Here is a 72,089-nt window from a genome sequence, read left to right on the forward strand (position 1 = left end):
TGAACCTCGGCAGCAAGAGACAAAGGACACAGAGGCCAAGATTTTGCCACTGTTAGGTCATGAGCAGTATTATGAACCTTCAAATTTTGCCGAGCACATAATACTATAACTGCCCTTATATTTTTTCAAAAACAATTACTCTGAGTTTCTACTTTTCACACCTTTTCCTTTGTTGTGCATTTCACTCTTTCCAGTCCCCTTGGTAATATCACTCTCTCCAGTCCCCTTACTCATACCACTCTCTATCCAGTCCCTGTAGTCATATCACTCTCTCTCCAGTCCCTTTACTCATACCACTCCCTATCCAGTCCCTGTAGTCATACCACTCTCTATCCAGTCCCTGTAGTCATATCACTCTCTCTCCAGTCCCCTTACTCATACCACTCTCTCTCCCTGTAGTCATACCACTCTCTCTACAGTCCCTGTAGTCATACCACTCTCTCTCCCTGTAGTCATACCACTCTCTATCCAGTCCCTGTAGTCATATCACTCTCTCTCCAGTCCCCTTACTCATACCACTCTCTCTCCCTGTAGTCATACCACTCTCTCTACAGTCCCTGTAGTCATACCACTCTCTCTCCCTGTAGTCATACCACTCTCTATCCAGTCCCTGTAGTCATACCACTCTCTCTTCAGTCCCCTTACTCATACCACTCTTTATCCAGTCCCTGTAGTCATATCACTCTCTCTCCAGTCCCCTTACTCATACCACTCTCTCTCCCTGTAGTCATACCACTCTCTATCCAGTCCCTGTAGTCATACCACTCTCTCTACAGTCCCTGTAGTCATACCACTCTCTCTCCAGTCCCCGTAGTCATACCACTCTCTCTCCCTGTAGTCATAACACTCTCTCTCCCTGTAGTCATACCACTCTCTCTCCAGTCCCTGTAGTCATACCACTCTCTCCAGTCCCTGTAGTCATACCAATCTCTCTCCAGTCCCTGTAGTCATACCACTCTCTCTCCAGTCCCTGTAGTCATACCACTCTCTCTCCAGTCCCTGTAGTCATACCACTCTCTCTCCAGTCCCCGTAGTCATAACACTCTCTCTCCCCGTAGTCATATGACTCTCTCCAGTCCCTGTAGTCATACCACTCTCTCTCCAGTCCGTGTAGTCACACCACTATCTCTCTCCCTGTAGTCATACAACTCTCTCTCCAGTCACTGTAGTCATACCACTCTCTCTCCAGTCCCCGTAGTCATACCACTCTCTCACTAGTCCCTGTAGTCATACCACTCTCTCTCCAGTCCCTGTAGTCATACCACTCTCTCTCCAGTCCCCGTAGTCATAACACTCTCTCTCCCCGTAGTCATATGACTCTCTCCAGTCCCTGTAGTCATACCACTCTCTCTCCAGTCCGTGTAGTCACACCACTATCTCTCTCCCTGTAGTCATACAACTCTCTCTCCAGTCCCTGTAGTCATACCACTCTCTCTCCAGTCCCCGTAGTCATACCACTCTCTCTCCCTGTAGTCATAACACTCTCTCTCCCTGTAGTCAAACCACTCTCTCTCCAGTCCCTGTAGTCATACCACTCTCTCCAGTCCCTGTAGTCATACCAATCTCTCTCCAGTCACTGTAGTCATACCACTCTCTCTCCAGTCACTGTAGCCATACCACTCTCTCTCCCCGTAGTCATACAACTCTCTCTCCAGTCCCCATGGTCATACCACTCTCTCTCCAGTCCCTGTAGTCATACCACTCTCTCTCCAGTCACTGTAGTCATACCACTCTCTCTCCAGTCCCTGTAGTCATACCACTCTCTCTCCAGTCCCTGTAGTCATACCACTCTCTCTCCAGTCCCTGTAGTCATACCACTCTCTCTCCAGTCCCCGTAGTCATAACACTCTCTCTCCCCGTAGTCATATGACTCTCTCCAGTCCCTGTAGTCATACCACTCTCTCTCCAGTCCGTGTAGTCACACCACTATCTCTCTCCCTGTAGTCATACAACTCTCTCTCCAGTCCCTGTAGTCATACCACTCTCTCTCCAGTCCCCGTAGTCATACCACTCTCTCACTAGTCCCTGTAGTCATACCACTCTCTCTCCAGTCACTGTAGTCATACCACTCTCTCTCCAGTCCCCGTAGTCATACCACTCTCTCACTAGTCCCTGTAACATAGCACTCTCTCTCCAGTCCCCGTAGTCATACCACTCTCTCACTAGTCCCTGTAGTCACACCACTCTCTCTCCAGTCCCTGTAGTCATACCACTATCTCTCCCTGTAGTCATATGACTCTCTCTCCAGTCCCTGTAGTCATACCACTCTCTCCCCGTAGTCATACCACTCTCTCTCCAGTCCCTGTAGTCATACCACTATCTCTCCCTGTAGTCATATGACTCTCTTTCCCTGTAGTCATACCACTCTTTCTCCAGTCCCCATTGTCATACCACTCTCTCACTAGTCACCGTAGTCATACCACTCTCTCCAGTCCCCGTAGTTCTACCACTCTCTCTCCAGTCCCCGTAGTCATACCACTCTCTCTCCAGTCCCCGTAGTCATACCACTCTCTCTCCAGTCCCCGTAGTCATACCACTCTCTCTCCAGTCCCCATAGTCATACCACTCTCTCTCCAGTCCCCGTAGTCATACCACTCTCTCTCCAGTCCCCGTAGTCATACCACTCTCTCTCCAGTCCCCATAGTCATACCACTCTCTCACTAGTCCCTGTAACATAGCACTCTCTCTCCAGTCTCCGTAGTCATACCACTCTCTCACTAGTCCCTGTAGTCACACCACTCTCTCTCCAGTCCCTGTAGTCATACCACTATCTCTCCCTGTAGTCATACGACTATCTCTCCCTGTAGTCATATGACTCTCTCTCCCTGTAGTCATACCACTCTCTCACTAGTCCCTGTAGTCACACCACTCTCTCTCCAGTCCCTGTAGTCATACCAATCTCTCACTAGTCCCCATAGTCATAGCATCATTACCGCTCCTGCAGTCATTTTAGCCGCAATCAACAATCCCTTTCAAAATTGTGCACTTTGCAGCGCATTGATAAAATGCTCAATTATCGCAAATAAAATGGATTCAAGTACAGAAGTGCCAACAAAACAGACACGTACTGTTCAGCTTGCTAGATGCCATCTTGCCTAATCTTATCTTTCTCTGCTTTGATGACAGACATTTACATTTACGTCATTTTGCAGACGCTCTTATCCAGAGCGACATACATTTTCCATACTGGTCCCCCTTGGGAATCGAACCCACAACCCTGGCTTTGTAAGATCCATGCTCTACCAACAAAGCTACAAGGGAGGAGCGGCAGGAGTTGCTTAGACCAGTGGTGGAAAAACTGCTGTCCTTCAGGGTCACAGTCAAGCTATTTGTCGTCTCTTCCTGGTACTCTCCCTGATATTGATCATTTCTCAGTACTTATTAACCATTATAAACTGGCCATATACCACACCTCCTCAGGCCTTATTGCGTAAGTGTCCAACACACCTGGCTGCCCAGATTAAGGGGCAAGAATGAAAGTCAGTAGACACTGAGGCCTGAGGGGGTACACCCTTTGAGTCCTTAGCCCAGAAAAGCATGTGCATATCATCTAACAAAGTGGTCACTAACCTTTCCTAGGTCAAGATCACTTCCTGAGTCAAAATACAAGCCGAGATGTACCGCTCAGATTTGTTTTACATGACTGAAAAAAACTTAATCCTATGCAACATTAAGATATTGAAAACAGTACTGTAGCAATGAGGTTTGTGCAGTAGGCTATAGGTCCAATACATTATCACTGCATATTGGCTTTACTTTAATTGCCATGCCAATGCATTTTTGTTTGGACCATTAAAATATATTTATATTTCAAAATTTGAGGTAGGCTATGTGATCACACCGGTTATAGATCAATTGTTGTATTACTTGTGAGCATACATTTACAGCTGAGTGAGCATACATTTAAATCATTTTTAATTTTATTTATTTTACTGGGCTGATGGTGCCTGCATCTGATGGTCAGTCTTAGTGGAGGGAGAGAGCAGCAGACTGACGGTCTGCCTCTCAAAGTCACTCCGCTCTCCCTTTTCGTCTGTTGACACTGACCAAAAAGGGACACCGTCTTCCAGCTGATGGCGAAACTTGAGTCGCACTGCATTATTTAAACATAAAGATAGCGCCGAAGAACATGGCTGACGTTTTACATTCTCCCAACCAATTGTGCAATTTTGTTATTTTTTTTTGCGTAACTAATTTTTTTACTTATTGTGTACATAATGTTGCTGCTACCGTCTCTTATGACTGAAAATAACTTCTGGACATCAGAAAAGCGATAACTCACCACGGACTGGAAGAAACTTTTTCCTTTAACGAGTCCAATGAGAAGGATATCCTGCTTTCACTGGAACAGGCCCAGATCCACGCCTTTTACGTGAAGAAAAGACGCTGGAAAAGGGGAACCAGATTGGGGATCCTTCTGAGAAGCCAGAGGCGAACGAGTAAACTCCCAATGCCTTCCATTCTCCTTGCTAACGTGCAATTGTTAGAAAATAAAATTGATGACCTACTATTAAGACTTTCCTACCAACGGGACATTAAAAACTGTAACATTTTATGTTCCACCGAGACGTGGCTGAACAAAGAAACGGACAATATAGAGCTGGCAGGATTTTCCCATGCAGAACAGAGACGCTACCTCTGGTTAGATGAGGGGTGGGTGTGTGTGTCTTTTTGTCAATAACAGCTGCTGCGCGATGCCTAATATTAAAGAAGTCTCAAGGTATTGCTCGCCTGAGGTAGAGTACCTTATGATAAGCTGTAGACCACACTATCTACCAAGAGAGTTCTCATCTATATTATTCGTAGCTGTCTATTTACCGCCACAAAGTGAAGCTGCCACTAAGAAAGCTCTCAACAAACTCTATAAGGCCATAAGGAAAGAAGAAAATGCTCACCCAGAAGCAGCGCTCCTAGTGGCCAGAGACTTTAATGCAGGCAAAGTTAAATCAGTTTTACAAAAATTTTTACCAGCATGTTACATGTGCAACCAGGAAAAACAAAATCCTAGACCACCTTTACTCCACACACAGAGATGAATACAAAGCTCTCCCCCGCCCTCCATTTGGCGAATCTGACGACAATTCTATCCTCCTGATTCCCGCTTACAAGCAAAAACTAAAGCAGGAAGTACCAGTGACTCGCTCAATACGGAGGTGGTCAGATGATGCAGATGCTACACTACAGGACGGTTTTGCTAGCACAGACTGGAATATGTTCCGGGATTCATCCAATGGCATTGAGGAATACACCACCTCAGTCACCGGCTTCATCAATAAGTGAATCGATGACGTCGTGCCCACAGCGACTGTACGTACATATCCCAACCAGAAGCCATGGATTACAGGCAACATCCACATCGAGCTAAAGGCTTGAGCTGTCGCTTTCAAGGAGCGGGAGACTAATCCGGACGCTTATAAGAAATCCCGCTATGCCCTCAGACAAACCATCAAACAAGCAAAGCGTCAATACAATGTTAAAAATTTAATCACACTCGTCGGCTGTGGCAGGGCTTGAAAACTATTACGGACTACAAAGGGAAACCCAGACGCGAACTGCCCAGTGACGCGAGCCTACCAGATGAGCTAAATGCCTTTTATGCTCGCTTCGAGGCAAGCAACACTGAAGCATGCACGAGAGCACCAGCTGTTCTGGACCACTGTGTGATAACGCTCTCGGTAGCTGATATGAACAAAACCTTTAAACTGGCCAGACGGATTACCAGGACGTGTACTTAAAGCATGCGCGAACCAACTGTAAAGTGTCTTCACTGACATTTCCAACCTCTCCTGACCGAGTCTGTAATACCTACATGTGTCAAGCAGACCACCATAGTTAGTCTCTGTGCCAAAGGAAGCGAAGGTAACCTGCCTAAATGATTATCGCCCCATGGCACTCACTTCGGTAGCCATGAAGTGCTTTGAAAGGCTGGTCACGGCTCACATCAACAGCATCCGGACACCCTAGACCCACTCCAATTCGCATACCGCCCCAACAGATCCACAGATGATGCAATCTCAATCGCACTCCACACTGCCCTTCTCACCTGGACAAAAGGAACACCTATGTGAGGATGCTGTTCATCGACTACAGCTCAGCATTCAACACCATAGTGCCCATGAAGCTCATCACTAAGCTAAGGACTCTGGGACTAACTGGATCCTGGACTTCCTGACGGGCCACCCCAGGTGGTAAGAGTAGGCAACAACACGTCTGCCACACTCATCCTTACCACTGGGGCCCCTCAGGGTGTGTACTTAGTCCCCTCCTGTATTCCCTGTTCACCCACGACTGGGTGGCCAAACACGACTCCATCACCATCATTAAGTTTGCTTATGACACAACAGTGGTAGGCCTGATCACCGACAACAATGAGACGGCCTATAGGGAGGAGGTCAGGGAACTGGTAGTGTGGTGCCAGAACAACAACCTCTCCCTCAATGTGAGCAAGACCTGTAGCTGATCGTGGACTACAGGAAAAGGCGGGCCGAACAGGCCCCCATTAACATCGAAGGGGCTGTAGTGGAGCGGGTCGAGAGTTTCAAGTTCCTTGGTGTCCACGTCACCATCAAACTATCATGGTCCAAACATATCAAGACAGTCATGAAGAGGGCATGACAAAACCTTTTCCCCCTCAGGAGAAAAGATTTGGCCTGGGCCCCCAGATCCTCAAAAGGTTCTACAGCTGCACCATTGAGAGCATCCTGACCGGTAGCATCACCGGCTGGTATGGCAACTGCTCAGCATCTGACCGTAAGGCGCTACAGAGTGTAGTGCAAACGGCCCAGTACATCACTGGGTCCAAGCTTCCTGCCATCCAGGACCTATATAATAGGCGGTGTCAGAGGAAAGCCCATAAAATTGTCAGAGACTCCAGTCACCCAAGTTATAGACTGTTTTCTCTGGTACCGCACGGCAAGCAGTACCGGAGCGCCAAGTCTAGGACCAAAAGGCTCAGCAACAACTTCTACCCCCAAGCCATTAAACTGCTGAACAATTCATAAAAATTGCCACCGGACAATTTACATTGACAACACCCCCACCCACCTCCCTTCCTCCTCTTGTACACTGCTTCTACTCGCTGTTTGTTTGTTACCTATGCATAGTCACTTCGCCCCCACCTACATGTACAGATTACCTCAACTAGCCTGTTCCCCTGCACACTGACTCGGTACCGGTGCCCCGTGTATATAACAGTCGTTATTGTTATTCTTTTTGTGTTACTTTTTGTTATTACTTTTTATTTTAGCCTACTTTGTAAATATTTTCTTCTTCTTGAACTGCACTGTTGGTTAAGGGCTTGTAAGTAAGCATTTCACGGTAAAGTCTACACTTGTTGTATTCGGCGCATGTGGCAAATAAAGTTTGATTTGATTATTTCTGTCTCATACAGAACTTCATGTTGTTACTACTATGACCAGAGAAAGTGAAACATTCCTTGATATTGAAAAGACCCAAGCTGCTAATAACAACAACACAAGCCTATCGATACACTTTCCTACTCATTCATTGCAGCTGCAGTGCTGGTTGTAGCACAAGTGCAAGTACGATTTACAGTTTAAGTCAGAAGTGTACATTCACCTTAGCCAAATACATTTCAACTCAGTTTTTCACAATTCCTGACATTTAATCCTAGTAAAAATCCTTTCCTTAGGTCAGTTAGGATCACAACTTTATTTTAAGAATGTGAAATGTCAGAATAATAGTAGAGAGAATGATTTATTTCAGCTTTTATTTCTTTCATCACATTCCCAGTGGGTCAGAAGTTTACACAGAATAAGTATTTGGTAGCATTGCCTTTAAATTGTTTAACTTGGGTCAAACCTTTCGGGTAGCCTTCCCACAATAAGTTGGGTGAATTTTGGCACATTCCTCCTGACAGAGCTGCTGTAACTGAGTCAGGTTTGTAGGTCTCCTTGCTCACACACGATTTTTTAGTTCTGCCCACAAATTTTCGATACGTTTGAGGTCAGGGCTTTCTGATGCCCACTCCAATACCTTGACTTTGTTGTCTTAAATACATTTTGCCACAACTTTGGAAGTATGCTTGGAGTCATTGTCCATTTGGAAGACCCATTTGCGACCAAGCTTTAACTTACTGATGTCTTGAGATGTTGCTTCAATATATCTACATCATTTTCCTGCCTCATGATGCCATCTATGTCCTTCCCATGATGCCATCTATTTTGTGAAGTGCACCAGTCCTTCCTGCAGCAAAGCACCCCCACAACATGATGCTGCCATCCCCGTGCATCACGGTTGGGAAGGTGTTCTTCGGCTTGCAAGCATCCCCCTTTTTCCTCCAAACATAACGATGGTCATTATGGCCATACAGTTCTATTTTTGTTTCATCAGACCAGAGGACATTTCTCCAAAAAGTACGATCCCCATGTGCAGTTGCAAACTGTAGTCGGCCTTTTTTTATGCCGGTTTTGTAGCAGTGGCTTCTTCCTTGCTGAGCGGCCTTTCAGGTTATGTCGATATAGGACTCATTTTTACTGTGGATATAGATACTTTTCTACCTGTTTCCTCCAGCATCTTCACACGGTCCTTTGCTGTTGTTCTGGGATTGATTTGCACTTTTCACACCAAAGTACGTTCATCTCTAGGAGACAGAACGCATCTCCTTCCTGAGCGGTATGACGGCTGAGTGGTCCCATGGTGTTTATACTTGCGTACTATTGTTTGTACAGATGAACGTGGTTCTTCAGGCGTTTGGAAATTGCTCCCAAGGATGAACCAGACTTGTGGAGGTCTACACTTGTTTTTCTGAGGTCTTGGCTGATTTCTTTTGATTTTCCCATGATGTCAAGCAAAGATGCACCGAGTTTGAAGGTAGGCCTTGAAATACATCCACAGGTACACCTCCAATTGACTCAAATGATGTCAATTAGCCTATCAGAAGCTTCTAAAGCCATGACATAATTTTCTGGAATTTTCCAAGCTGTTTAAAGTCACAGTCAGTTTAGTGTATGTAAACTTCTGACCCACTGGAATTGTGATACAGTGAATTATAAGTGAAATAATCTGTCTGTAAACAATTGTTGGAAAAATTACTTGTGTCATGCACAAAGTAGATATCCTAACCGACTTGCCAAAACTATAGTTTGTTAACAAGACATTTGTGGAGTGGTTGAAAAATGAGTTTTAATGACTCCAAACTAAGTGTATGTAAACTTCCGACTTCAACTGTATGTGCTGAGTAAGAACTTAAACATAAACTCACTCATAAAAACAGCATCTCTTTGCTGTATTCGTAAACAATATCTATCTATTCATGGTTTTAAACATTTTTACATCCCACAACTTTGCTGTAGCTTCCTTTTGTTCCTGCTACGTTAGTGCAGACACGGCCATCTGAGCCATCCGATTGGTCAGCGTTAGGCCTATAGTGCACTTGATTTGCTCTCCGGGCCCGTGGGGAAGGCAGAGTTTGTCCCTTCAGACACATGAAACGGTTCAAAATCTGAACACTTTGGCTACCTGGCACGCAGGGCAGCTGAATCGGGTGCACCTACCGCCAACTGCACAAGAGGAATAAAAAAAATTATAGGAACGCAATGCTTTAGAGTTGGGTTTTTTACAGAAATATTTGGAGATCGACTAGAGATGCCTTGGAGATCGATCACGACTGACCGATCACGATTGACCGGTTGGTGACCACTGATCTAACCCCTCTACTGACCCGAGAGAGAGAGAGAGAGAGAGAGAGAGAGAGAGAGAGAGAGAGAGAGAGAAACAGACGACAGACAGACAGGCCAACAGACAGACAGACAGACAGACAGACAGACAGACAGACAGACAGACAGACAGACAAGACAGACAGACAGACAGACAGACAGAGACAGACAGACAGACAGACAGACGACAGACAGACAGACAGACAGACAGACAGACAGACAGACAGACAGACAGACAGACAGACAGAGACAGACAGACAGACAGACAATGAAATGGTTCAAAATCAGACAGACAAGCAGACACAGACAGGTCAGACAGACAGAAAAACACAGTCAGACAGACGGTCAGACAGATGAAACTAGAGTGTGAGAGAATGCAATCAAGAGAGAGGAGAGAGGAGTACAATCAAGAGAGAGAAGTACATTAGTTTCTCAAGTCCAGTGTCTAGTGCCGAGCGATTTATGCTTTTTGAGGTCGGTTCGGTTTCCGTTAGATTATTACAAAATAATTTGTTTTCAATTTTGATAATTTTTTAAAACATTAAATGCACTATGCATTATGTGGGTTGAATACTGTAACACAGAATAAAGCAATTAATAAAAGTCCCATGATGGTAGTGACTTCCCATTACTGCTTATCACTTACTAACCATCATTTATTCACATTACTTTAATAAATTATTTCAGTTGTTGTGTATATTACATTTGTTTTATTTGATGTCATCTGCGCAATGGATTTTGGTCATTGTAGTTAATTACCACGTTTTATGCTCTAAACTATTGGAAATTTCAACTCCCTACTACTGTACATTGCATAGTTCAGACGGGATCTGATTTATCTCTAGAGAAACTGCGATGTGCGCATTGAGCTAACAGAAAAAAACGAATGAAATGGAATTAAAATAATTGGTCAATTTGTTGTTTTAAAAACAAAAAATAACCAACATTTCAGTTAATCGCTCAGCACTACCAGTGTCTACTCAAACTCTAGTTTGGGGGGTTCTATAGTATCAGGCTGTGTTCTGAGGAAGCCGACCAGGAGTTCATAGGTAGCGAACACCACCATGTTGACAGGGAAGGCACGTAGACAGTTGATACCCAAGCTCCTAAAGAACACCCCTGACCCCTCCACCCTGACTGTCTCTGTGATGCAGTGGACAAAGCCCTTGTATCTCTTGATATCCCTGGCTCCGTCCATCTGGAGGCGGGCCTTAATCACGTCCATGGGCGTACCCACTGTCCAGCCGGTCATACCAGCCACCCCGCCAGCCAGCATCACCCCTGTCCACTCTGAGAATCGCAAGAGATAGGGATTAGGGTTAAATGCTCTATCTATGAACTACAACAATAATTACTTCAACCATTTGTAGAGTAGAACACATTCATAAGAGGCCAACGTTGTATCCTGTTGAGGACTGAAGCCCACGCTTTGGACCAATAGAAAACCAGCTAGAGGGTCAAAAGGTAAGCTATGGACCAATAGAATCTCACCCACCTGGTCCCTTCTTTCCAGTCGGGGTGAACCACTCACAGAGTGTGCTGTAAGTCAGGAAGTAGGTGGCGTAGGACGGTCCGTCTCTCAGCATGAGGGGCAGAGCTCCCCTGTAGAGTCCCAGTACCCCCTCCTCTCTGACGATGGTCAGGAGACAGTGGACGGGGCCACGGTACTTGGGTTTGGGCAAGTTGGCCCCTTTTCTGGCTCGCAAGGACTCTGTCTGACACTGCAGCCTGACTTTCACTATGTCGCCTGGTGACATCACTGTCACCTGAGAGACCAGAATAAGGAAACGGGACAGTCAGTGAATTCACATACAGGTTGGCAGTTACTCACTAATTACACTGTAACAGGACTACCATATTTTAAAGCCAAATAATGTCAATAAATCAAATAAAATGTTATTGGTCGAGTACACATATTTTGCAGATGTTATCGCAGGTGCAACAAAATGTTTCTAGCTCCAACAGTGCAGTAATACCTAACAGTACAAAACATAACACACAATTCCCTCAAGAAATTAAGAAATATCAGAACGAGCAATGTCAGAGTCCAGAATATAAATATATATGTATATGATGGTGTGTATAGACAGTATGGACAGTATATGAATAGAAAAGGTGTGTACAGCAGTAGCTACATTGGATGAGCTTTGACTAGAATGCACTATACACATTTGAAGTGGATAGAACAGTATGTAAACATGATTAAAGTGACCAGTGTTCAATTACTATATACATAGGGGCGGCAGTGTAGCCTAGTGGTTAGAGCGTTGGGCTAGTAACCGAAAGGTTGCAAGTTCGAATCCCTGAGCTGACAAGGTACAAATCTGTTGTTCTGCCCCCGAACAAGGCAGTTAACCCACTGTTCCTAGGCTGTCATTCAAAATAAGAATTTGTTCTTAAAAAATAAAAATAGGGCAGTAGTCTCTAAGGTGCAGGGTGGTAGCTGGCTAGTAAAAGTGACTAAGTTCAAGGCAGGGTAATGGGTGGAGGCTGGCAATTTAACAGTCTTTTGGCCTAGAGATAGAAGTTGTCTCTTGGTCCCAGCTTTGATGCACCTGTACTGTCTCTGCCTTCTAGATGGTAGCAGGGTGAACAATAAGGTCCAAGTTTGGATAATATGACATTGTCCGCCCTTAGAAAGTAAATACAATCACAAATCCTGTGAAAGTTCATTCTGGAAAACAACAACAACAGAATAAATATCCTCAGAAATAAAACTCCTCACTGTAGCCACACCCCCGGCCAGGCCGGAGAGGAAGATCTCTAGTTTGGTGTTTGGGGTTCCTGGTCCTCCCCTCAGCTGACTGAGACACTGACGGCAGTTCCTGTACATCCCAAACACCACAGAGGAAGTCATGGAAACCGTGGTAACAGGCAGGGACATCCCCTTGAAGAAGCCATGGACCTGGAGGTACAGGAGAGAGAGGAGGGTGGGTCAGTGTGCTTCTCAGTTTAGACAATAGTTTAAGGTGACTGCTTTATGACGGAAAAGATTGACACTCACCCCTTCTTTAGATAACGTTGTTATGAAGCAATGCCAAATTCCAGTGAACTGCTTCTGAGTTTGTATCCTCACCTGTCAACGTCAGGAAGAGTTCAGCCTAGCAGGAGTTATGTCATCACCAGAATAAGGCTCATGGCAGCATCTTTAGGTGTGTACATTATCAGTCAAAAGTTTGGACACACCTACTCATTCAAGGGTTTTTCTTTATTTTTCTATTTTCTACATTGTAGAATAATAGTGAAGACATCAAAACTATGAAATAACACATATGGAATCACGTAGTAACCAAAAAAGTGTTTAACAAATCAAAATATATTTTATATTTGAGATTCTTCCCTTTGCCTTGATGACAGCTTTGCACACTCTTGGCATTCTCTCAACCAGTTTCATGAGGTAGTCACCTGGAATGCATTTCAATTAACAATTAACATTTCAATTACAGAAAACACCCCAATTTGGTAAAAAGATCAAGTCCATATTATGGCAAGAACAACTGAAATAAGCAAAGAGAAATGACAGCCCATCATTACTTTAAGACATGAAGGTCAGTCAATATAGAACATTTCAAGAACTTTTAAAGTTTCTTCAAGAGCAGTCGCAAAAACCATCAAGTGCTATGATGAAACTGGCTCTCATGAGCCACAGGAAAGGAAGACCCAAAGTTACCTCTAATGAACTTATCCTCTGCAGTAGAGTTAACTGCACCTCAGATTGCAGCCCAAATAAATACTTCACGGACACATCTCAACATCAACTGTTCAGAGGAGACTGCGTGAGTCAGGCCTTCGTGGTCCAATTGCTGCTGAGAAACCACTACTAAAGGACACCAATATAAAGAAGAGACTTGCTTGGGCTAAGAAACACGAGCGATGGACATTAGACCGGTGGAAATCTGTCCTTTGGTCTGACTAAAGGAAAAGCAGCCAACAAGTGCTCAGCATATGTGGGAACTCTTTCAAGGATGTTGGAAAATCATTCTTCAGGAAGCTGGTTGAGAGAATGCCAAGAGTGTGCAAAGCTGTCATCAAGGCAAAGGGTGGCTACTTTGAAGAATGTAAAATGTATTTTGATTTGTTTAACACATTTTGGTTATTATATGATTCCATATGTGTAATTTCATAGTTTTGATGTCTTCACTATTATTCTACAATGTAGAAAATAGTAAAAATAAAGAAAAAACCCTTGAATGAGTAGGTGTGTCCAAACTTTTGACTGGTATGGTTTGTCTCCACTTCAATAAAACACATTAACATCAAAACACTTACCTTTACTGTATCAAGAGGATAGCCCACAGCAACACCACATGCCCCTGTGTTTAGACAGAGGAATGGAAATGATAAAGACCACACACACAGCAGCCTATGTGACATTGTTGGTGAATGATGACATCTGTGTTAGCTAACCATCTTAATTAAGCAAACTCCAGGTGTTATTGTGGTAACATGACCACATTTATATCACCAAATGTAAATGAAGGAGCTGCTAAGACGACTAGATACATGTATGAGAGCACATATCAGTCTGCCATGCTGGTCCTTGTTTACAACATCCTAACATTATGATGGCATAACAATTTTGACTGCCACACAACATTAAATTGATACTTTGTAATACTGTAAAAAAACATATTTGACACAAAGTAACATACAGTAAGTAGGTGCATGAGGTGACCTGGTTAATCAAGGAGGATAGACTGCCAAAGATGTTACTATGTTTAGAAAAGGATTAGGATTTGGGTTTTGAGGCCTTCTGGACATTCCTGAATTGAACTGTATTGAATTCAATGTAGGGCAAAAAAACTGGGTTTGAATCAGGCAAGCTTCCTCTCACGACCTCTACAAGCCAGAATGTTGGATACAATTATATTTTAATGCACTTTACTACATTTTAACCACTTTACTGGTTGTCTATGCAGTTCGTTCTTTTTACGGTAGGAATGTAAGACAATATATGCACAGGAAAGTATAATTACATCAACTTTTCAAAGCGCTGGTAGTGTGTTCAGATTTCTATCACCTGAAGCATACACAGAACCACGTAATCACGCGCACGAGCCTGCAAGTATGCATGCATCTCATTGTATACTTGTATTTTCATATTGTGCGCATGCTTCAGGTCATAGAAATCTGAAGGCACTACCAGTGCTTTGAAAAGTGTATGTAATTATACTTCTCTGTGTACATATTGTCTCACATTCCTACCGCCAAAAGAACCAACAGCATGAACATGGACAAAAGGTAAAGTACCTTCAAATATAATTGTATTCAACATTCTAGGTTATAGAGGTCGTGAAAGGAAACTTTCCTGATTCAAATGCAGATTCCTGCCGACAGAGATTTCAATGCAATTCTAAGTCGGGTTTCCAGGCAACATTCTCCTGTACAATTATATCGACTATTAGTCTATATATATATATATATAGACTATCTATATACGCAGAGGCCTAGGCTGCTACGGTATAACCTCAAAAGCCCCCAAAAGGAGTGGGGTCACAAACTTCTATAACGAATGAACCTCCAAATATTATTGACTACGCACACATCATTTCTATGAATTATATTTTCCATGAGCTTGTTATTCAGGGTTCGGACTACCAACATTAATATTAGGCTACGTTGTTTTTAAATAACGCTATACAGCCTCGAGATCGCAATAGGTTACGTACCTCCAATGGATCCTGCCGCGAAATCGGCAATATGCATTCTTCAAACATAAGATAACTTGTGTGAAAACGATATCACTGCATGTTTGTCATGCTTCCACTGGTTGTCGTTGTGTAAACTGTTTTCCCTGTTATAGAAGGACTATTCGAGCCAGTTACGTGAAGCTTTTGCGTCCTTCATACCAAAATACCACGTGTATGTTCGGTTGAGCGTTACGAAACAGAGGAGCCGAGTGTAGCCGAATAATGCCGAAGTTGCCATTGATAGATTCGTGCGCTTCAAAACAGTCATCATGTCTAAGCAATGACAGTATATGAAGTGTCAAAGACACACTGAAACAGACATTGAATGGCTTTATCAAAGCTTTTGAAAAAATAATCACAAATGTAATAGGACTATAACAACATATGCAACATAAAAAACGAACTATCCTTACAAATGCCCTCTAAGCTATTATTCTAGCACAAAACCATTAATTGTTTAACGCTAAATATCTCAAGATACTCATTGAATTAATGCCACGTTGAGAAACAATTCAGCTTTTTATCTTAGAAAGAGGCATAAAGGCGTATTGTGTCTAAAACTAGTGTGAGAACTGTTCTGAAATACATCATTTCATTGATAAGGTTAAAACGAGAAGTTTGAAAGGTGGTAGCTATTCCATAGTATGCTCGTCCACGTGACCTTGAATGTAGGTAGTTAAGCCATAACATATGGAATAGTTTCTATTTTGTCTAGGTTTAGCATATGTATGATATGGTAATCGCAACATTCAGCAGCCAGATGATTTCAGCCCGTTTTCTTATGCGTAGAAACATCTATTTTCCATAATGATTCAAACGAGAGTCGTTTGTGGGGTGTTTTCATCAATGACCAAAAACGTCACACCGTATTGCTGACGCAACCTTGAAAGTGCGATTCTTTTCATACACAACCAATAAACGTTGGGGGTAAGATTGAAAAGAGGGGTGGTGCCTTCGGCACTGTAATGTGATTGGATACGATGTTTACCCGAAGCAGGTAGTAAACACCTCCAATGTCATCTGTCAAAACGTTGGTCAGACAGTCACAGTGTCGAGGTTACTACAGAGAGGGGATCGTAAAATCAGTTAGCTTGGACAGTTCATGGAGGTCGTGTAGCTACTCTATTCATACCTCAGTGATTCTAACGACCGCAACAAGGATATATTAGCTAGCAAGTTGATAGCACATTAGCCTAGCTAGGAGACGAAGACTGTTGCCAACTAGCGCAGCTGTGTTTCATCAAACTGTGTAAGTGGCAAACGAATCGGCATCAAAAAGTATTAATTAACCGATATTTGACACTTTATCGCAAATTTGTACTGAAGAGTGGTGATGGACTTTCTCGCTGGCTGCATTGGAGGTAAGTCTGATATGAAACGCACCAACCCACGAGGCAGCTTTAGCTAGCTACTGGCTGCACTAAGCCAATCAGGGAAGGCAAGCGCACCCATCCATCGTCATAGGCTACCTACATCACACCACACACACAGATAATTGTCTTTAAACCAATTTGAGAAATTAATTCTTACATAGCTCACACAAATTGACACAATGTATGCCATTGAGATTGTTCAACTCTAGCCTTGTTCACATGATCACCCGGCTAACTACTGTAGGTAGTTAAATCGATGGTGTGTGATGACGCAATCCCATTCCGTGATTTAAACCGCATTTTTGTACTTGGCGCAAGTGGGTCGACAAGGTACGCAAGGTTAATTGTCCAAATTATATCTATATAAATGGAAAAACATGTGACATATTGTAGCTGTCTGGAACTATTCAGACAATGCATTAAAACCAGTGACTGACTCTGTGTGATTGTAACCATAGCCTCGGGAAGTAGAGGTGCTGAACCCCCTGAAAATTAAAAATGAAATATTAATACATTTTTATTATCATTATTATATATTTTTTATTAAGGTAGTGCACTGCAGTACAAATTACAGCATCCCCCATACCCAAACATCTTCCTGTGGCTATGATTGTAACATCATATACCAGGAATAACAAACTCAATTTGACACCATTAGATACTGTAGCCCTACAGTCTGAATAATTGGTAGGCATGACATTGTTGTAATGTAGATATATGCCTATTTGGTAAGTCAGGTCGGTGCAAGCCATATTGAGTCTGCTATCTGGTGTCAGAAAAAAGTAGGCCCTATGTGTCATAAAAGCTGGATACCAGGGGATATGGGTAAACACCGTCAACATTTCAGGGTTAGACCGTATTTAGGAATCTGATGCCAGTAGTCTCCAATGTTACCTTGGTGCTATTCTTCTTGATTAGATTTGTTTATAGGTGGTTGGTTCATAAAGTAGACGGATGGCCTTCTCTCCAGGAAGACTACGTTTATGTTGTTGAAAGTTAAAGGTCTACTTCTGGTGAAATTATTTATGATAAGTGATACATCCTGTGGTTTCAGTTACTGCTCCATCAATCAATGATTTATACATCAAATAACAGGCATACCAAGTTACTTGTCAATATTCAATGACTTGGCTATCAGAGGAGAAAGATAAAATTACTTCCTTCTTTCTCACTTGGACATGGTCTAGAAATTCTACCACAGGTGTTTTCCAGCCACCCACAAGCCTCCTTAATGTCCTCTGTCCACCCTGTGAAGAATGGAAAGCATGTAGTCCTATGTCCTGTACCATTACATCTACATTTGACACTGGTCATTGGTAATTTAGCAGATGGTCTTATCCAGAGCGACTTACAGTAGTGAGTACATACATTTTTTATATTTGCAGACTGAAACAGATAACCTAAGATGGCTCTACTGTAAAAAGGATATGCATCTACACATACCCCTTCACAGACCAATCACACTCTCCCTCCTGCTGTCACTGGTCTGCTATGGAAGGGTCTGGTGTACATGTAAACCCATAGGGGAGGGATCCACATGCTCAACGTTAGTGGAATGGCGTGAAAAGCCCGACTCAACTCAGAAGGCAACTTTAGTATTATATGGGAATGTAAGCCTATTAGGCTTGCTATTTGGAGCTGAGCAATAAACATACATGAGTGTAAACTATCCTCCATGTTGGCACCAGGTGTTCCATAACAATACTATTCTAATTGGTATTCCGACTATAATGTAATTATGTTGGAACTTTTGCTGCCAACATGGCACACTGCAAAAGAGGACGGCAGGTAGCTTAGTGTTTAAGAGCGTTGGGCCAGTAACTGAAAGATTGCTGGTTCGAATCCCCGAGCTGATTAGGTGAAGAATTTGCCTTTGCCCTTGAGCAAGGCACTTAACCTTAATTGCTCCTGTAACTCGCTCTGGATAAGAGCGCCTGCTAAATGACTAAAATGTAAATGATGACAAACCAAGCCTTTGAGCGTTTGTGAATCAATTCCTCTGAAAACCTGCATTAGGCTTTCAAAGCAATCATTCCAAGCTGACCGTAGGGGAATGAAAAACTTGCGTAGTTACTTTGTACCAGGCAGATTCCTTTGCATAATATAAATATAAATGCAACATGTAAAGTGCTGGTCCCATGTTCCATTAGCTGAAATAAAAGATCCCAGAAATGTTCCATACGCACCACAACTTATTTCTCTCAAATGTTGTGCAAAACTTTGTTTACATCCCTATTGGTGAGCATATTTCTCCTTTGCCAAGATAATCCATCCACCTGACAGGTGTGGCATATCAAGAAGCTGATTAAACATCATGATCATTACACAGGTGCACCTTGTGCTGGGGACAATAAAAAGCCACTCTAAAATGTGCAGTTTTGTCACACAACACAATGCCACAGGTGTCTCAAGTTTTGAGGGAGTGTGCAATTGGCATGCTGACTGCAGGAATGTCCACCAGAGCTGTTGCCAGATAATTTAATGTTAATATCTCTACCATAAGCCGCCTCCAACGTTGTTTTAGAGAATTTGGCAGAACGTCCAACCGGCCTCACAACCGCAGACCACGTGTAACCACGCCAGCCCAGGACCTCCACATCCGGCTTCCTCACCTGCGGGATCATCTGAGACCAGCCACCCAAACAGCTGATGAAACTGAGGAGCATTTCTGTCTGTTATAAAGCTCTTTTGTGGGGAAAACTCATTCTGATTGGGTGGGCCTGGCTCCCCAGTGGGTGGGCCTATGCATTTCCAGGGCCCCGCATGGCTGCGTCCCTGCCCAGTCATGTAAAATCCATAGATTATGACCTAATGAATTTATTTTATTTTACGATTTTCTTATATAAACTGTAACTCAGTAAAATCGTTGACATTTTCACGTTTTTATATATTTTTGTTCGGTATAGATACAAAAAGTGAAAGAAAATTTTGAAATAACTCAACTTACAAATTACCCAGGGTACTGTTAGTTTGCTGGTAGTTTTTTCTGCAGTAGCTACCTAAGGTATTGTAAAATATGACCAAAATGGCTCTTTGCCTGCCGGTTGCCAAGGACACAAGTAATCGTGTCAATTTCTCTGTTAACCTCTCTCGGGTATGTGGGACGAAATCGTCCCACCTAGTCAACAGCCAGTGGAATCGAGTGGCGCAATATTCAAAAACCTTTAAAAATGCTATAACTTCAATTTCTCAAACATATGACTATTTTACACCATTTTAAAGACAAGACTCTCGTTAATCTAACCACATTGTCCAATTTCAAAAAGGCTTTACAACGAAAGCAAAACATTAGATTATGTCAGGAGAGTACCCAGCCAGAAATAATCACACACCCATTTTTCAAGCTAGCATATAATGTCACAAAAAACAAAACCACAGCTAAATGCAGCACTAACCTTTGATCTTCATCAGATGACACTCCTAGGTCATTATGTTATACAATACATGCATGTTTTGTTCAATCAAGTTCATATTTATATCAAAAACCAGCTTTTTACATTAGCATGTGACGTTCAGAACTAGCAAACATACCGAAAACTTCCGGTGAATTTACTAAATTACTCACGATAAACGTTCACAAAAAACATAATTATTTTAAGAATTATAGATACAGAACTCCTTTATGCAATCGCGGTGTCAGATTTTAAAATAGCTTTTTGGCAAAAGCACATTTTGCAATATTCTGAGTAGATAGCTCGCCATCACGGGCTAGCTAATTTGACACCCACCAAGTTTGGCGTTCACTAAACTCAGATTTACTATAAGAAAAATTGGATTACCTTTGCTGTTCTTCGTCAGAATGCACTCCCAGGACTTCTACTTCAACCACAAATGTTGTTTTGGTTCAAAATAATCCATAGTTATGTTCAAATATCCTCTGTTTTGTCCGTGCGTTCAGGTCCCTATCCGAACGGTGACGCGCGGACGCATGACGTGACAAAATATTCCATTACCGTACTTTGAAGCATGTCAAACGCTGTTTAAAATCAATTATTATGCGATTTATCTTGTAAAATAGCGATAATATTCTAAGACTGAAATAAGAAAATGGTGTCTTCACGTGCACCCGTGTCATTGTTCTCAGATCGACCACTATCCAAATGCGCTACTGTTTTTCAGCCAGGGACTGCAGAGTCATCATTCCCCGTTCTGGCGCCTTCTGAGAGCCTGTGGGAGCCTTAGAAAATGTCACGTTACAGCAGAGATCCTCTGTTTTCGATAAAGAGGCTATAGAAGGCCAAGAAATGGTCAGAGAGGGCACTTCCTGTATAGAATCTTCTCAGGTTTTGGCCTGCCATATGAGTTCTGTTATACTCACAGACACCATTCAAACAGTTTTAGAAACTTTAGGGTGTTTTCTCTCCAAATCAAACAATTATATGCATATTCTAGTTTCTGGGCAGGAGTAATAACCAGATTAAATCGGGTACGTTTTTTTATCCGGACGTGAAAATACTGCCCCCTACCCAAGAGAGGTTAAGGTAAGGATTTAGGGTAGGGACATCCCAAGGAGCCCGGATCGCACTTACCCATGCATATGCCTACTGCTGTTCTTTTCCTGGCTTACAAAAGGAGGCCGGCTCTGATTGGCTGGCTGTGGCACAGCAGGTGCTTAGTAAGGATTAGCCTTGCTCTTCTAGCCAGTCCCAGAGAGGCACAGACAGACCAAAGACAGAGAGATGGCCTACAGCCACAGAGTTCTGCAAACTCTGTTTAGGTTGTAGCATTCTGTTGGTGCACTACACATTCCAACCTTCTATAATGTTGTTTGTTTTGGAACGTTTAATGCCAGTTTGGAGTATAGTCCGCCAAACTATGTAGGCCTATATCAAGGCCTATAGCAGGACAGTTGCTGTCAGGGCCCAGGGCTAAGGTTTCACTCCGTATTCAGAGCCATGGGGAGTGGAGGAGAGGGCTTGTACACATGTTATGTACAGTACCTTCCAGAGCAGTTGCTTGGACAAAGCTATTCCTGAAGAAGACTCAGTCTCTCCCCAGTGGCCTTGCCATATATGAGTCAGCGGTCTGTCATACCTCGATTCAAATACTATTTGAAATCATTTTAAATACTTTGCCGGTGCTTGATTGAGCCAGCCTGACTAATGGAATAGTCTCAACTGTAAACCCTGCCCATCTGGCACGCAAGGCAGGCTGGAGCAAATGCTTCAACTATTTGAAAGATTTTAAAATATTATTTGAAGCCAGGTCTGCTGTCGGTCTACAGTTCGGCTACAGGTTGTTGTTGATGGTTACAGGGTTTCCATTTCCTTCTCAGATGAATCACAGTTTATATTTTGGCAGGCTGATGTGATGTCCTCTATGTGGGATGAGAGCCAACATTAAAAGGCTTATGTTTACAATTTCTGTTGTTGAGATCTGAATAGCGGACATGGCTATTTATTTAGTTTACAGAAACAATGTTTTGGTTGCTATAAATAACTTTTTTTTTGTTCTACCAGAATACAACTTCTCAAACTATCTGTGTATCACATAGGCTACAGTCATTTTTACTTGTAATTATTTTTTAACAATCTGCTCTCGGTTAAGTATAGCGTAGTCTATCCTGTCTGACTGCTCTCTATTCTTCTCTTCAGGTGCTGCCGGAGTCTTAGTAGGACACCCTTTTGACACGGTTAAGGTGAGTCTGGTTGTTCTCGTTTTGGGCTGTTTCTTTCCATTATATGAAAATAAAGCTTGCAGTCACTATGTTCAATAGTTGCTGCTTGTCTCAAACAACCATAAAAAGCAGCAATACAGTATAGTAAGGGGAAATTGATGACCGTATTCTCCACACTATAACAGATGCTGTTTTGTTTGTATGTATGTAGGCTGCTGATTTCATACACATCCTGCTTGCGTAGGTCTAATGATTGTGGAAGATTTCCTTGTTAATGTAACAAGGACTTTCTTCGTTTCACAGAAAAGGTCTTACTGTGTTAGTAGATACTTCTACACAACAGTACACTGTAGTAAGTACAGCAAAGGTCAATCCATCCACCCGTCTCTCTCTGTCACTTTGACTGTCTTATTTTTGTTGAACCACAACAAGAATAGGACTCGTCCCCATCCCCTATCAACATTTTGATGTCTGAGTTTACCAAGTTGTGTCAGAAAAATCATGTTTATACACTTCATGGCAGTACATACACTATATATACAAAAGTATGGGGACACCACTTCACATTTGTGGATTTGGCTATTTCAGCCACACCCATTGCTGACAGGTGTATAAAATTGAGCACACAGCCATGCAATCTCCATAGACAAACATTGGCAGTAGAATGGTCTTACTAAGAGCTCAGTGACTTTCATCTTGGCACTGTCATAGGATGCCACATTTCCAACAAATCAGTTAGTCAAATTTCTGCCCTGCTAGAGCTTCCCCGGGCAACTGTAACTACTGTTATTGTGAAGTGGAAATGTCTACAACGGCTCAGCCACGAAGTGGTAGGCCACATAATCTCACAGAACGGGACCGCTGAAGCGCGTAGCATATAAAAATTGTCTGTCCTCAATTGCAACACTCACTACTGAGTTCCTAAATGTCTCTGGAAGCAACATCATCACAAGAACTGTTCCTTGGGAACTTCATGAAATGGGTTTCCATGGCCGAGCAGCTGCACACAAGCCTAAGATCACCATGCGCAATGCCAAGTTTTGGCTGGAGTGGTGTAAAGCTTGCCACCATTGGACTCTGGAGCAGTGGAAACACGTTCTCTGGAGTGATGAATCACGCTTCACCATCTGACAGTCTGATGGACGAATCTTGGTTTGGTGGATGGCAGGAGAACTCTACCTGCCCAAATGCATAGTGCCAACTGTAAAGTTTGGTGGATGAGGAATAATGGTCTGGGGCTGTTTTTCATGGTTCGGGCTAGGCCCCTTAGTCCCATGAAGGAAATCTTAACGCTACAGCATACAATTACATTCTAGACGATTCTGTGCTTCCAACTGTGACAACAGTTTGGGGAAGACCCTTTCCTGGTTCAGCATGACGATGCCCCCTGTGCACAAAGCGAGGTCCATACAGAAATGGTTTGTCGAGATCGGTGTGGAAGAACTTGACTGGCCTGCACAGAGCAGTGACTTCAACACCATCAAATACCTTTGGGATGAATTGGAACGCCAACTGCAAGCCAGGCCTAGTCGCCCAACATCAGTGCCCGACCTCACTAATGCTCTTGTGGCTGAATGGAAGCAAGTCCCCGCAGCAATCTTCCAACATATAGTGGAAAGCCTTGCCAGAAGAGTGGAGGCTGTTATAGTAGCAAAGGGGGGACCAACGCAATATTAATGCCCATGATTTTGGAATGAGATGTTCGACGAGCAGGTGTTCACATACTTTTGGTCATGTAGTGTATAATTGTGTGTATTGGTAAGCTATTCTGTATTCCCTCATTTTGGTTCCTATGTTGTGATACTGTTGTCAGGAAGTATTGATTTGTTCAGGGGGGATGCTGATTGGCCGTCCAGGTTCTCTTTGACCTTGACCTGTGTGTGTGTTGCAGGTGAGACTCCAGGTTCAGAATGTGGACAAGCCTCTCTACCGCGGGACCTACCACTGTTTCCAGTCCATCGTACGGCAGGAGTCGGTAAGTCCTACCTAAATCTTTATCATTAAGTGGAAGCTGTGTCTCCAATTTAACTTTAAACAGGCGATGAGCTCATGTTAACTTGTCATGTTTGGTATATTATAGTCCAATAGGCTTCAGATTTGTTTGAGACTTTGACCACTCTCCTATCAACACAACCACATTGAAGTCTGCTCTGCTTGAGTTATTAATGAGGTCAGTTTGTCCTAAGCGCTGATCCTGGACCTGTCTGTTTCAGACGACCTCACCTGTCTTGTCTTGTGACTGATTGTTATGGGCCTGATAGAATACTCACAGAGCTGATGGGGGTGTGAGAGGCAGTAGCACAGAGCTCTACAGTGCGACCATTTTACTCGCAAATGCGCCAAAATATTTAGCTGTGCGACCTGGAATTTGTATTCAAGAGCACATTTTATTTAAGAGCGCTAGTGTCCCTTGAAAAATGAAGCATTCTACCCTTATTACCCCAAATATTTTTCATTGTGCTCCTAAAATGCGCCTACGTTTTCCACACATGCGCCTTTTAAAAAAAAAAAGGTAAGCGTAGCGCCCTGTAGTAAATATGGGCATTGGGAATACGTATTTTGGTTTGTGTTCTGTTAAAACTTTATAAGGGTTTTAACAAGTTTATAAATGAATTCCTCAACATGTGTTGAGTTAGAATGCCTTAACCAACCATGTTGTTCCACCTCCTACATATGTGATGACATCACCTGGTTTAAACGTCTCTAGAGACTATATCTCTCTCATCATTACTCAATGCCTAGGTCTACCTCCAATGTACTCACATCCTACCTTACCTTTGTCTGTACACTATGCCTTGAATCTATGCTATCGTGCCCAGAAACCTGCTCCTTTTACTCTCTGTTCCGAACGTGCTAGACGGCCAGTTCGTATAGCCTTTAGCCGTACCCTTATCCAACTTCTCCTCTGTTCCTCTGGTGATGTAGAGGTTAATCCAGGTCCTGCAGTGCCTAGCTCCACTCCCACTCCCCAGGTGCTCTCATTTGTTGACCTCTGTAACCGTAAAAGCCTTGGTTTCATGCATGTTAACATTAGAAGCCTACTCCCTAAGTTTGTTTTACTCACTGCTTTAGCACACTCTGCCAACCCGGATGTCTTAGCCGTATCTGAACCCTGGCTTAGGAAAACCACCAAAAACCCTGAAATCTCCATCCCTAACTATAACATTTTCCGCCAAGATAAAACTGCCAAGGGGGCGGTGTTGCAATCTACTGCAAAGATGGCCTGCAAAGTTCTGTATTACTATCCAAGTCTGTACCCAAACAATTCGAGCTTCTACTTCCAAAAATTCACCTTTCCAGAAACAAGTCTCTCACTGTTGCCGCTTGCTATAGACCACCCTCTGCCCCACCATATGTGAATTGATTGCCCCCCATCTATCTTCTGAGCTCGTGCTACTAGGTGACCTAAACTGGGACATGCTTAACACCCCGGCCAACCTACAATCTAAGCTTGATGCCCTCAATCTCACACAAATTATCAATGAACCTACCAGGTACAACCCCAAATCCGTAAACACGGGCACCCTCATAGATATCATCCTAACTAACTCGCCCTCCAAATACACCTCTGCTGTTTTCAATTCAGATCTCAGCGATCACTGTCTGCATCCGTAATGGGTCTGCGACCAAACGACCACCCCTCATCACTGTCAAACGCTCCCTAAAACACTTCTGCGAGCAGGCCTTTCTAATCGACCTGGCCGGGGTATCCTGGAATGACATTGACCTCATCCAGTAAGTAGATGATGCCTGGTTATTCTTTAAAAGTGCCTTCCTCACCATCTTAAATAAGCATGCCCCATTCAAAAAATGTAGAACTAGGAATAGATATAGTCCTTGGTTCACTCCAGACCCGTCTGGCCTTGACCAGCACAAAAACATCCTGTGGCGTTCTGCATTAGCATCGAATAGCCCCCGTGATATGCAACTTTTCAGTGAAGTTAGGAACAAATATACACAGGCAGTTAGGAAAGCTAAGGCTAGCTTTTTCAAACAGAAATTTGCATCCTGTAGTACAAACTCAAAAAAGTTCTGGGACACTGTAAAGTCCATGGAGAATAAGAGCACCTCCTCCCAGCTGCCCACTGCTCTGAGGCTAGGAAACACTGTTACCACCGATAAATCCACTATAATTGAGAATTTCAATAAGCATTTCTCTACGGCTGGCCATGCTTTCCACATGGCTACCCCTACCCTGGTCAACTGCCCGGCACCCTCCACAGCAACCCGCCAAAGCCCCCACCATTTCTCCTTCACCCAAATCCAGATAGCTGATGTTCTGAAAGAGCTGCAAAATCTGGACCCCTACAAATCAGCAGGGCTAGACAATCTGGACCCTCTCTTTCTAAAATTATCTGTCGAAATTGTTGCAACCCCTTATACTAGCCTGTTCAACCTCTCTTTCGTATCGTCTGAGATTCCCAAAGATTGGAAAGCTGCTGCGGTCATCCCCCTCTTCAAAGGGGGTGACACTCTAGACCCAAACTGCTACAGACCTATATCTATCCTACCCTGTCTTTCTAAGGTCTTCAAAAGCCAAGTTAACCTGATATGGATAGGGGGCAGTATTTTCACGGCCGGATGAAAAAACGTACCGATTTTAAACTGGTTACTACTCTTGCCCAGAAATAAGAATATGCATATTATTAGTAGATTTGGATAGAAAACACTCTGAAGTTTCTAAAGCTGTTTGAATGGTGTCTGTGAGTATAACAGAAACCAGGAAGTGTAGGATCTGAGTAATTCTTCTTTCTAGTCCCTTTCGAAACTACAGTATCTGTGTGGTTACGTTGCACTTTCTAAGGCTTCCATTGGCTGTCGAAAGCCTTCACAAAGTGGATTGAGCCTTCTCCTGTCTCTGGGCAGAGTATAGGAACTCAGTTACTGAGTGGTCTGACTGAGGACAAAGAGATTGGATATGCACGTTCCCGCGAGCACGCTGTTTTTTCTTTTCCTCCTTGAATGAATACACTATTGTCCGGTTGCAATATTATCGCAATTTTACGTTAAAAATACCATAAAAATTGATTTTAAACAGCGTTTGACATGCTTCTAAGTACGTTAATGGAACATTTTATCATTTTGTGTCTCGAGTTGCGCTCGCGCGTTACCCTTTGGATAGTGACCTAAACGCACAAACAAAACGGAGGTATTTGGACATAAATATGGATTATTTGGAGACAAAAACAACATTTCTTGTGGAAGTAGCAGTCCTGGGAGTGCATTCTGACGAAGATCAGCAAAGGTAATACAATATTTCTAATACTGAGTTTAGGTTGCCCCGAACTTGGCGGGTGTCTGAATAGCTCGCCGTGATGGCGGGCTATGTACTCAGAATCTTCGCGTATATGGAGTAAATTCACCGGAAGTTTGTGTATGCTAGTTCTGAACATCACATGCTAATGTAAAAAGCTGGTTTTTGATATAAATATGAACTTGATTGAACAAAACATACATATATTGTATAACATAATGTCCTAGGAGTGTCATCTGATGAAGATCATCAAAGGTTAGTGCATCATTTAGCTGTGTTTTGGGTTTTATTCACATATATGCTTGCTTGGAAAATGGCTGTGTGGTTATTTTGGTCTATGTACTCTCCTAACATAATCTAATGTTTTGCTTTCGCTGTAAAGCCTTTTTGAAATCGGACAACGTGGTTGGATTCAGGAGAGGTTTATCTTTCAAATGGTGTAAAATAGTCGTATGTTTGAGAAATTGAAATTATTGGATTTGAGGTTTTTGTATTTCGCGCCATGCGATCCTGTTGGCTAGGGGTTCCGCTGGCGGAACGATGCACATTACTGTGCAGCCGTATTCATCGACCTGGCCAAGGCTTTCAACTCTGTCAATCACCACATTCTTATTGGCAGACTTGACAGCCTTGTTTTCTCAAATGATTGCCTCGCCTGGTTTACAAATAGAGTTCAGTGTGTCAAATCGGAGGGCCTGTTGTCCGGACCTCTGGCAGTCTCTATGGGGGTGCCACAGGGTTCAGTTCTCGGGCCGACTCTCTTCTCTGTATACATCAATGATGTCGCTCTTGCTGCTGGTGATTCTCTGATCCACCTCTATGCAGACGACACCATTCTGTATACTTCTGGCCCCTCTTTGGACACTGTGTTAACTAACCTCCAGACGAGCTTCAATGCCATACAACTCTCCTTCCGTGGCCTCCAACTGCTCTTAAATGCAAGTAAAACTAAATGCATGTTATTCAATCGATCACTGCCCGCACCTGCCCGCCCATCCAGCATCACTACTCTGGACGGCTCTGACTTAGAATACATGGACAACTACAAATACCTAGGTGTCTGGTTAGACTGTAAACTCTCCTTCCAGACTCACATTAAGCATCTCCAATCCCAAATTAAATCTACAATCGGCTTCCTATATCACAACAAAGCATCCTTCACTCATGCTACCAAACGTACCCTCGTAAAACTGACCATCCTACTGATCCTCGACTTCGGCGATGTCATCTATAACATAGCCTCCAACACTCTACTCAACAAATTGGATGCAGTCTATCACAGTGCCATCCATTTTGTCACCAAAGCCCCATACACTACCCATCACTGCGACCTGTACGCTCTCGTTGGTTGGCCCTTGCTTCATAACCTGTAGCCAGTGGGTTTGGCGATGAGTATCTACAAGTCTCTGCTAGGTAAAACCCCACCTTCTCAGCTCACGGGTCACCATATCAGCACCCACTCGTAGCACGCGCTCCAGAAGGAATATCTCACTGGTCACCCCCAAAGCCAATTCCTCCTTTGGTCGCTTTTCCTTCCAGTTCTCTGCTGCCAATGACTGGAACAAACTGCAAAAATCACTGAAGCTGGAGACTCATATCTCCATCACTAGCTTTAAGTACCAGCTGTCAGAGCAGCTCACAGATCACTGCACCTGTAGATAGCCCATCTGTAAACAGCCCATCTATCTACCTCATCCCCATACTGTATTTATTTATTTATTTATCTTGCTCCTTTGCACCCCAGTGTCTCTACTTGCACATTCATCTTCTGCACATCTACCATAGCAGTGTTTAATTGCTTTATTGTAATTACTTCGCCACCATGACCTATTTATTGCCTTAACTTACCTCATTTGCACTCACTGTATATAGACTTTTTGTTTTCTTTTGTTCTACTGTATTATTGACTGTATGTTTTGTTTATTCCACGTGTAACTCTGTGTTGTTGTATGTGTCGAATTGCTATGCTTTATCTTGGCCAGGTCGCAGTTGCAAATGAGAACTTGTTCTCAACTAGCCTACCTGGTTAAATAAAGGTGAAATAAATAAAATTATTATGTGTCTCGCTCTTTTCATGCTCCACATGAGTCCATAGCCTGAAATATAAAATGTTTTTAATTTCTCCCTCTCTTTACCTGACCCATCTCTCCCTCCTTCACCCCCCACCCCAGATGTTTGGACTGTACAAAGGCATCGGCTCCCCCATGATGGGCCTAACCTTCATCAACGCCATAGTGTTTGGAGTGCAGGGAAACGCTATGCGTTACCTGGGCCAAGACACCCCTATGAACCAGTTCCTGGCCGGGGCTGCAGCCGGAACCATCCAGTGTGTCATCTGCTGCCCCATGGAGCTGGCCAAGACACGCATGCAGATGCAAGGTAGGGATTATCAAAATAATGGGCTTTTGTCTCGTTCAAAACAGCTGGGAACTCAAACATCTTAGACTTCAGTGCATTCAAGACAACCTGCAACTCAGGAAGAAAAAGACCTCTGACTGGGAAAAATAGTTTTGAACGCTCATCCAAATCGGAATTCCAAGCTGGAAACTCCGGCATCTTTCTAGAGCTCTGACCTGGAGTTTTTTTTTCTGCTTTCCCAGTTGTCTTGAAAGCACCATTTTAATACTAGGAAAAGAGTGGCGACAACTACTATTCTCTCCAACTGCTTAAAACGGTCTGAATTATAAAATTGTGCTTTTCTTTACATGTGTGTCATGGTGAGGTATAAACCAGGTCATCTGACCACCATGCATGTAATAGATGCACACACGCATTTCAACTGAAGTTACTATATGTTATGAAGAAAGTCATGAACAAGTATTAGACATTTTTTTGACATCCTCGGGGACCAATGTTGATAATTCGATATGATATTGATTTGAGTGAAGTATGTTGTGATAACCATACCGTTGTTGCAAGCATGTAACACTGCCTTAGGAGAGTGCCATATCATGATTTGATGAGGTATTTGTTACTTTAAGATAACAAAAACTGTTGTCAACACTTGCATGAATACTTTACTGGGAAAAAGTGTTCCATGTTTCATACATACATTCATTGGTTTCCCCAGTATTTGGTGGTGGAGCAACTTAGCTAACTAGCCAGCAAGTTAAACAATTTGTGGATTGTACTCTGCCTTTTCAAGCTAGCCACTTAGCTACCACCTTAGAAAACAATCATTTCTAAGAAGCACATTCTGTGTAGTTGATGTTTGTGCAGATGTTTTTGTTCTCGTTAGCAAATGTTTCTAGCTAGTTGTCAAATGTTTGTCATTTTAGCTTATCTGAGCTAGCTAGCTAGCTAGCTAGCATAATGTACTCGGTGCACTGCCCCTACACTGTTGGAAAGCGTGTGTACCATAGACGGATGGGTTGTTTAGCAACAAAGCCAATGCGTACTCAACTGTGGGGAAAAACAAAGTGGGTTGCCTTAGTATCAAAGGATTATTGACAACATGTTAACTATATTGTAAACTTAACACACACATTTTTTTCTGTAATACATAGTTAGTTGCTGGTTAGCTAGCTAGCAAATGTTTTGCCATGTTAGCATTGACGTGACATAAGTCAAAACACCTAAAAACAAGACATGGTATCAAGAACAACATACAACTTGCTGAAACAAGCCACCTACGATTCTCCACATGGCTGCTTCTTGTCATTGCTGCTAGAGATCTGACCATTCAGAATCATAACAACACACTGCCTTTTGCCTCTGTGATGCGCACGCATAATTTTGGTGACGTTGTCAACCCACCCGTCTATAGCATCAGTTTTTAAAGGGTTCACCAATGGCACTAACTATTACAACATTTCAAAACATGCATGGCCACCTATTTCATGTTTCTCCTAGAGTCAAATTTTCCATATTGGTACCCATCACTAGTATTTATAATTATACTGTGTTACTAAGGCACTGGGGAGAAGAAGTCCAAGAGGAAGCTGTATAAGAACTCCCTGGACTGTCTAGCCCGTATCTACAAGCGGGAGGGGCTGTCGGGGGTGAACCGTGGCATGGTTACCACGCTGATCCGAGAAACCCCTGGTTTCGGAGTCTACTTCCTGGCCTATGACGTCCTGACTCGCTCCATTGGCTGTGAACCTGACGACCCCTACATGATCCCCAAACTGCTATTCGCCGGTGGGATGTCCGGGATTGCCTCTTGGCTCTCCACCTATCCAGTGGACGTGATTAAGTCCCGCCTCCAGGCGGACGGGGTGGGTGGGGTCTACCAGTACACCAGCATCGCTGACTGCGTGCGGCAGAGTGTGAGGAGGGAGGGGCTCAGAGTGTTCACGCGAGGTCTTACCTCCACCCTGCTCAGGGCGTTTCCCGTCAATGCTGCCACCTTCGCCACCGTCACGCTGGTGCTGCTGTACGCACGGGGAGTGGAAGAGGGGCCCAAAGACTGTGAGCTGGGGCCCCCAAACACAGCTCACCATACACAGCTACCACAGCAGACCCAGGCTTCCAGCTTGTGACCTGAGTCTGGAGGTGTTACTCCCACCAAAGCTGCTCTACTGTGGGGTGGGGGAGGGAGGGAAACCCATTGGGACCCAATGCCCTTTGAATCGCTGAGTATGGAAACCCATAGATTCCTGATATAGCTATATGTACACTACCGTTCCAAAAGTTTGGGGTCACTTAATGTCCTTGTTTTTTAAAGAAAAACAAGAAAAATAATTGTCCATTAAAATAACATCAAATTGATCCAAAATACAGTGTAGACATTTGTTAATGTTGTGATTGACTATTGTAGCTGGAAACGGCTAATTTTTTTTATGGAATATCTACATAGGTGTACAGAGACCCATTATCGGCAACCATCACTCCTGTGTTCCAATGGCACGTTGTGTTAGCTAATCCAAGTTGATAATTTTAAAAGGCTAATTGATCATTAGAAAACCCTTTTGCAATTATGTTAGCACAGCTGAAAACTGTGGTGCTGATTAAAGAAGCAATAAAACTGGCCTTCTTTAGACTAGTTGAGTATCTGGAGCATAAGCATCTGTGGGTAAGATAACAGGTATAAAATGGCCAGAAAAAAAGAACTTTCTTCTGAAACTCATCATTCTATTCTTGTTCTGAGAAATTAAGGCTATTCCATGCGAGAAATTGCCAAGAAGCTGAAGATATCGTACAATGCTGTGTACTACTCCCTTCACAGAACAGTGCAAACTGGCTCTAACCAGAATTGAAAGAGGAGTGGAAGGCTGATCAACTGATCAAGAGGACAAGCACATTAGTGTCTAGTTTTAGAAACCGACGCCTCACAAGTCCTCAACTGGCAGCTTCATTAAATAGTACCCGCATAACACCAGTCTCAAAGTCAACCATGAAGAGGCGACTCCAGGATGCTGGCCTTCTTGGCAGCGTTCCTCTGTCCAGTGTCTGTGTTCTTTTGCCCATCTTAATATTTTATTTTTATTGGCCATGGCTTGGTATGGCTTTTTCTTTGCAACTCTGCCTAGAAGGCCAGCTTCCCGGAGTCGCCTCTTCACTGTTGACGTTGAGACTGGTGTTTTGTGGGTACTACACTGTATTTCTGATCAATTTGATATTTTAGTAGACACAAAATGTGCTTTTCTTTCAAAAACAAGGACATTTCTAAGTGACCTCAAACTTTTTAACAGTAGTGTAGATCTATAGATTTGCAGGCTAAGACTGCACTTGACTTGTATATATAATTTACTTTGGGGGGGGGGGGTATTTTGTATAATGTTTAAAGTAACCGTTATTTCCTGCCTTATTACTTTTTAACAGTTTTGCTGAAATGGAGAAGTCGAAGCACTGATATCTTTGGAAGATGCGACAAAAAAAGAAAATTGAATGTAGTGAGACTGAGATTGAACCCGAAGCTTAATATGCCACTTTCTCTCTCAGACCCTAGTATTTCTCAAATAAACCAAAAGAGTTAAGGTTATGGTTAAGTCGCTGGTACTAACTGGTACAACCACATGTCAACTAACTAGCAATGTAATGGTCTGGTTATGCAGTTTATCCTTTTATAGCTCTGTCTTTGCACAGTAGCTAGTCAGTTCTCTACTTTGGCCTCTCAGGAGATTCACATGTAGGGTACTAGTTGAGTTAAAGCACTTATCATGTCCTAACTGAAAAGCAACCTATAATGTACCTGAGCGATATCTGAAAGCTGAATGAAAGCCCCGAATGTGACCTTTTGTGTTTGAAGCACAAGTGTGAATCCCTATTAGAGTTGGCAATAATGTAATATATCTTGTGTGTTTTGTTTTTGGACAAGGCTTGTGTTTTACTGAGTAATGGGAAGTTTTGTCTTTGGTGTTTTACTTGTGTATAAATGTGAGATTCATTGTATTTTGTTTTTAAAGATGTGATTGGCAAAATTTCTAAATATTGCAAATTCTAGAGTATTTTTGAGTGTTATTATTTGAGCCGGAATGGTTGCTGTTAACTAGTCTATGTCTCTAATCTGTGTCTCTTGTTCCTCATAACTGTTAACTCTTGTCATTTTAGAGGATTTGTAATGGGGAGTTGATATACAGTACCAGTCAAGTTTGGACACACCTACTCATTCTACATTGTGGAATAATAGTGAAGACATCAAAACTATGAACTAAAACATATGGAATCATGTAGTAAAAAAAGTGTTAAACAAATCAAAATATATTTGAGATTCTTCAAAGTAGCCACCCTTTGCCTTGATGACAGCTTTGCACAATCTTGGCATTCTCTCAACCAGCTTCACCTGGAATGCTTTTCCAACAGTCTTAAAGGAGTTTCCACATGCTGAGCTCTTGTTGGCTGCTTTTCCTTCACTCTGCAGTCCAACTCATCCCAAACCATATCAATTGGGTTGAGGTCAGGTTATTGTGGAGGCCAGATCATCTAATGCAGCACTCCTTCACTCTCCTTCTTAGTCAAATAGCCCTTACGCAGCCTGGAGGTGTGTTGGGTCATTGTCCAGTTGAAACAAATGGTAGTCCCATTAAGGGCAAACCATATGGGGTGGTGTATCGCTGCAGAATGCTGTGGTAGCCATGCTGGTTAAGTGTGGCTTGAATTCTAAATAAATCACTGACAGTGTCACCAGCAAAACACCATCACACCACCTCCATGCTTTATGGTGGGTGCCACACATGCAGAGATCATCCGTTCACCTACTCTGCGTCTCACAAAGACACAGCGGTTGGAACCAAAAATCTCAAATTTGACTCATCAGACTAAAGGACAGATGTCCACAGGTCTAATGTCCATTGCTTGTGTTTCTTTGCCCAAGCAAGTCTCTTCTTCTTATTGGTGTCCTTCAGTAGTTGTTTCTTAGCAGCAATGAGACCATGAAGGCCTTATTCACGCAGTCTCCTCTGAACAGTTGATGTTGAGATATATCTGTTACTTGAACTCTGAAGCATTTATTTGGGCTGCAATTTCTGAGGCTGGTAACTCTAATGAACTTATCCTCTGCAGCAGAGGTAACTCTGCTGCGGTCCTCATGAGAGCCAGTTTCATCATAGAGCTTGATGGTTTTTGCAACTGCATTTGAAGAAACTTTTATAAAGTTCTTGACATTTTCCAGATCGACTGACCTTCATGCCTTTAAAGTAATAATGGACTGTCGTTTCACTTTGCTTATTTGAGCTGTTCTTGCCATAATATGGACTTGGTCTTTTACCAAATAGGGCTATCTTCTGTATACCACCGCTACCTTGTCACAACACAGCTGAATGGCTCAAATGCATTAAGAAGGAAATAAATTCCACAAATGAACGTTTAACCAGACACACCTGTTAATCGAAATGCATTCCAGGTGACTCCCTCATGATGCTGGTTGAGAGAATGCAAAGCTGTCTTCAAGGCAAAGGTTGGCTACAGTTAAGAATCTCTACTATAAGATATATTTTGATTTGTTTAACAACTTTTTTTGGTTACTACATGATTCCATATGTGTTATTTCATAGTTTTGATGTCTTCACTATTATTCTACAATGTAGAAAACAGTAAAAATAAAGAAAAACCCTGGAATGAGTAGGTGTGTCCAAACTTTTGACTGGTACTGTATGTTTTTACTGGTTTGTGAGATACTTAGTCGTATTTGCAGAGATTGGCAGGTCTCTCTGCGATATCTACGATGGGGACATTTTGCATGCTGTTCCTGTATGAGGGTATTAATATAGTAGGCTATACACATCTGTGGACCTACAGTATGGTAGCTTTGACACAGTATTCATGCATTATTAATGATTCTGTTCTCTCTTATTCCTTCCTGTAAAGGGGGGGGGAAGAGAACACACACACACACTGAATTGTCTCTAGTGTGTTGCTCCAGTAAATAACTATCATTGTCATAACTTTCTGAAACAAAGGATTCAGGAAAATCTACGATGACACCACAGTAATGTTCTTTTAAAGCGCTATGACATCATATTGGCATTCTCTAAAACAGCGACAGTGACGTCATAATGACAGTCTCTAACATATCCACGAACATATCCACATGTACTGAATTGTTGAATGTAACAATATGTTACCCCACAAAATGGTCTCTGACTTTTACCAGGAGGAGAATACACATATACTAGAGACCTGTAACAATCAGCTTCTCTTCTATATATTTTGGTTGGTTCGAGGTAGTTTGCTGCTTGGATAAAACAGCCACAACCCTTGAAATACTGATGTCATGCAGTCTGCTGAATTGGTGAATTGTGGTTGTGGGGTAATGAAAGTAATATATTGCTGAGTGACGTTCAGTATGCCAATCAGTTTTTGCCATTGCTAATTGTTCATTTTAATATTTTTTTATATACTGTATCACATTATGTGTTTGTCACCATGTTTTATTGGGCTTTATTGTGATCATTTTAATGTTCTCATACTCCTCCAGTCCTGGACACGAGGCTAAAGTAAAAAACTGGCATATGGAAATAATTTGGACTGGGAAGATGCGAACAAAGTATGTGATCTAAGTTTTGTGTGATGATAATGTGTTAGATCATTTGAAAGGGGGAATGAAAATGTAAATATATAAAACCTATATTTTTCAATCTGTTAGTTGTGATGTCCTCAATGTTTGACTTTGACCAGAATGTTCTTTTTGTCTTATCTTGTGGGTTTTGCTGTTACAAAGATGAGCTTGGAAAAGGAAGATTCAAAAGATGGAGACACTGATATTTTTGTAACAAACTAACGAAGCTGAGCCAGTCAATGTATCTCATGCTTTGGTTCATCAAGGTTGACTTGTAGAACATTTGAAAATCAATAAACAGCTGACTCAGATTAAGATATTTCTCCATGTCATTATTCCTGTGACTTGAAAACAATAGTTTTATTGTCATACTGCATTTTATAATGTTACATAGTAAAATACACATCCCAGCAAAATAGATGTCTGCTGCATTGATATGAATGTGTTATTCACTCACTTCGTCAGTAGGAGTTAGTGTAATTCTACATTTTCAGAAAATTACCTGCTAAATATAGTTTGTCTGCTTACTTTTCTTACTCAAGTTATTGTAAGACAAAAAGTAAGTATCGCAGAGACAGTTGCCACCATGAAGTAGATATTTTTAACACATACTCACAGGCAGTATCCCACTGCTGGACAGCATGTGGGCTTTGACCTGCTTAGTTTCCAACCTGGGCTAGTGCACCCCTCTATAGCCGACCTGGTGGTACCAGACTCCCCCAGGAGCACCATATCGATCGTAGTGAGGACACCTGTTCAACATAGCGCGGTACAGCCCAGAGCTCCTCAGCTCACTCGATCCACCAACCTCAGCCTCCCAGTGACTTGGATTACAGGCAGTATTTTGGATGAAACGGATGTTAGCTAGAATGTGTGACCACCATTTGCCTCATGCAGCACTCACAATAAAATCAAACAGGTTTTTAAAAACACCAACAAATAGTCATAACAAATGTGTTGTGTGTGTGTGGGTATTTGCAAACCTTAAGGTAAAAACAAACAAAAATGGCCAATCTCACTCACTGCTCTCCTCAAGACCACAGCCCCGGGAAACATTTCAGAGAGAGACAATGAAACCCCCATTTTTCCGGAAACAAAACGCAAAACATTTTGTTAGCACTCCCTATACTACACTGATACAGCGAGCCAAAAGTTTTAACCACAAACAAAACCTGACAATAAGTCCCCTGTAGTCCCTCAAATCATTAATCATTTGTTTTAATCTGGCCCATCGTTTATGTGCGCTTCATTTAGCATGTGCTATCCCTAGACACAGCAACATGTATCTCACCACCGAGTCTAACAATTAACTCCCATATTATATTATATGACTGGTCTCTCTTTTCCATAACCATATATAATTATCCTGGTATCGTTACTAAATGTAATTTTTTAAAATGATGTCGCAAATGTAGTCAATTTCTCAGCTTAAGGAATCAGTGATATTTGATCCCAGGCATCTATTAAAAAGTCTCCCTTAACATACATACTGTAGGGGACTTCCGTCAATCCCGGAAGGAAGAATCCTACTCAAAACACATCAGATAATACAGTGTTTCATTAAGTGGAATCGACACCTAAAATAAACAAAAAACTTACAGCCCGATATAGCCCAGCAAGCACGACTAACACTTCTATTCTTACCAGTAGGAAAAAAATATTACCCATTCTCAAACGTTCTGCGCTTACCTCTATCGTAAGGTTAAAAATAAACTTGACAATTATCTCTTCTCTTTCGGCTTCCTACTTATGAAATGTCCAAGACTTTAAAAGTGACATGTAATGCGACAAATGTATAAAAAACATCTGTCAATCCATAAGAAAAAAAGGAATAAAATAAATTTCTGTCGGCACAATACTACAGCCATTTACTACCCACAACTTCAGTTCATTGCAGTTGTATCCTGCAATAAGTAATACCCATGTTTAGATATCAATTATGATCATGGTCACAGCTCTATCGCACTATTATTAGAATTCATTAGATGTAGGTACTGTCCCTTATTTGATTCAGTTATTTAAATACGACTCTATTCTCAATATGTTAATCCAGCAGACCATGTAGGCAACAGACAACATATTACATCGAAATCGCCTCGCTATACGTGTCTCCGCAGAGATTCTCACATGTGCAAAAGGAATAGATTAGCACCCGAGTTAAATCGACATTCATTGATTTAAAGCCAAATCTTGCTCCTTGTAATAAAAACGTATTATCTTTTCTCAAGATACATCTTTCAATTATTTTACTACATCACATTAGCTCTGCAATGATACTTAGTTTGATGGAAACCCTAGGCTTTGTATGACGTTATGAATTACATCAAGTTTCCATCTTAATTCGCTCTAACTTTATGGAAAAATATGTATTCAATAAATCTAGCAACTTCTCTCATATTGGGAAGGGGAAAAAACGAATGTTCAGGCCTTAAGGGCAGTTTCATTTCAAATGTAGTATCCGGATGGAGAAAATCCAATAAGCGTTTTATAATTTCATCGTTAGGGTAAGTTAACCAAAAGTGGACACACTCCAATCAGTTTCTGAGACAACTGCCCAGACTATGTAGACAGTTTAATAGTGCTTAAACCTCATCTTTATCAAATTAAAGGGACCAACTCAAAACAGACGTATATCTACGTATGGGTTGTTTAAATTGCATCTCATTATATTCCCAGTATTACTTTATCAAATCTCCAGTAATCAATTATACACACATACAACTCATCATATTTTCATATCTTCACAGAATCCATATAAAACGTAAGAAATTCTTAGGTACTCACATCTACCATTCCATTTGTGTTTTCAAGGACTCTCCACAGCTACGAAGCAGCTCTCCAAACATACACCCAGCGGAACCAATTTTTTAAACTTTTGTTTACCGTCATGGGATCCTCAACGCTTCTCTAACCTCCCAGAAACCACAGCAAAGTCTAGGCTCCCACAAACTATAGACTCGCTGCTAACGTCCCGCTCTCAATTTTATTTATTTATTTAACCTTTATTTATCTAGGCAAGTCAGTTTGAAGAACAAATTCTTATTTACAATGATGGCCTAGGAACAGTACCACCCTCAATACTACCCCGAGATATTCTATGATGGGCAGTGATGGACAGAACCCCAAAATAACATTATAACATTATATTTATTAACCAAATTTCAATCAGCTTATTATGCATTTATGCATTATGCAATTTCTACATATTATTTACACACTCACACAACTCTCATATCACATTAACAGAAAACAGAAACAAAAAACACACAGGCGAATGAGACAGATGAGGAAAACCAGTTAGCGCTGTTTTTTTTTTCAAACCCTGTCTAAATGAACAAGGAAACCCATCAAAATATTTCCTGATTAGTGGTCCCAAAACCGGGTGTTGTATCCACACTGGGATATCGCCTGTTGTGATTACTATGGTGTAGATTATTTTACATCTATCCAAATATGCAAAACTACCTACAAAGTACCCATGTCTCCTATCTAACTTTGCAGCACGGTCCAAAAAGTCCTATCTTACCTCGTATTCTCTAAGTACCAGGAATATCAAAAACACGCACAATTACACCTAACAATAGTAACCAAGGGCATACCTGTTTTCCTCATTTAACAAAACATTTTACAATTACATACACATTAAAATTTGAACTTCACCAAAGTCAGATTCCTTGCAAGGCGTCACCTGCTTCTCGTTCTTTGTTCAATACGTTAACCTCACCAGTCCTACTGTGATCAAGCCAGTGCCACGGATCTGGACGTTTGGTAGCCTGCAACTGGCTAATTAACAATCATGTCCAAGGATATCTCACTGAAGAACACTCTCATCAACTCAACTCAGTCCTGCTACAGTGCCTTGCAAAAGTATTCATCCCCCTTGGCGGTTTTCATATTTTGTTGCATTACAACTTGTAATTTAAATAGATTTTTATTTGGATTTCATGTAATGGACATAGACAAAATAGTTCAAATTGCTGAAGTGAAATGAAAAAAATTGACTTGTTTCAACAACAAAAAAAGTAAAAACAGGAAAGTGGTGCGTGCATGTGTCACGCCCTGATCTGTTTCACCTGTCTTTGTGATTGTCTCCACCCCCTCCAGGTGTCGCTTATTTTCGGAGACTTGGAGGGGAGTTGCAGTGAGATTAGTAGAAGAACAGCATTAGTAAAGATGAGGTCAAGCGTATTGCCTGCCTTGTGAGTAGGGGGGGGGAGGGTGAGGTCAAAAGAGGAGAGGAGTGGAAAGAAGGAGGCAGAGAGAAATGAGTCAAAGGTAGACGTAGGGAGGTTAAAGTCACCCAGAATTGTGAGGGGTGAGCCATCCTCAGGAAAGGAACTTATCAAGGCGTCAAGCTCATTGATGAACTCTCCAAGGGAACCTGGAGGGCGATAAATGATAAGGATGTTAAGCTTGAATGGGCTAGTGACTGTGACAGCATGGAATTCAAAGGAGGAGATAGATGGGTCAGGGGAGAAAGAGAGAATGTCCACTTGGGAGAGATGAGGATTCCAGTGGCACCACCCCGCTGACCAGATGCTTTCGGGGTATGCGAGAACACGTGGTCAGACGAGGAGAGAGCAGTAGGAGTAGCAGTGTTTTCTGTGGTAACCCTTCATATAGTGCAATTCATTCTCAGAAGGGAAAAGGAACATATTAATTCAAACATCAGTACATACTTTGTTGAGCTTTGTTGAGACTGTCCATATTGCCACAGGGTCACCATGACGGTAGGCCCTTAACTCTACCTTGGGAGCACCATTTACAGAACCTCCGCTGTAAGCATGGCCTATGGACATGCTCCACCATTAACTTCTTTCGGATCATCCTGTGAAATTGCAGAGCGCGAAATTCAAAAAACAAAAGTAGTAATATTAAACATTCATAAAAATACAATTTTTATACACCATTCTTTAGCTTAGAATCTTGGTAATCGAACCGCTTTGTCTTATTTACAATAGGCTTCACGGTGAAAGCATAGCATTTGATCGTCTGAGGACAGCACCTCACCCACTTCCTGCATTAACATGAAATCGTAACCTGCACAGGTGTCACAAAACTCAAAAATAGCGATAAAATAAATCACTTACCTTTGAAGATCTTCATCTTTTTGCAATTCAAAGGGTCCCAGTTACACAATGAATGGTTGTTTTGTTCGATAAATCCTTCTTTATATCCCAAAAATGTCAGTTTATTTGGCGCGTTTGATTCAGAAATACATCTGTTTCAACTAACCCAACATGCCTACAAAGGAATCTAAAAAGTTACCTGTAAACTTCGTCCAAACAATTCAAACAACGTTTCTAATCCAACCTCAGGTACCCTAATATGTAAATAATCGATCAAATTTAATACGGAATAAACTGTGTTCAATACCGGAGAAAAAGAACGAGGAGCGCGCACTCATTCACACGCGCCAAAAGACTAGAGTCCTTCTGAGGCATACTTCAAAAGAATACGAATACTTCTTCATTTTTCAAAAAACAAGCATGAAACAATTTCTAAAGACTGTTGACATCTAGTGGAAGCCATAGGAACTGCGATCTGGGTCCTAATTATTAGACTTTCCAATAAAAAAGCATTGAAAAGTCCAATGACCTCAACAACAACAAAAAATAATGGATGGATTGTCCTCGGGGTTTCGACCTGAGCTGAAAAAAAACACTGAAAGAATGACCAGTTATATAGCTATATCTTTGGTTTCAGTTACATTCACCACTCTAACAATTGACATTTCCTCCATCAGCAAGGTGGGATATGAGCCTTTAGAGGAAGTGTTTTGATAAATAGGAGTACATCTTAAGTTTGTAAACACATAAACATTCTCAAATCTATATATGCTTTAACCTTTTAGCTAGAAACACAGTTAAATGTGCTGCTTCAAAAAGCTGGTATGTGCAATATGCCCTGCTATTACAAGAACATGATTTCATGTCCTGTTCAGCACTCAATAGGTTTAGGTTGATTTGAACATATTGGTACATATGCAGAAACACACATAAAATGTGATGTCATACACGAACAGGTAAGAAATATGTAATCTACCGGGTAGCTGAACATTGTAGCATTTTTGGTCTTGGTCAATGATGATCCCCTAAAAGTGGGGGGGGGGGTTGTACTAAGCTAACATATGGAATTGTTTTAAGATGGTCATACCATGGATCATTTTGATATTTGATTTTGAATTTTATGACCCCTGCAGGTATCAAAAAATATATCTAAAATGATTTAATACAAAATGTTATTTGGCATCCCCATTGATTAGCATATTCATACATAGAAAAACAGGTAATCAAAAAATACATCAAAATTAAGTTCGTTTTGAAGTGTCTATCCTATATCTGAGAAATATACAAAATATCAGGAAATTATATAAATATATACATTATCGGGGCGGCAGCGTAGCCTTGTGGTTAGAGCGTTGGACTAGTAACCGAAGGTTGCAAAATCAAATCCCCGAGCTGACAATGTACAAATCTGTCGTTCTGCCCCTGAACAAGGCATTTAACCCACTGTTCCTAGGCCGTCATTGAAAATAAGAATTTGTTCTTAACTGACTTGCCTAGTTAAATAAAGGTAAAATAAAAGTTTTTGGTCACTTAGAAATGTCCTTGTTTTCCATGAAAACATACATGAAATCAGTTGCAAAATGAATAGGAAATATAGTCAGGATGATGACAAGGTTATAAATAATGATTTTTAATTGAAATAATAATTGTGTCCTTCAAACTTTGCTTTTGTCAAAGAATCCTCCATTTGCAGCAATTACAGCTTTGCAGACCTTTGGCATTCTAGCTGTCAATTTGTTGAGGTAATCTGAAGAGATTTCACCCCATGCTTCCTGAAGCATCTCCCACGAGTTGGATTGGCTTGATGGGCACTTCTTACGTACCATACGGTCAAGCTGCTCCCACAACACCTCAATAGGGTTGAGAACCGGTGGCTGTGCTGGCCACTCCATCATAGACAGAATACCAGCTGACTGCTTCTTCCCTAAATAGTTCTTTCATATTTTGGAGCTGTGCTTTGGGTCATTGTCCTGTTGTTTCTATTCTGGTTAGAGCCAGTTTGCGCTGTTCTATGAAGGGAGTAGTACACAGCGTTGTACGAAATCTTCAGTTTCTTGGCAATTTCTCTCATGGAATATCCTTCATCTCTCGGAACCAGAAGATACTAACGAATTTCAGAAGAAAGTGCTTTGTTTCTGTCCATTTTGAGCCTGTAATCAAACCCACAAATGCTGATGCTCCTGATACTCAACTAGTCTAAAGAAGACCAGTTTTATTGCTTCTTTAATGAGGAAAACAGTTTTCATCTGTGCTAACATAATTGCAAAAGGGTTTTCTAATGATCAATTAGCCTTTTAAAATGAAAACTTGGATTAGCTAACACAACATGCCATTGGAACACAGGTGTGATGGTTGCTGATAATGGGTCTCTGTACGCCTATGTAGATATTCCATTAAAAATCATCCGTTTCCAGCTACAATAGTCATTTACAACATTAACAATGGACGAAGAATGTGCTCTTCTTTCAAAAACAAGGACATTTCTAAGAGACCCCAAACTTTTCAACGGTAGTGTATAGATATATATGGATATGTGTATGTATGTATGTATGCATATTTTTTATAATTTTTTTATTTCACCTTTATTTAACCGGGTAGGCCAGTTAAGAAGAAGTTCTCATTTACAACTGCGACCTGGCCAAGATAAAGCAAAGCAGTGTGACACAAACAACAACACAGAGTTACACATGGAATAAACAAATGTGCAGTCAATGACACAATTGAAAAAAAGTATATATATGGTGTGTGCAAATGGCGTGATGAGGTAAGGCAATAAATAGGCCATAGTGGCGAATGAATTACAATTCAGCAAATTAACACTGGAGTGATAGATGTGCAGATGATGATGTGCAAGTAGAAATACTGGTGTGCAAAAAAAGTAAATAGGTAGATTGGATGGGCTATTTACAGATGGGCTGGGTACAGCTGCAGCGATTGGTTAGCTGCTCAGATAGCTGATGTTTAAAGTTAGTGAGGGAAATATAAGTCTCCAGCTTCAGCAATTTTTGCAATTTGTTCCAGTCAATGGCAGCAGAGAACTGGAAGGAGAGGCGGTCAAAGGAGGTGTTGGCTTTGGGGATGACCTGTGAGATAAACCTGCTGGAGCGCATGCTACGGGTGGGTGTTGTTATCGTCACCAGTGAGCTGAGATAAGCCGGAACTTTACCTAGCAAAGACTTATACATGACCTGGAGCCAGTGGGTCTGGCGACGAATATGTAGCAAGGGCCAGCCGACGAGAACATACAGGTCGCGGTGGTGGGTGGTATATGGAGCTTTGGTGACAAAACAGATGGCACTGTGATAGACTGCTTCCAGTTTGCTGAGTAGAGTGTTGGAGGCTATTTTGTAAATGACATCGCCGAAGTCGAGGATCGTTAGGATAGTCAGTTTTACAAGGGTATGTTTGGCGGCGTGAGTGAAGGATGCTTTGTTGCGAAATAGGAAGCCGATTCTAGATTACATTTTGGATTGGAGATGTTTAATATGAGTCTGGAAGGAGAGTTACAGTCTAGCCAGACACCTAGGTATTTGTAGTTGTCCACATATTCTAAGTCAGAACCGTCCACAGTAGTGATGCTAGTCGGGCGGGCAGGTGCGGGCAGCGATCGGTTGAAAAGCATGCATTTAGTTTTACTAGCATTTAATAATTATCCTCTTAGGGCTAGGGGGCAGTGTTCGGAGGTTTGGATGACTGACGTTCCCAAAGGAAACTGCCTGTTACTCAGGCCCAGAAGCTAGGATATGCATATAATTGGTAGCTTTGGATAGAAAACACTCTGAACTGTTAAAATAATGTCTGTGGCTATAACATAACTGATATGGCAGGCGAAAACCTGCGGAAAATCCATCCATAAATAGTTTTTTTGAGGTCACAGGACATTTCAACGCTAGTCTATGGGATATACAAAAAAAGGACTCAGATTGCAGTTCCTATGGCTTCCGCTAGATGTCAACGGTCTTTAGAAAGGGTTTCAGGCTTGTTTTTTGAAAAATGAACGAGTAGTTGTAGTTTTTCCAAGGTGTCTCTCATTAGAAAAGTAGTTTTGTTGCGCCTGTGAATGAAGTGTGCACTCTTTTTATTTATCTTCCCTATTGAACATATAATTCTCTGTTTTAAATTGTATTGTTTATTTAGATATTAGAGTACCTGAGGATTAATTAGAAACATCGTTTGACTTGTTTGGACAAACTTTACCGGTAACTTTTTGGATTTGTTTGTATGCATGTTGAACAATTGGCTTAGTGAAATCAAAGGCGCCAACTAAACTGACTTTTTTGGATATAAAAAAGGACTGTATCGAACAAAACATCAATTCAAGTAGCTGGGAGCCTTGGGATTGCAAACAGAGGAAGATCTTCAAAAGTAAGTGATTTATTTAATCGCTATTTGTTATTTTTGTGACGCCTGTGCTGTTTTGAAAAAGTATTTTGATGTGGGGCGCTGTCCTCAGATAATCGCATGGTATGCTTTCGCCGTAAAGCCTTTTTTAAATCTGACAACGCAGTTCGATTAACAAGAAGTTAAGCTTTGAACTGATGTAGGACACTTGTATGTTCATGAATGTTTAATATTACTATTTTGTCATTTGAATTTGGCGCGCTCCAACTTCACCGGATGGTGTCGATTTTGATCCCGCTAACGGGATCGGATCCCTAAGAGGGTTTTAAGAGCAGTTGGAGGCCAAGGAAGGAGTGTTGTATGGCATTGAAGCTCGTCTGGAGGTTAGTTAACACAGTGTCCAAAAAAGGACCAGATGTATACAGAATGGTGTCGTCTGCGTAGAGGTGGATCAAGGAATCACTCGCAGCAAGAGCGACATCGTTGATATATACAGAAAAAAGAGTCAGCCCGAGAATTGAACCCTGTGTATACCCCCATAGAGACTGCCAGAGGTCTGGACAACAGGCCCTCCGATTTGACACACTGAACTCTATCTCAGAAGTCGTTGGTGAACCAGGTGAGGCAGTCATTTGAGAAACTAAGGCTGTTGAGTCTGCCGATAAGAATACGATGATTGACAGAGTCGAAAGCCTTGGCCAGGTCGATGAAGACGGCTGCACAGTACTGTCTTTTATCGATGGCAGATATGATATCGTTTAATACCTTGAGCGTGGCTGAGGTGCACCCGTGACAGCTCGGAAACCGGATTGCACAGCCGAGAAGGTACGGTGGGATTCGAAATGGTCAGTGATCTGTTTATTAACTTGGCTTTCGAAGACTTTAGAAAGGCAGGGCAGGATGGATATAGGTCTGTAACAGTTTGGGTCTAGAGTGTCAATATATATGGTTATATATATTTACCCCAAAAATATATGGGGGAATTGTAAATGATGCAGACAGTTACATTGATGGAAACAACAATCTATCCGCAATATTAACCTCCCTGGTCAAGGTGGGACTTTTGCAGAATGCACTCCCAGGACTTCTACTTCATCCACAAATGTTGTTTTGGTTCCAAATAATCCATAGTTATATTCAAATACCTCCGTTTTGTTTGTGCGTTCAGGTCAGTATCCGAAGGGTGACGCGCGAAGCATTACCGTACTTCGAAGCATGTCAAACGCTGTTTAAAATCTATTTTTATTATATTTTTTCTCGTAAAATAGCGATAATATTCCAACCGGGCGATGTTGTATTCATTCAAAATGGAGAATTCACATGAATGCGCATCTCCAGTGTCACTGTTCTCAGCCTGACCACTCACAAAATCTCCTGCTGTTTTTTGCCCAGAGACAGGTCAGACGTCATTCCACTTTCTGGCGCCTTCTGAGAGCCAATGGAAGCCTTAGAAAATGTCAGGTTACAGCAGAGATGCTGTATTTTTGATAGAGATGCCACAGAAGGAGAACAAATTGTCAGACAGAGCCCTCTCTGACCATTTCTTGGCCTTCTACACTCTCTTTATTGAAAACTGAGGATCTCTGCTGTAAAGTGACACTTCCTACGGCTCCCATAGGCTTTCAGAAGACGGCAGAACGTTGAATGATGACTTTGCAGGCCATGGCTGACAAACAGTAGCGCATTTGGTAAGTGGTCGATCTGAGAACAATGAGACTGGCGCGCACGTGCACGAGAAGAGTCCATTTTAGATTTTCAGTCTTTGAACGAAAACAGGGTTTCCCGGTCGGAATATTATCGCTTTTTTACGAGAAAAATCGCATAAAAATTGATTTTAAACAGCGGTTGACAGGCTTCGAAGTACGGTAATGGAATATTTAGAATTTTTTTGTCACTATACGCGCCGGGCGCGTCACCCTTCGTTACCCTTCGGATAGTGTCTTGAACGCACGAACAAAATAGAGGATATTTGAACATAACTATGGATTATTTTGAACCAAAACAAGATTTGTGGATGAAGTAGAAGTCCTGGGAGTGCATTCTGACGAAGAACAGCAAAGGTAATCCAATTTTTCTTATAGTAAATCTGACTCTGGTGAGTGCCAAACTTGGTTGGGGTGTCAAAATAGCTAGCCTGTGATGGCGAGCTATCTACTCAGAATATTGCAAAATGTGCTTTTGCCGAAAAGCTATTTTAATATCGGACATAGCGATTGCATAAAGGAGTTCTGTATCTATAATTCTTAAAATAATTGTTATGTTTTTTGTGAAGTTTATCGTGAGTAATTTAGTAAATTCACCGGAAGTTTGCGGTGGGTATGCTAGTTCTGAACGTCACATGCTAATGTAAAAAGCTGTTTTTTGATATAAATATGAACTTGATTGAACAAAACATGCATGTATTGTATAACATAATGTCCTAGGAGTGTCATCTGATGAAGATCATCAAAGGTTAGTGCTGCATTTAGCTGTGGTTTGGGTTTATGTGACATTATATGCTAGCTTGAAAAATGGGTGTCTGATTATTTCTGGCTGGGTACTCTGCTGACATAATCTAATGTTTTGCTTTCGTTGTAAAGCCTTTTTGAAATCGGACAGTGTGGTTAGATTAACGAGAGTCTTGTCTTTAAAATGGTGTAAAATAGTCAAATGTTTGAGAAATTGAAGTAATAGCATTTCTAAGGTATTTGAATATCGCGCCACGGGATTCCACTGGCTGTTGAGTAGGTGGGACGATTTCATCCCACATACCCTAGAGAGGTTAAAAGCTTAACTTCTTGTGAATCCAAGTGCTGTGTCAGATTTCAAAAAGGCTTTATGGCGACAGCACACCATGCGATTATCTGAGGACAGCGCCCAGCACACAAAAGCATTGAAAACATTTTCCAACCAGGCAGATGCACCACTAAAGTCAGAAATAGCAATAAAATAAATCACTTACCTTTGAAGATCTTCTTCTGTTGGCACTCCAAAAGGTCCCATCTACATCACAAATGGTCGTTTTGTTCGATAAAGTGCTTTTTTATATCCTCAAAAACTCAGTTTAGATGGCGCGCTTCATTCAATAATCCACCGGTTTCCCTCCTTCAACATGCATACAAAATGAATCCCAAACATTACCAATAAACTTCTCCAAACAAGTCAAACAACGTTTATAATCAAACCTCAGGTACCCTAACACGTAAATAAACAATACAATTTAAGACGAAGAATCGTTATTGTCATTACCGGAGATAAACAACAAAGTACACTCATTCACCAGAACGCGTAACAAACACTACAGCCAAAATGGGAGCCACTTTGAAAAATTACAAATTCTAGCTCATTTTTCCAAAAACATGCCTGAAACTCTTTCTAAAGACTGTTGACAACTAGTGAAAGCCCTAGGAACTACAATCTGGGAGGTATTCCCTTCATATTAAAAATGACAGCCATAGGAATCAATGGTGGGCAGATTTTTTTTTCTGGATGGTTTGTCCTCGGGTTTTCGCCTGCCATATCAATTCTGTTATACTCACAGACATTATTTTAACAGTTGTAAAAACTTTAGAGTGTTTTCTATCCAATACTACCATGCATATGCATATCCTAGCTTCTAGGCCTGAGTAACAGGCAGTTTATTTTGGGCACCTCAGTCATCCAAACTTCCGAATACTGCCCCCTAGCCTTAAGAAGTTTGAAACAAAGCAATATTACTATTATTATCCCTGCATTATAATTATATAAAAGCCCCTTAGATATTCTCACAGATCATATTTGCCCTAACGAAACATGCACCATAGAAATTCATTTAGAATCCTCCAATACTCTAAATGTAATTCTTGGCGGAGTGCCACATAGATTGCAAAATAGTTGTGAAGAGATTTTTGATGACAGGTGTAGCCCATCATGCAAACAATGTTTCCTGTTTCCTAGCAGGACAATAGACTCTTCAAAGCTTGGATACTGTAGATGTGAAAATCCCCCAATTTGCAATGTATTCGATGCTTAAGTACTCTAAAGTGTTACATTTCTAACTCAAGACCATGCAACCGCAAAGTGTTGGAGAGCCATATAGATTGCAAAATAGTTGGGAAGAGACTCCATGGCACATGGTTTATGAATTGACATGCAACTCTTCATAGCCCGGCTGCTTTAGTTCATTATTAATACTGTGGCTCAGACGTTTCTGTCCATGACTGATTCAACCCGAAAAAGCATTCAAGACAGAGTTAATGAGTACTTGAGGTCACCAAGAAAGTCTGGACATGGCCTACTCTCCCTTATGTAAGGAATTAGGCACTTTACAATGTTTACTACAGTATATACTGTAGGCTATGTTTACTTGTCAGACAGTACTTTAGCCTAATAAACATATGCAGGCAGCTTCTGTCTTCAATATGCTTTAAATGCTTTATTATCCAAATGTTCAAAGTGCGTCTGGGCGACCTCATGCTGCTTAATGTCAGATAAAGCATATACTGTACAGTACTGTGTTTCTTCATCAGCATCTTTATGCTTTCGTTAATAAAACAATTATGAAAATACTCTTTCAAAATGCAGATGTTTATTTTGTTATGGAGCCATAATGAATTACCATGGAATAAATATCACTGAATGACAGAAATATTGGAACAAAGTAGGCTAATGAAGGTAAACAAATTGTTGCATACTGGAAAAAACTATTTCAAAATCAATGGAAGAGGCAAGTGGATGGGGGAAAAGACAGCATTCAGAGGTCATGACGGTGCTGCTCTGAGACAAGCATGGAGACTGGTCTTGATAAATCAAGGAGATTTTTATTTTGACTGAATCTTCGTTTGGGTATTGGTTAGACTACAATTAGGTGTGGAAATGTTAGGATTATTTTGCTCTTACTGTAGTACTGTAGCCTACTCTCGACCGGCCATGTTGTACAGCGCCATTATGGGATATTAGCAGGACAATAGACGCTTGCCAAGAAGAAGGGTAGGGGGAGAATTGTATCGTCATATCTATTTCTTAGTTAGGTTGGCTGTATCACAACCGGCCATGATTGGGAGTCCCATACGGCGGCGCACAATTGGCCCAGCATCGTCCAGGTTTGGCCGGTGTAGGCCGTCATTGTAAATAAGAATTTATTCTTTACTGACTTGCCTAGTTAAATAAAGGTCACGTTGTACAGCGCCATATTTTCCTAACAGAAACCCTGAAGTTCAATTCTCTAGCACAGCCAATAACTTGGTTATTTGAAAATTAAATAATCTCCAAAATATTCCATAGAAAGTTGGTTGTTTTTTCACAAGGGCTATTAGCAGGACAACAGACACAATGTGGTCCCAAAAACACCTCTCTGACATAGGGTCCAGCATGTCTCTTGCTGATGTCATTGAATATCTCCGTTTAAGTACTATTTTAGTGGCGCAGCAGTCTAAGACAACACCATCGCAGTAAAAATTGCGTTGCTAAAGATGCTGGTTCAATACCCGTGCCGGCCGCGACCGGAAGACCCATGAGGCGACGATGGGCTTTTGGTTTCTCTCCCTCTAAAAACAGAAATAAATAATTCTATATAACAAACTGTCTTTATTCACAAATTAGTAAGAATGTCTCACCCCATGTTGTAGAATGGCCTTTTTCCTCGCTCACTTTCGGTTATTTGAAAATGAAATCATCTCCAAAATAAGCCATAGAAAGTTGGTTGCAATTTCAGCTTAATCAACCAGATTCAGGATCACCAGGATCACAGGCCGTGGACACGGAGCTACAGCAGGACGCTGTAATTAACCTCTCCAAAAAAAGACCTTACTGACGCTCAAGTCTCAGTCTTATCTAAGGGCCTCTCTTTTGTACCTACATGTACAGATAAACCATTTGATACGAAAGTAGATCTGTTTAAATTCTTTCGCAAGATTAAACTTAAGCATGTGTTTTCACAAAACACTGTTTCGGGCCTAGAAACACATCAATGAACTGGTACCCATTTTAAGCCCAAAAGCAAATTCTGTCCCATGGTTAACAACTCCTCGATTAATACCTATTGTAGGTTAGTCAAACAAGAAGCCATGTCAGTGTATACAAGACAAACAAACCACATTCAGAAAAATCTCACTAGAACAGAAGAACAGGCACTTAATGAATTAATGAAAGATTCATCTTTGGTTATTAAACCTGCAGACAAGGGGGGTGCTGTGGTTGATTTAGACTATGAAAAATATAAAGAATAAATTCAGAGACAACTCAGTAATTAACGTTTCTATAGAAAACTGAGTGTTGATCCCACACAGGTGTTCCAAAGGGATATATGCTCTAATCTGGAGCAAGCCCTTTTAAACCACCTTATCTCAAAACCTGAATATGAATATCTTTGCTGTAAATGTGCCATACGTCCATGCCTGTACATTTTACCGAAATTACACAACCCTAAAACACAACAAGGCAATTATCCAGGCAGACCAGTGGTTGCAGGAATAGGCTCAATGCTAGAGCCATTGTCGAACTTTGTAGACGCTTTTATTAAAACTCATATGCAAGCATTGCCATCATATGTAAAAGACTCTATAGACTTCATAAACAAGATCTCACCAATAACGGGTTTAAAAGAAGACTGTATTCTGGTCACACTAGATGTGGAGAGTCTATATACCAGCATTCCCCATGTGGGGGGGGCTGGCAGCACTAGCACACTATTTGGGAGACAGAGATACTAATGAATATCCACCAACAAACTTTATTCTAGAGCTGGCAGAATAGGTTTTGAAGTATAACTATTTTAGGTTTGATGATGAATACTACCTCCAAACGAATGGAACATCGATGGGCTCCACATTCTCTCCGAGCTATGCTAACCTTTATGTGGGTCTATTTGAAGAACGTTTTGTCAATAATGAAAACGAAAACCCATTTTTGAATAAAATCCTGAAGTGGTATCGATATATTGACGCCATTTTTTGCATATGGGAAGGAACTGAACAAGACCTGTCAGATTTTATGGCACTACTCAATGACATTGACCCCAATCTCAAATTCACTATTGAAAGTGACACTCAACGCGTTCATTACCTCGATATGTGGATTGAAAAATCAAATGGAACCCTGTTTACAACTCTGTATAGAAAAGAAACGGACAGAAATACTCTATTACAGGGGGACAGCTTCCATCCTGAGCCATTAAAAAGAGGACTTCCAAGAAGCCAATTTTTCAGACTGCGCCGTATATGCCACTCCACAGATGATTATCTAGCAAAAGCAGCGGAGATGCGCATTAGGTTTCTAAGAAGAGGCTATTCTCCACAATGTGTGGATGAAGCTCTTAATTTGGCATTGGGAAAAACACGAGATGAATTGTTACAAAAAAGACCCGCTAAAGCAAAAGAACACTCCGTAATGTTCACAACCACATATACTTTGAATTCGTGAAAAGTTGGAGGTGTGGCCAAGAAACACTGGCATATTTTATTATCAGACCCAGCTTTGCCGGCCGAATTTAAAAATCCACCACTTATTGTGTATAGGAGAGGTTGCAATTTACGCGATAAATTGGTTCATGCCAACTGCCAGCCACAAAAGAAAATCAGCCAGGCTCTTTTACGCCCTCTACCAAATGGACCTAAAACATGATCTTTCTACCTTTAGATTTTGTGGCATAGAGAAAGTCAAGATAACAGACAGGGGAGGTGATATTAATAATACTCTGAGCAAAAGAGTATGTTTTGGGATTTTCACCCTCCAGACATTAATGACTTAATGATGAAATGCCTATGTATGTTATGTTGGGAATTTGAACATGAATTATGTGCCTATTTAAGATTACTCTGATGTTTTTCGTATGTTTTTCGTATGATGTACCCAATGATTAATGAAAACTTGCTATGTCCTCATTGTGGTTTTATGGACGTGTTCAATGCATCTTATTTATACACTTTTGTAATGTTTGTGAAATGCATATTGTTATGTTTGGTAGCACTTATTTATTTTTCCTTTGCCTCCAACCCCTTTCCATGCGTGGATTGGATGTGGGTGGGGCTAGGTCTACATAGAGGTGCTGTTTTCAGAAAATTCACAAAAGCTCTGACGAAGGCCGTGAGGCCGATACGTAAGCTTATTAAATATCAGTGATACTATCAAGAGCAGTGTGCGGTTTCCTTTTTCCATCATCTAGTTTAATCAACCAGAAAAGACAGAACAAATAATACAACAAATATAGTTGTTAAACTCAAATATACTAATTGATAAAAAAAAATTTAAAATCAATTGGAACCTTTAATGAAAAGGGGAAAAAGGATTATTATTATTAACCCTGTTTTTCACAAGCATAGCATGCTATGAATTCTGCAAATAACGTTTCTTGAATGGGCTATTAGCAGGACAATATATATCTTCTCTAGGAAAGGGGGGCAGTATTGAGTAGCTTGGATGAAAAACATTCCCAAAGTAAAATGCCTGCTACTCAGTCCCAAAAGCTAGAATATGCATATAATTAGTAGATTTGGATAGAAAACACTCTGAAGTTTCTAAAACTGTTTGAATGATGTCTGTGAATATAACAGAACTCATATGGCAGGCAAAAACCTGAGAAAAAATCCAACCAGGAAGTGGGAAATCTGAGGTTTGTAGTTTTTCAAGTGATTGCCTATCCAATATACAGTGTCTGTGGGGTCATATTGCACTTTCTAAGGCTTCCACTAGATGTCAACAGTCTTTAGAACGTTGTCTCAGGCTTCTACTGTGAATGGGGAGAGAATAAGAGCTGATTCAGTCATGTGTCTGGAAAATTGTCATGAGCTCAAACATGCGCGCAGCCGTGAGAGTGAGCTGCCTTTCCTTTCAATTCTAAAGACAAAGGAATTGTCCGGTTGGAATATTATTGAATATTTATGATAAAAGCGTCCTAAAGATTGATTCTATACATCGTTTGACATGTTTCTACGAACTGTAATGCAACTATTTTGACTTTTTGTCTGGACTAAACTCGCACGCTTAGTGAATTTGGAGTGCTGGACTAAATGCGCAAACAAAATGGAGGTATTTGGACATAAAGATCAACTTTATCGAACAAAACTAACATTTATTGTGGAACTGGGATTCCTGGGAGTGCATTCCGATGAAGATCATCAAAGGTAAGTGAATATTTGTAATGTTATTTTTGACTTCTGTTGACTCCAAAATGGCAGGTATCTGTATGGCTTGTTTTGATGTCTGAGTGCTGTACTCAGATTATTGCAAAGTTTGCTTTCGCCGTAAAGCTTTTTTGAAATCTGACACAGCGGTTGCATCTTTTATCAAAGTTTATGATGAGTATTTCTGTAAATTGATGTGCTCATTCACCGGCTGTTTTGGAGGCAAAACATTTTTGAACATTACACGCCAATGTAAAATGTTTTTTTTGGATGCAAATATGAACTTTATTGAGCAAAACATACATGTATTGTGTAACATGAAGTCCTATGAGTGCCATCTGATGAAGATCATCAAAGGTTAGTGATTAATTTTAGCTGTATTTCTGGTTTTTGTGACGCCTCTCCTTGCTTGGAAAATGGCTGTGTGGTTTTTCTTGTCTAGGTTCTGTCCTAACATAATCTAATGCTATGCTTTTGCCGTAAAGCCTTTTTGATATCGGACACTGTGGTTGGATTAACGAGAAGATTATCTTTAAAATGGTGTATAATACTTGTATGTGTGAGAAATTTGAATTATGAGATTTTTGTTGTTTTGAATTTGGCGCTCTGCTATTTCACTGGCTGTTGGCGTCCCACGCTAGCGTCCCACATTTCCCAGAGAGGATATTGGTTATATTGGTCATGGATCCTGAGTGGAACAGTGGTCTAAGGCACTGCATCTCAGTGCAAGAGGCACCACTACAGTCCCTGTTTCAAGTCCAGGTTGTATCACATCCGACTGTGATTGGGAGTCCCCATAGTGCGGCGCACAATTGGCACAGTGTCGGCCAGGTTAGGGGAGGGTTTGGCCAGCCGGCATGTCCTTGTCCAAAAAATAGGCTCCGTGGGCTTTTGGTTTCTCTCCCTCTAAAAACAGAAATAAATATTTTGGCCTTTAGAAATATTATTTTGGCCTTTATTCAGATTACAATTGGTCACTTTTGGATATTTGAAAATTAAATCATCTCCAAAATATCGTTATTTTTTAAACAAAGCAATTATTATTGTTATTATTATTATTATTAACCCTGCATTATAATTATATAAAAGCCCCTTAGATATTCTCACAAATCAGATTTGCCCTAACGAAAAATGCTCCTTAGATATTAATTTAGAATCCTCCAATCTTCTAAATGTAATTATTGGCAGATATTCACGTCATTGAAAAAAGTATTTGTAGATATACTGTAGGCCTACCGTAAACGACATGAGTCTCACTAATGTTGAGCAATGTGCTTTTAAAAGTGTTGTAGGTCTTATTTATTTTTATGTAACCTTTATTTTACTTCTCCCTTCCCTTGCCGGGGGTTTCTGGGCAGGGATGGTCGGAAGGTGCCTTCGGCTCTCGCCCAAGCTCGGAATATTGGGGGGGAACACATCCCCCCAATATTCAAATATGCTCAAAATGTCCCCCCAATATAATGATATTAAAAATAGAAATAAATAGAAAAATGTGCTATGCTACGACAGGCAACCAGGCACCGCCATCCGAAATAATTATTACCAAATGTAATCATAATCATAACTAAACTTAACAAATGGCCATTATTATTACTACTGGCTCTAGTATTACGGTGTACTGCAGTTCTACATGTGGTTTGTCCAGGTGGTGTTTCCGTACCCCAGCAGAAGCCGTTGCTCGACTGCTGTGGGTTGGTGCAATCAATGTCAAACACTGTACCGTCTCTCTATTTCATTACTTTCAAATGTATTAAAAAGTGGAAAAATAGAATGTAATATGAGTGTTACGTAGGCTATAACACTGTCGATTGTGATAGTTTTAACGTCAACGTCCATATGTCATTTTGCGCTGGAACTTTAATTGTGGAAAAAACAATATTTTGCTAAAAAATGTCACTAATTGCATGGAGTGGAAACAAACGTTTTTAGTGAAAATGGGTTGATTTGTGAGTGCTAATCAATCAACCATCAGTAACATTAGCTATCATTGTTAAGTTACCTGGAAAGTTAATTAGCCATACATTCACCCAGCGAGCAACAATGGTGCTCACCGGCGTATTCTTTATTACATTATATTTGTCAAAAAGCCCACTTGAAGTCTGAGTAAAGTGTCAATCATTTATGTTGCGCTGCATGTGTAATTTATGTAGACAGTAGTAGCTTTCATTTATTGCATATTCATATAGTATACTGTATAACTGTACTTGCTTATGATAAATAGCATTATTAGTGTTTGTTTGATTAAAGTGCATGCAGTTTTATTACAGTCAGCTTTCATTCACAGTGAGGTCATCATGAGCAAGAGGAATGGTGGCAGTGACATTCGTCAGTTTTTTGGGCAGCCTCAGAAAAAAGAAAACTAATTTGAGAGCAGTGAGAAAATGAGTAAAAGTCAGATGATAGAAGTATACAGTAGTAGTATACAGTAGTACACGAGATGAGTCAATGTTTCTTGATGTAATAATCATTGCCATTCAGATCAGAAATGGTTAGTAATCCATTCCTGAACATCATGGCAAGAAACCCCACTTGTTTACTGATAATATTTAAGTCATGTTCACTCTGGTGCGTTCAGAGTAAGGAGAGAGGGAGAGAGCATGAAGATGCCGACAGGGCAGGGAGAGCAGGTGACATGGAGGTGAGTGAGAAAAGGAGCAAATATTGATGATTGATCTGATATCGCCGTGTTGGTGTTGTTCCTACGACATCATAATTCATGTTGGCACAACTGAGGTTAGGTTTAGGCACAGGCCCCGCTGAGGTTAGGTTTAGGCACAGGCCCCGCTGAGGTTAGGTTTAGGCACAGGAGTCACTGAGGTTAGGTTTAGGCACAGGAGTCGCTGAGGTTAGGTTTAGGCACAGGCCCTGCTGAGGTTAGGTTTAGGCACCCGCTGAGGTTAGGTTTAGGCACAGGAGTCGCTGAGGTTAGGGTTAGATCAAAGGGTGGGGGGCAGGGGAATATTCTGTCTTTGGACTGGGATAACAAACTAACTACAGGTCAGTTGCAATGATGGTCCTGGAGAAACATTAATTATGATGTCGTAGGAACAGCACCAACACGGCAATATCAGATCGTGCAAATATTGATGGCATCCGTCATTGCATCTGACCTGTAGTTTGTTGGTTATGAATAATGACATCACAACAGTCTAATCCTAATGTACTGTTGGCCACCATATGTGTATCAACATTCTTTCTAGTCATTAGTTTACTGATATTTCTTTCATGTTCACTCTGGTGCATTCAGAGTAAAGAGAGAGAGGGAGAGAGAGAGAGAGAGAGCATGAAGATGCCGATAGGGCAGGGAGAGCAGGTGACATGGAGGTGAGTGAGAAAATGAGCAAATATTGATGGTTAAGGCCAAATAATGACATCACAACAGTCTAATCCTAATGTTAATTTAAGCTGAGATATTCCTCTAAATATGGCTTCTCATGTGTAATTCAGATAATACAATCAAGCAGGGAGAGTGAGTTTGAGACAATGACAGACAGAGAGAGCAGACAGGCAAGTGAAGATGAAGGTGCAGAAGAGGGAGGGGAGGAGCTTGGACCACGCCCAAATCAGCCAAATGTGAATGTCATACCTACGTAGTGAAACACTATCAAATAGGACACTCTACTTTCAGGAGAAATGGTTTAAAGATTATACTTGCCTCCATTACAGCCCCTCTTTAAAGTGGGTCCTACGGTTCTATTGTGCTAAATACTTTGCAACACAAAAGTCTAAGCTTGCGTCAAAGCAGATTCAGCTTTTGTCAAGACTGGCTTTCAAAATTGGAAGAAGGCACTGGAGAACTTTAGTGCTCCTAAAGACAGCCAGTTTCACAAATTAGCTGTGATGACTCGGATTCAGGAGCCAAAGCCTGTTAATGTGCAACTTTCACGTGAGCTTGAAAGACAGGAGCTAAAGCCTGTTAATGTGCAACTTTCACATGAGCTTGAAAGACAGAAGCAACAAGTGAGGAGAAATCTTATGAAGATTGTTTTAGGTGTGAAGTACTTGGCGCGGCAAGGTCAGGCTTTTCGAGGCGTTGATAAGGAGAGTGGGAATTTCAGCCAGCTTCTAAAGTACAAGGCAGAGGGCAATGCAGAGCTGACCACCTGGCTGAAAGGTCACTTTGATTTCACCAGTCCCCAAATGCAAAACTAAATTTTGAAGCTGGTGGGCAATACAATCGTCAAAGAAATTGTGTCGGAAATCAGGTCAATGCCAGTGGTCCATTTCGCACTTATCATTGAATGCACCCAGGATATATCAGGAGTTGATCAGGAGTCAGTATGTTTGATGGCACCCAGGATATATCAGGAGTTGATCAGGAGTCAATATGTTTGATGGCACCCAGGATATATCAGGAGTTGATCAGGAGTCAATATGTTTGATGGCACCCAGGATATATCAGGAGTTGATCAGGAGTCAATATGTTTGATGGCAACCAGGATATATCAGGAGTTGATCAGGAGTCAATATGTTTGCACTTTGTAGGTGCAGGTCTACAACCAAAGAAATAATTTCGGGGACTCTACGAAGTGTCATCAACGACAGGGCTAAATATACTCAACACACCTAGTCATCATTAACCCACTGCCAGCTAGTTACCGACTAGCAGCGCTGTAGATACTAATACTTTACAACGGAACGATTTGACTAGTGCAGTGTTACCTAGCTAGCTACTTAGTTGTCTTTGTCATAGCTTGATAATTGTTAGCTAGCCAGCCATCGAGGTTAGCTAGCCAGCTATTTCCGTCTCCCGCGACGCCATTTTTCCTAACCCAGCCAACTATTACCGACAAGCAGCATTGTAGAAACTAAATACATTACAAGGAACGTCTTGATTAGTGTTATGTTAGCTAGCTAGCTACAAAGTTGCTTTGTATCATGACAAGGTGTAGTACTGAAACTATCGAGGTTACCTAGCCAGCTACACGTTCAAAGTCAACAACGCAGCCACTGCTAGCTAGCCTACTCCACCAGCCAGCAGTACTGTATCATTTTAGTCAATAAGATTTTTGCAACGTAAGCTTAACTTCCTGAACATTCGAGACGTGTAGTCCACTTGTCATTCCAATCTCCTTTGCATTAGCGTAGCCTCTTCTGTAGCTTGTCTACTATGTGTCTGTCTATCCCTGTTCTCTCTCCTCTGCACAGGCCATACAAACGCTCCACACCGCGTGGCCGCTGCCACTCTAACCTGGTGGTCCCAGCGCGCCACGACCCACGTGGAGTTCCAGGTCTCCGGCAGCCTCTGGAACTGCCGGTCTGCGGCCAACAAGGCTGAGTTCATCTCAGCCTATGCTACCCTCCAGTCCCTAGACTTCCTGGCGCTGACGGAAACATGGATTACCACAGATAACACTGCTACTCCTACTGCTCTCTCCTCGTCTGACTACGTGTTCTCGCATACCCCTAGAGCATCGAGCCAGCGGGGTGGTGGCACTGGAATCCTCATCTCTCCCAAGTGGACATTCTCTCTTTCTCCCCTGACCCATCTGTCTATCTCCTCATTTGAATTCCATGCTGTCACAGTTACCAGCCCTTTCAAGCTTAACATCCTTATCATTTATCGCCCTCCAGGTTCCCTTGGAGAGTTCATCAATGAGCTTGACGCCTTGATAAGTTCCTTTCCTGAGGATGGCTCACCTCTCACAGTTCTGGGTGACTTTAACCTGTTGGGTCTAGGGGGCAGCATTTGCACGTCTGGATAAAAAAATGTACCCGATTTAATCTGGTTACTAATCCTACCCAGTAACTAGAATATGCATATACTTATTATATATGGATAGAAAACACTCTAAAGTTTCCAAAACTGTTTGAATGGTGTCTGTGAGTATAACAGAACTCATTTGGCAGGCAAAACCCTGAGACATTTTCTGACAGGAAGTGGATACCTGATGTGTTGTATTGACTTTAAACCTATCCCATTGAAAACACAGGGGTTTAGGAATATTTTGGCACTTCCTATTGCTTCCACTAGATGTCACCAGCCTTTACAAAGTGTTTTGAGTCTTCTGGAGGGAGATCTGACCGAACAAGAGCCATGGAACGATGATGTCCCATTAGACACCTGGCGCGCGAGTTCATGTTGGGTACCCTCGTTCCAATACGTTATAAAAGAGTATGCATTCGGTCCACCTTGAATATTATTCATGTTCTGGTTAAAAAAGGCCCTAAATGATTTATGCTATACAACGTTTGACATGCTTGAACGAACGGAAATATATTTTTTCCCCTCGTTCATGACGGAAGTCCGGCTGGCTTACATCATGTGCTAACGAGACGGAGATTTTTGGACATAAATGATGAGCTTTTTTGAACAAAACTACATTTGTTATGGACCTGTGATACCTGGAAGTGACATCTGATGAAGAGAATCAAAGGTAATGGATTATTTACATAGTATTTTCGATTTTAGATCTCCCCAACATGACGTCTAGTCTGTATCGCAACGCGTATTTTTCTGGGCGCAGTGCTCAGATTATTGCAAAGTGTGATTTCCCAGTAAGGCTATTTTTAAATCTGGCAAGTTGATTGCGTTCAAAAGATGTAAATCTATAATTCTTTAAATGACAATATAATATTTTACCAATGTTTTCTAATTTTAATTATTTAATTTGTGACGCTGACTTGACTGCCGGTTATTGGAGGGAAACGATTTCCTCAACATCAATGCCATAGTAAAACGCTGTTTTTGGATATAAATATGAACTTGATAGAACTAAAAATGCATGCATTGTCTAACATAATGTCCTAGGAGTGTCATCTGATGGAGATTGTAAAAGGTTAGTGCATCATTTTAGCTGGTTTTATGGTTTTGGTGACCCTGTCTTTGACTTGACAAAACATTACACACAACTCTTGTAAATGTACTGTCCTAACATACTCTAAATGTATGCTTTCGCCGTAAAACCTTTTTGAAATCGTAAAACGTGGTTAGATTAAGGAGATGTTTATCTTTCAAATGGTGTAAAATAGTTGTATTTTTGATTTATTTGGATTCAAATTTGCCGCTCTTGAAATGCACCTGCTGTTGATGGAGTGCACCACGGGTGGCACGCTAGCGTCCCACCTAGCCCCAAGAGGTTAACCTCCCCACGTCTACCTTCGACTCATTCCTCTCTGCCTCCTTCTTTCCACTCCTCTCCTCTTTCGACCTCACCCTCTCACCTTCCCCCCCTACTCACAAGGCAGGCAATACGCTTGACCTCATCTTTACTAGATGCTGTTCTTCCACTAATCTCATTGCAACTCCCCTCCAAGTCTCCGACCACTACCTTGTATCCTTTTCCCTCTCGCTCTCATCCAACACTTCTCACTCTGCCCCTACTCGGATGGTATTGCGCCGTCCCAACCTTCGCTCTCTCTCTCCCGCTACTCTCTCCTCTTCCATCCTATCATCTCTTCCCTCTGCTCAAACCTTCTCCAACCTATCTCCTGATTCTGCCTCCTCAACCCTCCTCTCCTCCCTCTCTGCATCCTTTGATTTCCTCTGTCCCCTATCCTCCAGGCCGGCTCGGTCCTCCCCTCCTGCTCCGTGGCTCGACGACTCACTGCGAGCTCACAGAACAGGGCTCCGGGCAGCTGAGCGGAAATGGAGGAAAACTCGCCTCCCCTGCGGACCTGGCATCCTTTCACTCCCTCCTCTCTACATTTTCCTCTTCTGTTTCTGCTGCTAAAGCCACTTTCTACCACTCTAAACTCCAAGCATCTGCCTCTAACCCTAGGAAGCTCTTTGCTACCTTCTCCTCCCTCCTGAATCCTCCTCCCCTCCCCCCCTCCTCCCTCTCTGCGGATGACTTCGTCAACCATTTTGACAAGAAGGTTGACGACATCCGATCCTCGTTTGCTAAGTCAAACGACACTGCTGGTCCTGCTCACACTGCCCTACCCTGTGCTTTGACCTCTTTCTCCCCTCTCTCTCCAGATGAAATCTCGCGTCTTGTGACGGCCGGCCTCCCAACAACCTGCCCACTTGACCCTATCCCCTCCTCTCTTCTCCAGACCATTTCCGGAGACCTTCTCCCCTACCTCACCTCGCTCATCAACTCATCCTTGACCGCTGGCTACGTCCCTTCCGTCTTCAAGAGAACGAGAGTTGCACCCCTTCTGAAAAAACCTACACTCGATCCCTCCGATGTCAACAAATACAGACCAGTATCCCTTCTTTCCTTTCTCTCCAAAACTCTTGAACGTGCCGTCCTTGGCCAGCTCTCTTGCTATCTCTCTCAGAATTACCTTCTTGATCCTAATCAGTCAGGTTTCAAGACTGGGCATTCAACTGAGACTGCTCTTCTCTGTGTCACGGAGGCTCTCCGCACTGCTAAAGCTAACTCTCTCTCCTCTGCTCTCATCCTTCTAGACCAATCTGCTGCCTTTGATACCGTGAACCATCAGATCCTCCTCTCCACCATCTCCGAGCTGGGCATCTCCGGCGCCGCCCACGCTTGGATTGCGTCCTACCTGACAGGTCGCTCCTACCAGGTGGCGTGGCGAGAATCTGTCTCCGCACCACGTGCTCTCACCACTGGTGTCCCCCAGGGCTCTGTTCTTGGCCCACTCCTATTCTCGCTATACACCAAGTCACTTGGCTCTGTCATATCCTCACATGGTCTCTCATATCATTGCTATGCAGATGACACACAATTAATCTTCTCCTTTCCCCTTCTGACAACCAGGTGGCGAATCGCATCTCTGCATGTCTGGCAGACATATCAGTGTGGATGACGGATCACCACCTCAAGCTGAACCTCGGCAAGACGGAGCTGCTCTTCCTCCCGGGGAAGGACTGCCCGTTCCATGATCTCGCCATCACGGTTGACAACTCCCTTGTGTCCTCCTCCCAGAGTGCTAAGAGCCTTGGCGTGACCCTGGACAACACCCTGTCGTTCTCCACCAACATCAAGGCGGTGACCCGATCCTGTAGGTTCATGCTCTACAACATTCGCAGAGTACGACCCTGCCTCACACAGGAAGCGGCGCAGGTCCTAATCCAGGCACTTGTCATCTCCCGTCTGGATTATTGCAACTCGCTGTTGGCTGGGCTCCCTGCCTGTGCCATTAAACCCCTACAACTCATCCAGAACGCCGCAGCCCGTCTGGTGTTCAACCTTCCCAAGTTCTCTCACGTCACCCCGCTCCTCCGCTCTCTCCACTGGCTTCCAGTCGAAGCTCGCATCCGCTACAAGACCATGGTGCTTGCCTACGGAGCTGTGAGGGGAAAGGCACCTCCGTACCTTCAGGCTCTGATCAGGCCCTACACCCAAACAAGGGCACTCCGTTCATCCACCTCTGGCCTGCTCGCCTCCCTACCTCTGAGGAAGCACAGTTCCCGCTCAGCCCAGTCAAAACTGTTCGCTGCTCTGGCACCCCAATGGTGGAACAAGCTCCCTCACGACGCCAGGACAGCGGAGTCAATCACCACCTTCCGGAGACACCTGAAACCCCACCTCTTCAAGGAATACCTGGGATAGGATAAAGTAATCCTTCTAACCCCCCCTTAAAAGATTTAGATGCACTATTGTAAAGTGGTTGTTCCACTGGATATTATAAGGTGAATGCACCAATTTGTAAGTCGCTCTGGATAAGAGCGTCTGCTAAATGACTTAAATGTAAATGTAAAATATAGCCAAGATGGCATGTGATGTGATGATGTGTCTAGGCCTTCCTCTGTCCCAACTTCGAGGACAAACCTATGACGGTGCTGCAAACATGGCTGGACGATTGCACGGTGTCGTGTCTTTGGGGTACCATTAAACTGAGGATATGTTTATCAATTAGCTCCCTGTAATTATTATCACGCGATTAAACTGATTAATCGTTTAATTGTAATTAACTAGGAGATCGGGGCACCAAGGAGAATATTCAGATTACAAAGCTATAATTTTCCTAATATAACTTTCCTGTACTATAATATTATATTCTATTATAGTATAGGCTGATTATCTTCTGGTTTAAATGGTGTATTTTACCTCTAGTCCAGTCTCATTCGAAACGTCGTAAATTGTTGTATCTGCACGAACCCAGTCTTTACTAAAATCATCCATACATCAATTGTCTTAAAATCATTTATTTACTACACTAAGTAATTAACAGAAAAACATACAAACAGTAATTATCGTCACAAAGGATTGGTAGAGGAATGTGCCCTTGTGGGCTAAACAGGCAGGTCGGCCTGTTGAACAATGGGTCATAAACGGTCAACTGAGAAGTTACACAGAGTTCATTAATATTAACAATTGACAATTGAAGGCTCACTCATTCGGGAACAATTGCAATTGTTCGGATTTTCGTTATTTAGCCCTCCGAAAAGGCTCACCAGGAAGCACACAATGTCATGACTCGTGTTTTGTCCTTCATTTTATTTTAAATCAAATGACCACAGGTCATAAACCTGAAATACAACAAACAGGTAATGACAATATATTATTCAGATATATTATTCAAGTAATATAATAATAATAATAATAATAATAAATCAAATAAGCCTGCAACACCATCAAAGATGTGGCGAATCTGGCTTAAAACAGCACCGACTACATCACCCAGAATGCCCAGCGCCAGAGGAGCATGCGCACAGTGACTCTGCCGTCACAGGTTGCTATGGACGCTGTCACAGGACATAGAACCCATGCCACCACATGCCTCGTCCAAAGGATTTACACACAAACGCAACATAATGCGGCACTCCACCAGGGATCACCGAACCAAACCACCGCTATCACCACCGCCACCAGAAACCAGCAGAGTGCTCCGAACAATCAGCACAATGCAAATGGCTGATAATAATAGCCTAATGCTATATAGCATCTGGGTCGCTGAGCTACCGCACCCAGCGAGCTACAAGTTACTCCCGGCCAACTAACACCAACACAGTGAGGTAAACGTTCAGTGCACAAACATATAAGTGACTTAAACATCAATGCTAGACTGAGTAGTTCGCAGTTACATACCAACGGGCTGTGTGCTCCTGATGATTGTCTACGGGGAAGTGATTACCAGGTGCTGTAATTTAACCTGTTGGGGATAGGGGGCAGTATTTGCACGGCTGGATAAAAAACGTACCCGATTTAATCTGGTTACTACTCCTGCCCAGTAACTAGAATATGCATATAATTATTGGCTTTGGATAGAAAACACCCTAAAGTTTCTAAAACTGTTTGAATGGTGTCTGTGAGTATAACAGAACTCCTATGGCAGGCCAAAACCTGAGAAGATTTCAAGCAGGAAGTGGCCTGTCTGAGAAGTAGTGTTTCATCTTGGCTCTTTTTATTGAAGACTCAGGATCTGTGCAATAACGTGACACTTCCTACGTCTTCCATAGGGTCTCAGAGCCCGGGAAAACGTTGAACGATATCGAGGCAGGCTCTGGCTGAAACACTTTATCGCTTTTGGCAAGTGGCCACTCAGAGTACTATGGGCTTAGGCGCGTGCCCGCTTCGACCGAATGGTTTCTTTTCCTTTGTCTGTTTATCTAAACGCAGATTCCCGGTCGGAATATTATCGCTTTTTTATGAGAAAAATGGCATAAAAATGGATTTTAAACAGCGGTTGACATGCTTCGAAGTACGGTAATGGAATATTTAGAATTCTTTTGTCACGAATTGCGCCATGCTCGTCACCCTTATTTAGCTTTTAGGATAGTGTCTAGAATGCACGAACAAAACGCCGCTTTTTGGATATAACAATGGATTATTTTGGACCAAACCAACATTTGTTATTGAAGTAGAAGTCCTGGGAGTGCATTCTGATGAAGACAACAAAGGTAAGAACATTTTTCTTATAGTAAATCTGACTTTGATGAGTGCTAAACCTGCTGGGTGTCTAAATAGCTAGCCCTGTGATGCCGGGCTATCTACTGAGAATATTGCAAAATGTGCTTTCACCGAAAAGCTATTTTAAAATCGGACATATCGAGTGCATAGAGGAGTTCTGTATCTATAATTCTTAAAATAATTGTTATGCTTTTTGTAAACGTTTATCGTGAGTAATTTAGTAAATTCACCGGCAGTGTTCGGTGGGAATGCTAGTCACATGCTAGTCACATGCTAATGTAAAAAGCTGGTTTTTTATATAAATATGAACTTGATTGAACAAAACATGCATGTATTGTATAACATAATGTCCTAGGGTTGTCAACTGATGAAGATCATCAAAGGTTAGCCTGTTAGGGCTAGGGGGCAGTATTGACACGGCTGGATAAAAAACATACCCGATTTAATCTGGTTACCACTCCTACCCAGTAACTAGAATATGCATATACTTATTACATATGGATAGAAAACACCCTAAAGTTTCTAAAACTGTTTGAATGGTGTCTGTGAGTATAACAGAACTCAAATGGCAGGTCAAAACCTGAGAGATTCCTTTACAGGAAGTTGCCTGTCTGACCATTTCTTGAACTTCTTTTCCATCTCTATCTTTTACTAAGGATCTCTGCTCTAACGTGACACTTCCCACGTCTTCCATAGGCGCTCAGAGCCCGGGAAAAAACAGAATGTCGTCATTCCAGCCCCAGGCTGAAACACATTATCGCCTTTCTCAAGTGGCCGATCAAGGGACTCTGGGCTTATGCGCGTGACCCGACCGCCCCCGCCTTTGTGATTTTTTCCTCTGTTTGCCGAAAAGGAGATTCCCTGTCGGAATATTATCGCTTTTCTACGAGAAAAATGGCGTAAAAATTGATTTTAAACAGCGGTTGACATGCTTCGAAGTACGGTAATGGAATATTTAGAATTTTATTGTCACGAATTGCGCCATGCGCGCGACACTTCTTTACCATTTCGGATAGTGTCTGGAACGCATACGAACAAAACGCCGCTATTCGGATATAACGATGGATTATTTTGGACCAAACTAACATTTGTTATTGAAGTAGACGTCCTGGGAGTGCATTCTGACGAAGACAACAAAAGGTAATCAAACTTTTATAATAGTAAATATGATTATGGTGAGTGCTAAACTTGCCGGGTGTCTAAATAGCGAGCCCGTGATGCCTGGGCTATGTACTTAGAATATTGCAAAATGTGCTTTCACCAAAAGCTATTTTAAAATCGGACATATCGAGTGCATAGAGGAGGTCTGTATCTATAATTCTTAAAATAATTGTTATGCTTTTTGTGAACGTTTATCGTGAGTAATTTAGTAAAATGTTAGCGAATTCCCGGAAGTTTGCGGGGGCTATGCTAGTTCTGAACGTCACATGCTAATGTAAAAAGCTGGTTTTTGATATAAATATGAACTTGATTGAACAAAACATGCATGTATTGTATAACATAATGTCCTAGGGTTGTCATCTGATGAAGATCATCAAAGGTGAGTGCTGCATTTAGCTGTCTTCTGGGTTTTGGTGACATTATATGCTGGCTTGAAAAATGGGTGTCTGATTATTTCTGGCTTGGTACTCTGCTGACATAATCTAATGTTTTGCTTTCGTTGTAAAGCCTTTTTGAAATCGGACAGTGTGGTTAGATTAACGAGAGTCTTGTCTTTAAATAGCTGTAAAATAGTCATATGTTTGAGAAATTGAAGTAATAGGATTTTTAAGGTTTTGAAAATCGCGCCACAGGCTGCAAGTGGCTGTTGAGTAGGTGGGACGCAAGCGTCCCACCTAGCCCATAGAGGTTAACCTCTTACATCTAGACGTTCCGCTAGCGGAACACCTGCTCCAATATCCAATGATAGGCGTGGCGCAAATTACAAATTCAGGGCTAGCTATTTAGACACCCGGCAAGTTTAGCACTCACCAATATCAGGTTTACTATTATAAAAGTTTGTTTACCTTTTGTTGTCTTCGTCAGAATGCACTCCCAGGACTGCTACTTCAATAACAAATGTTGGTTTGGTCCAAAATAATCCATCGTTATATCCGAATAGCGGCGTTTTGTTCGTGCGTCCCAGACACTATCTGAAATGGTAAATCAGGGTCGAGCGCATGGCGCAATTCGTGACAAAAAAAATCTAAATATTCCATTACCGTACTTCGAAGCATGTCAACTGCTGTTTAAAATCCATTTTTATGCCATTTTTCTCGTAAAAGCGATAATATTCCGACCGGGAATGTCCATTTAGCTAAACAGAGGAAAGTAAACAAAGCTTTCGGTCGACGCGGGCACGAGCCTGAGTCTCACAGTACTGTAACCAGCCACTACCCAAACGCGCTACTTTTTTCAGCCAGAGCCTGCAAAGCCACGATTCAGCTTTTTACCGCCTTCTGAGACCCTATGGCAGCCGTAGGAAGTGTCACGGGACAGCTAAGATCCTCACTCTTCAATAAACAGAGACAAGAAGAACGACACCTTGTCAGACAGGCCACTTCCTGCATGAAACCTTGTCAGGTTTTTGCCTGCCAAATGAGTTCTGTTATACTCACAGACACCATTCAAACAGTTTTATAAACTTTAGGGTGTTTTCTATCCATATGTAATAAGGATATGCATATTCTAGTTATTGGGTAGGAGTGGTAACCAGATTAAATCGGGTACGTTTTTTTATCCAGCCGTGAAAATACTGCCCCCTAGCCATAACAGGTTAAGTCTCTAGTGAAGCTGCGCATGCGCACATAACGTAACATATTTGAGCATCTAAGAAACTTAAAGAAATCACTCGTTCCCCATTTAATTGAACACATCAGACCCATTTGCTTCTCTTTTATCTATTTATATATATATATATTTTTTTTCTTTTCCTGAGTGAGCTAGAAATCTCAACAGCAATCAATATATATTTACGCTCATGTGTCGTGATCCTTGTTCGAGAGTTCTGTTCTGTTGGGGAGTTTTGTCCGCGTTCTCTCTCTCTCTCTCTCGGTTAGAATGGATCTTTCAGAGCGACATTCATTAATGTCGTCATCGAATGGTTGTTTCGTTGGTCTTTGCGTTCAATGATATAATTTACTTAGCTGCAGACTAATAATTAATATCAAAGACTTGTTCTTATTCTGTCAGTCTCGATAGTCTAAAAGTTAACCACGTGGTATAGTTCACTTTCAGTAGAGTACTTGGATGGTCAAACCTCTGGCCATAGAGTGTAGGCCTGGTCTGAAGAAATGTAAATCAGGGGGCGTTTTATAGTGCCCATAGAACAGGCTTGTCAAATGACGCCTGGTCCTGTATGGGTCCCTGGGGGCGTGCCTATGACTGAGTTAGATTTGGTTACAGAAATACAATTCTATCACATTACATCAGTACAATAGCATCTCAATGTCTTACAAAAGCTTTATCCTTATTAATACATTCCATACACCCATATGATGCAATTCTTAAGCTGATGCTATTATATAAACAGTTTTATGGTAATATGGCTATATTGTCTCTTCTGAGTATCACAAAATTGTACCAAGCGGATCAGTTCGTAGCTGGATTCTTCACCAATCTTCCATACCTTCTCCAGCACACACAAAATGTCGCTTGGCTCTCCAATTCTATGAGTTGGAAGAATTTCCTGTGTCTCTCTATGGGCCATGTGGCCAGAGACTCTCCTGGAATTTTAGAGTTTTTACAACCCTTTACACACAGGGTGGATTGGGGGGAGGTAGGGGGTGGTGGTGCAAAAGGGAGGGGTCAACTGTCCTCCCTGTACCAAAAGAGGCCAACGTCATGACAACGGGGTGCAAGCCATTTTAAGGAAAGAACAACCACTGGCTATGTATTGTCAATGTGGTCCATACTGCGTGAACTTAGTTACACAGGCTAACTGTGTAGCCTCTCCACTAGTAAGAGATTCAATGGGCCTGGTGCATGAATTGGGGGGCTTCGATAATCAATCTGGCAAGTTCGAGGGGATTTTCCAGGAAATCGCAAAATCAATGCATGGTTTCACCTTTTTGAAACCTCTCTGTCCCACCAGGTGGACTGTTTTCACCCCTGCCATCTGCTCAGTTCTCAGCCAGTATGAGTCAGTGCTGACAGCCCTTGAAGAAATGACATCATGCAGCTCATCTGACACTTCAACTAAGGCTAATGGTCTTCATGGAACATTTCTCAAAGGGAATGCTGTGCTCGGCCTGAAGACCTGATGGGGATTTGGAGTGACTGAACACCTCCCTGCAGATTAAGAAAGATACCGTTTCAGGCATGTTGGAGGCTGTGGACCATGTCAAAACAAGCATGCAGTACAAGCGAATAGAGGAGAACTTTGATGTCTTGTTCGCTAAAGCAATTGCTATGGTAACAAAGTTGGACCTACAACCTATTCAGATGCCTCATATCCACAAACCTACAAAGCGTTACACATCAGGCTGCAGCCCATATCCATCCGGATGACCAATCTTTGTACAGAGCCCAATTCTACAACGCCTTGGACACAGTGAATACTCAATTCATAGAGAGGTTTGATTAAGCTGTATTCCACAAGTTGCAACAGCTTGAAAATGTGCTGCTATGCGGAGACATTTACAAGGTGGTAGACGAGTATCCTGAATTGAATTCAAGACTACTGCAGGTGCAGTTAGCCATGTTTGAGGCTAATTACACATATCAAATGAGCTCAGATGTTGCTAGCATTATTCGGGAAGTGGTGCCAGAGGTGATAGGTCTCTTCAGTCAGGTGGAAGCTTTAGTAAGGCTTCTGCTGGTCATCCCTGCCTCCTCTGTAGAGGCTGAGATAAGTTTTAGTGCCCTGATGAGGCTTAAGACATGGCTTAGATCATCGATGAGTCAAACAACGCTGAATAATGTGGCCATGTGTCACAAGCACCAGGAGAAACTGGACAGACAGGACCTTGAAGGAATATGCCAGTCTTTTATTGGTGTCAACGATAAGCGCAAAAACACCTTGGATCCTTTGCTTGAAGAATGACAAGTCAAAACACTGGAGAGGAGAGGAGAGCAGAGGAAATGAAAGGAGAAGAGATTACTGGAGAGCAGAGGAGAGGAGAAGAGATGACTGGAGAGGAGAGGAGAATATAGGACCAGAGGAGAGGAGGAGAGAGGACTGGAGAGGAGAAGAGGAGAGCAGAGCAAAGCAGAGCAAACGCCCCTGCTGCCCACCCAAGTTTACTTGTAAATAAAAACAACAATTTGCTAAACTTTGTCAACAATATCTGGACTTGTCTTCTTTT

At 41.9% G+C, this 72,089-nt stretch overlaps 2 protein-coding genes across 5 annotated transcripts; one reads left to right on the forward strand and one right to left on the reverse strand.

Annotated features, from left to right (window-relative positions):
- Positions 1 to 9,968: 9,968 nt before the first annotated feature.
- On the reverse strand, positions 9,969 to 39,480 carry slc25a47a (solute carrier family 25 member 47a). Of its 2 annotated transcripts, none has more exons than XM_014205868.2 (6): positions 39,334 to 39,480; positions 13,947 to 13,990; positions 12,682 to 12,753; positions 12,403 to 12,582; positions 11,173 to 11,443; positions 9,969 to 10,967 (listed from the first exon to the last, which is right to left on the reverse strand). In XM_014205868.2, the coding sequence occupies exons 4-6, from the start codon at positions 12,559 to 12,561 to the stop codon at positions 10,654 to 10,656; spliced, it is 744 nt and encodes a 247-aa protein (XP_014061343.1). In that variant the 5' UTR covers positions 12,562 to 12,582; positions 12,682 to 12,753; positions 13,947 to 13,990; positions 39,334 to 39,480; the 3' UTR covers positions 9,969 to 10,653. The 2 variants fall into 2 exon arrangements, with proteins under 2 accessions (XP_014061343.1, XP_014061342.1); XM_014205867.2 differs by lacking the exon at positions 39,334 to 39,480 and adding an exon at positions 15,347 to 15,576.
- slc25a29 (solute carrier family 25 member 29) lies at positions 14,774 to 32,510 on the forward strand. 3 transcript variants are annotated; one of them, XM_014205865.2, is made up of 5 exons: positions 14,774 to 14,918; positions 22,335 to 22,378; positions 24,249 to 24,332; positions 29,783 to 29,990; positions 31,524 to 32,510. In XM_014205865.2, the coding sequence occupies exons 4-5, from the start codon at positions 29,783 to 29,785 to the stop codon at positions 32,090 to 32,092; spliced, it is 777 nt and encodes a 258-aa protein (XP_014061340.1). In that variant the 5' UTR covers positions 14,774 to 14,918; positions 22,335 to 22,378; positions 24,249 to 24,332; the 3' UTR covers positions 32,093 to 32,510. The 3 variants fall into 3 exon arrangements, with proteins under 3 accessions (XP_014061340.1, XP_014061339.1, XP_045576979.1); XM_014205864.2 differs by lacking the exon at positions 14,774 to 14,918 and adding an exon at positions 16,296 to 16,728; XM_045721023.1 differs by lacking the exon at positions 14,774 to 14,918 and adding an exon at positions 16,296 to 16,616.
- Positions 39,481 to 72,089: the final 32,609 nt, after the last annotated feature.

This window comes from Salmo salar, chromosome ssa06 (assembly GCF_905237065.1).
Source record: "Salmo salar chromosome ssa06, Ssal_v3.1, whole genome shotgun sequence".
Taxonomy (NCBI): domain Eukaryota; kingdom Metazoa; phylum Chordata; class Actinopteri; order Salmoniformes; family Salmonidae; genus Salmo; species Salmo salar.

Bases quoted from the DNA above. Each gene is read 5' to 3' on its own strand.
- slc25a29 (XM_014205864.2), top strand. From the start codon at position 16,701: ATGGACTTTCTCGCTGGCTGCATTGGAG. The intron at 16,729-22,334 runs GTAAGTCTGATA...TCTTCTCTTCAG, and splicing joins TCTCGCTGGCTGCATTGGAG to GTGCTGCCGGAGTCTTAGTA. The intron at 24,333-29,782 runs GTAAGTCCTACC...CCCCCACCCCAG, and splicing joins CCATCGTACGGCAGGAGTCG to ATGTTTGGACTGTACAAAGG.
- slc25a47a (XM_014205867.2), bottom strand. From the start codon at position 15,383: ATGCATATTGCCGATTTCGCGGCAGGATCCATTGGAG. The intron at 12,754-13,946 runs GTAAGTGTTTTG...TGACGTTGACAG, and splicing joins ATCCTCTTGATACAGTAAAG to GTGAGGATACAAACTCAGAA. The intron at 12,583-12,681 runs GTGAGTGTCAAT...CTGTACCTCCAG, and splicing joins CAACGTTATCTAAAGAAGGG to GTCCATGGCTTCTTCAAGGG.